Source organism: Panthera tigris, chromosome A1, assembly GCF_018350195.1.
Source record: "Panthera tigris isolate Pti1 chromosome A1, P.tigris_Pti1_mat1.1, whole genome shotgun sequence".
Classification (NCBI taxonomy): Eukaryota; Metazoa; Chordata; class Mammalia; order Carnivora; family Felidae; genus Panthera; species Panthera tigris.
In genome coordinates, this window is record NC_056660.1 from 25220971 (window position 1) to 25292405 (window position 71435).

The following is a 71435-nucleotide window of genomic DNA, read 5'->3' on the forward strand; positions in this document are numbered from 1 at the left end:
CTAGGTACCGAGAAAAGAAATTGATGCAGGTGAGTAGATTACCAAATTGCCCAGGTCTAAGTTCCTTAATGCTTTATTCTCATACAACCTTATTCTCGATTTAAACCAATTTAAACATGCAGAATGGAAAAAAAATTGTGATGACAGCCTAGTTTTAAGACATTCATTTGGCTGTGTTTTAAAAACGTATATTCTTTCAGACAGATGATGTGTTTGTCCATTCTGTGGACATATACTGATTTCACTGATTATGCCAGGTACTCTGCTGGGCGCAGTGCATACAGCAGGGTCCTTATCCTCTTAGACCTTACACTGTGCTTAGAGGGAACAGATAATACACACACACACACACACACACACACACACACACACGAGTACACAATGTCAGGTGAGACAAGTTATAAAGAAAAATAAAGTAGGGCCAAAAGAGAGTGGGGGGGTGCCATGTCAGATGGGGTGGCCATGTCTGAGAGGAGGTATAATGAAATGAGGCCATAAGCTTGCACACATCTGACATAAAAGCAGAGGGAGCAACCCATCTAAGAATTTGAGACCCGGGCAACAGGAAAGAGAGTGGTCCTGAGGCCAGTGTGACTGGCTTGTTTGAAGAACAGCGCGGGGTCCAGCGTGGCCAGAAATAGCATCACGGCAGATGTTATGAGATGCTTCACCTTCTCCTGCTCTCGGACATTGGTGTTCCCGGTTGTGTCCCCTATAATTCCCATGTTGCAGCCTCATCCCCAGTGTGATTATATTAGGAGATAGGGCCTTTGGGAGGCTCTATAAACAGCAAAAGAAAAGGAACCCCAGACTAATGTAACATTGTGTGTCAAATTAAAAAAAAATGTAATGGAAACAAAACAAAACCCAGAAAGTTCCTTTGCTCTTTCTGTTATGTGAGGACACAGTGAGAAGACATCTGTGAACCAGGAAGTAGGCTCTCACCAGACACTGAATCTGCCGGGGCCTTATCTTAGACTTCCCAGCCTCCAGAACTGTGAGAAAGAAGTTTCTGTTGTGTTTAAGTTCCCCAGTCTGTGGGTTCTACATAGCAGCTCAGAGGGACTGGGACTGAAGACAAGGTCAGATAGATGAGCGAGGGGAAGACTAGGCAGGTGTTTTTATTTCCTAGCCTAATACCATCCCATGCCCTCTGGTTTTCAATTATTTGACTTTGCTAAGATTTCCTTGATCACACCTATGGGTTCCACAGTAGGACATGTGTGGGGACTATGGTTGGTAACTGGTCACCACATGGCTCAGGGAAGCTTTGGACCTACCTTCATTATCACATATGTCACCGCTCTGTCACAGCCCCGCACGGCAGCTACACGCATGCATGTCCCCTCTGCCGCGCCGGCCGGGACCGTGGGCTCCTTCAGGCAGGGCCACGCCTGCTCAGGTGTGCATCGTCCCCACCGGGCACCAGGCCTGCCCATGGTAAGCCTCCATCAAATTGCCTAACTAAGAGGTGAAATCGGCCACTCAATTTCTCCCAGCTATGAGTCTTCAGGAACCGAATATTAGTAATGCAGAAAGGGAGCGTGTGCTGTTTCAGGAAGTCTTGTGGCCTGAAGGTGGCTTGGGGCACACTGCTCCCGCCTGGTGGGAGAGGTGGGGGTGCAAAAGGGATCTCTTCAGAAGATGCTTCACCTTCTCCTGCTCTCGCACGTTGGTGTTCCCGGTTTCTGGCCTTCACGTTGGGACTGAACTACACCACTGGCCTTCCTGGGTCTCCAGCTCACAGAAAACGGACTGAAGGCCTTGTCACCCCCCATAATCACCTGAGCCAGCTCCTATCACAAACCTCCTCTTGTATATATCTACATATATATCCTGTTGGTTCTGCTTCTCTGGAGAACCCCGACTAACATATCCATACATGACTACAACTACCTTGGTCTTCTCCACTCCTTTCCATCTGACTGCCCCTGACATGATAGCAGGCTCCCAGGCTGCTCTCTGGCCTTCTGGTCTCTGGATGGGAAATTATATCCTTGATCCTAAATGACCGCTCTCAGGGACCGACAACCGGAATGAAGTGTTGCACACGCGTGTGGCTACAGAAAACAACACGGAATTCACTGTGGATCCTGCGATTGAAGAGGTGAACTTGAGTTGGGTTCTTACGTTATTAGGAAGGTAGCTTTTGTATGTCCACATTGAAGGGGAAAAAAAGAAATTAGAACTGGATTTCTTTTTTTTTTTTTTAATGTTTATTTTGGAGACAGAGGGAGACAGAGCGCGAGTGGGGGAGGGGCAGAGAGACAGGGAGAGACAGAATCTGAAACAGGCTCCAGGCTCTGAGCTGTCAGCACAGAGCCCAATGCGGGGCTTGAACCCACGGACCGTGGGATCATGACCTGAGCCGAAGTCGGACACTCACCCAACTGAGCCACCCAGGCACCCCAAGACTTCTGAGCCTTACTTATCACTTTCAAATTTACCTCACTTTGCACACTGAGTGCATCCAGAGGAAAATTCTATCGAATAGATTTGCCATTACCACTTCACAGATATGCCAGTATTCGACTGTGAGTCTCCAGACATGAGAAGACACAACTCAAGTGGAGCTCTGACAGAAGTGAAAGGGAGGTCCCATACAGTGGGCGTCACATCACACCCATCTCCTCCCTCCCGGGCATGCTCTCTCTCTCTTTCCAAAAAAAAGAAAAAGACAAAAATTGTGTCTTTCAGCAGACATCCAACTGGGTCTGGTTGGCACTGATGCATCTAAGTCCCTACCCTCTGAGTGAGCCTCTTGCCCGTGCAGCAGAGTGCCAAGGACATCGTCACTCGCCCACACAGTCACCACTCTCGATGCTCTCCGTCCCTTCGTGGGGATCCAAGGTCCTGTCTGGCATCGTCGCCCTTCAGCCTGAAACACTTCTTGTTCTTGTAATGTACATCTTGTAGAGGCAGGTCTTCTGGTGAGACATACCCTCCGTTTTCTTGTCTCCAGAAATGTCTTTATTTCACTTCCGTTCTGGGATGTTAGTTTCTCTGGATATAAAATTCCAGGTTAATGGGGTTTCTTTATTTTTCCTTTCTGTATTTTAAAGATGTTGTCCTACTATTTCCTGGCCTCCATTGTTTCAGTGAGAAGTCAGGGAATTTTTGAATTATTGTTTCCCTGTAGGTAGAGTGACATTTTGCTCTGGCTGTTTTCAGATTTTGTCTTTGTGTTTGGTTCTCTGCAGCTTGACTCTCAGGTACCTAGGCATAGCTTGCTTTGGTATTTATTCTGTTTCACTGATCTTCTGGTACCTATAAATGTCTTTCACCAAGGATGGGGAAACGTCAACTGTAATTTCAAATGTTTTTTTTCCGTCCCATTTTCTCTCTTCTTCTGGGCTCCCTGTCACCCATATGTAGTCATATATCCTGAAGACAGGAGCCCAAAAACAGGACACCCCCCCTCCCCCAGTGCCCACCTCTTCTTCTGAGTATTGACTCCTACAGAATCTTCCTACTTTTGCTCACAGCACTGTCAGGTAGTTTTTCTAGCTCCCAGGGTTTATAGTTGTTATCTATGGGAGGCACAGTCCTTGGCGATTACCAGAAGTGGACCCTGTTCAGGATGTTTAGAGGAAGTCACGTGATAACCCACGTTAGCTCCCTATCATGCCCTTCTGACCTCCCAGGAAGTTCATCCAGTCAGTGTGAAAACAGAACTTCTCTACCTGAAAAGTCCCAACTCTAGCAGTGGCCATCCAGAAAAGGATCCCTTCTGGCATTCTCATGTAAACCTGATTTTTAAAAATCAGTGAAACGGGCATGCCAGGGTGGCTCAGTTAGTTAAGCGTCCAACTCTTGGTTTCAGCCCAGGTCACAATTGATCTCACAGTTGGTGAGACTGAGCCCTGTGTCAGGCTCTGCACTGACAGTGCGAAGCCGGCTCGGGATTGTCTCTTTCCCTCTCTCTCTCTCTCTCTCTCTCTCTCTCTGCCCCTCCCCCATTCACACTCATTCTTGCTCACTCTTTCTCTCTCTCTCTCTCTCTCAGTAAATAAACTTAAAAAAAATTAACGAAACAGTTTCTAAAATAGCCCAGCCCTGAATTCATCCATTCTAAATCAAAAGGACTATGATTCCAGAGTAATAAATACCAAGTGAAGAAGCCTGGGTGAAGCCCAGTTCTTCCAGGAACCAGCTGTGTGACCTTGACAGGTGGCTTGCCTTCTCTAAGCCAGCAACAGCCAAGGAGACCATAATACTCACCTGCCTCAGAGGTTGATTACAAAGATGAAATAAGGTAACATATGGGAACTTTATTATAGACTATGTCTGATGTTACTCTACTGTGACTCCCTAAATTTCAAAGACTGACTTCTAATCCCCAGGCCACGGCATGTAAAAGGGCTTGTGTAAATGTATGAACAAATGGGGTAAATCTGATCACATTCTTTGGCAGGCAGTGCCTAAGGAGCTCAGCCGGGAAATGACCCCTCTAAGTCTCGAAGAGAGGAGGGCCGGCTTTTCTTTCTTTGGAAATGCAAAGCGGACGTCATTTATTTGTAAACTCCGGATGAAATATAGTCCTAATCGACTGGTGTTACTAGATAGGCGGCTGAGGCTGCCCCTCCAGCAGCCCCTTGGGAAGCCTTCAAGGGGAAGCAGGAGCCCGGAGACCATTGGCCAGGAAGCTAGATGGTGTCACTTAATAAACAGGGACTTGGCTTAAGCTGTGAGAGACATTCACACAACAGGAAACTGGGAGCAGGGGCCTGTGAATGAAGGAGGCTACCAGAGCCCCCTTGCAAGCCCAGCACTGAGGTAGGAGAGGCTACCAGGAGAGATGGTGGGGTCAGGTGACACCCGGGGAGGGCAGGGTTGGGCTGGGTGGAAGGTAAGCCATGGGTATAAATAAAGTCACGAACACAGGGAAGTGAGAGGCATGGCTTGGAAGGAAAATGAGAATGAAGCCACCATTCAGTCTCCCTTGGCTCAGTGCCTTGTGTCTGAAATGAGTAAAATATACCCACCTCTTTTTTTTTTTTTAGTTTTTATTTATTCATTTGGAGAGAGAGAGTGAGAGCGAGCAGGGAAGAGGCAGAGAGAGAGGGGGAGAGAGAATCCCAAGCAGGATCCGTGCTGTCAGCACAGAGCCCGCCGTGGGGCTGGATCTCACAAATGGCGAGGTCACGACCTGAGCCAAAATCAAGAGTCAGACATTTAACTGGCCGAACCACCCAGGCACCCCAAATACACCCACCTCTTAAAGTTGTGCGACTATTTTCCAAAAGTCTCCCCCGTTTTCCTCCCCCAAAGTCCTCCCTGCCTCTGTGACATTTTGCCCAAGGGAAGGAAAAAGCGGCTACCGGTTTTAAGGAAAGTCCTGGGGTAGGAGCAGGACAAGCCTCGAACTGCCCTCCGAACCTTCTCCAGCTGTTTCCAGCTTTTGTTCCTGCTTCCCTGCCTCCTTCTAGTTCTCTGAACACACCGAACTCACTCTGTGCAGATTTCTATGCCGCGCTCTTTGGTCGGCTCCTTCTTATTGTCCGGGTCTCTGCTCAAATGTCACCTCCTAAGAGAGGTCTTTCTGGACCCCAGGCCTCAGGTCCCTCGCGGGCCAGTCACTTCCCATCACTGTGTCCTGTTTTTCTCAAAGCCCTTGACGCTATCAGAAATGATCTTGTTTACCTGTGTGATTGGTACTGTGGGTTTGCAAATCGCAGCAGAATGCAGGCTGCCTGAGAGCAGGGGCCTTGATTGCCCAATGCGGCATCCCCAGTGCCCGGAATCCTTTGAAGTCTTAACAAATATTTGATGAATGAATGGATAGGTGAAGTTGAGGATTACATACGATGATGTGCCTAAGCATTTGGAGAATGCCAGGCAGCTAAACGATGGCATTTATTCCTAGTAGTGTTACTATTGTTCCTCTTTCGTTGCAAGTCGGTTTTGTTGGACAAGGCAGTAATAATGTCCCCAAAATGAGAGAACAGAAAGCACTGATTTTTCAAGAAAGCCACCTTTCTTTTTTTTCTGGAGGAAAAGGTCAAGACCCAAATAGATTCACCACTGAGGTTCCAGAGGCAGCGCTGAGTACAGGGGAGAGCACAGGCCCGTGGCTTTGTGCTAACCAGCTGTGTGATCTTGGGCCAGCCTCAACCTCTCTGAACCTGTGTCCCCATCTGAGAAGTTAAAGGGATTGCCTAGATGCTGCATACGGTCCCTTCTAACCAGAACCATCCCTCATCTCCGCATACTATTCTTGACTGCCTCCTGGCAGAAAAGTGAATGAACTAAAGACAGGCAGAGGCAGAGGTTCCAGAATCGAATAGTGTAGTCAGTTCTCAAGTGGATGGACTGGACAGTGTCCTTTCTAGGGAGAGAGGAGGACAGCCAGGAGAGGACTCAGAACAACTACCTCTGGTTCAGGTTAGAGACCACCTTGCTGGAAACACTGCGGCTTATTGGCAGAAAGGACATCTGGATGTCCTTTCATCTTTAAAATAACCTTACAGGCGTTTGGGTGGCTTAGTGGGTTCAGCATCTGACGTCGGTTCAGGTCATGATCTCACGGTTAGTGAGTTCAAGCCCCACATAGAGCTCTGCATGGAGCGTGAAGGGCCTGGTTCAGACCCTCTCTCTCCCTCTCTCTCAAAAATAAATAATAAGCATTAAAGAAATAATAAGATAAAATGACTTTTACAAGGCAGGTGTTATAGTTCCATTGTACAAGGGATGAGATGTTCCAAAAGGTCACACAGCTAAAAAGGAACAAGCCTGGGAATGAGAAACCAGGTTTGTCTTCTCCTCACTCTTTCTGCTCCCGGAGGGGGTGAGCCCACCAATGGGTCCCAAACCTCTTGATCATCAAAATCAGTGGAAACATCTTCAAGGGGGTCCTACTAAAAAACCAGACTCTTGGGGGGTGCCCCCAAGAAATCTGTATTTTTCAAAAGCTCTCCATGTCCCAGTGATACAGCCAGACTAGGAAACCACTGCCTTACACTGGGCTCTGAAGCCACCCAGCAGTTGGAAATTGTCCCAGGAAGGCGCTAATACTTGTCACTAGTGTCAGTCTACCTTCCCTGAGCCCCGCCCTGCGGAACTGTGCCTGCGCCCGCGGCAGCTGTGTCTCCGCAGCGCCCTCTAGGGGACACGTAGTAAAACCTTGACTGCAACCAACTTTCTCTGCGGGGAAGTTTAGGGGCGTCAGGCAGCGCTCCCCAACCCCTTTGCTGACTGAGAAAATGCATGCCCACGTATGCTATTAAGGAGCAAAAGGATTAATAATTTGCTTTCAATGAGAACAATGCTGGCTACACACACTTAGAGCGGGTGGTTTATTCAGTTTGGGGCCCAAGTGGGTAGAGTTGCTTCCCTCCGAGTTACCCAGACTTTTTCTTATCCGTGTGCTCCTTCATTTTTTTCCAACAAGTATTCATTGAATGCTTAGTAAAGACCAAGCATTCTTCTAGCTCAGAACAAGACAAAATACCCTCTCCTTGTGGAATTTATAGTCTAGTGATGGAGACAGGAATTAAATACACAAACAGGTAAGTACCTACTTACATATAGTGATGAATCCTATGAAAGAAAAGAACTAGGTTTGGAGGGCCTCGCTGGCTCAGTCGGTGGAGCGCGTGACTCTCGATCTTGGGGTCGTGAGTTTGAGCCCCACGTTGGGTATAGAGATTACTTCAAATAAAATCTTTAAAAATTTTTTTTTAAAAAGAACTAGATTTTGACAGCCCTGTTTTAAGAAGGAAGGTCCAGCCCCTCTGGAGCTGACTTGAAGCTAAGATCTGGAATTTGAGATAGAATGAGCCATGCAAATACAGAGGGGATTCCAGGTGGGGTAAGGAGTTCTCATTTGAGGCGCTCAAGGAAGCCAGGAGCATCCTGAGTAAGGGCTTGTGAATTGAGACAAGGTTAAAGGAGTCAGGTTAACAATAAGCACCTACTATGTGACAGCACTGCTCCACTTGTTTCCTTTTTAAAAAAAAAAAAATTTTATGTTTATTTATTTTTCGAGAGAGAGAGAGAGACAGAGTACAAGTTGGGAAGGGGCAGAGAGAGAGGGAGACACAGAATCTGAGGCAGGCTCCAGGCTCTGAGCTGTCAGCACAGAACCCGACACGGGGCTCGAACCCACAAACCGCGAGATCATGACCTGAGCTGAACTCACGAACCGCGAGATCATGACCTGAGCCAAAGTCAGAGGCTTAACCAACTGAGCCACCCAAGCACCCCTCCTTTTTTTTTTTTTTTTTTAAGTTTTATTTACCTTGAGAGAAAGAGAGCGCATGTGCATGAGCAAGCAGGGTAGAGGGAGAGAGAGAATCCCAAGCAGGCTTTGGGTGCAAAGCCTGACTCAGGGCTCAAACCCATGAGCCGTGAGATCATGACCTAAGCCGAAATCAAAAGTCAGACACTTAACCAACCGAGCCACCCAGGCGCCCTGTTCCGCTTGCTTTCCACACATTGTCCTATTTGATCCCCATCCATCTGAAGAAGTAAATAATAGTCTCATATTTGACTTTTTATAGATGAGAAAATTGAGGCACAGGGAGATTAAGCACTTTGCCCGAAATCCTTTAGGTAGCAGGTAGCCAAAGTAGGGTTGAAACGCGTGCATTTCAGCACCCAGACTCAACACTTATCCATCACCCTACCCTGCCTTCTAGGCATCGCTAAGGAGCCTGTATTTTTATTCTAAGCGCAGGAGACATCTTTGTCAGCTTTTAAGCAGGGGCTCTGAGCGATCTCTCCTATGTGTTAACAAGATTGTGCTAAGTGGATAACAGACTGCAGGAGGGCGGAGTGGCAGGACACGATGGAAAGGCAAGTGCAGCGGGCCAGGAGAGGAATGATGGTGGCCTAGGCAAGGGGGGTAGCAGCGGAGATGGGGAAGAGGAAGGATTTAGTACAGAAGTGGCAGGACTGGTGACGGATCGTGCGCGGGGTGTGCGAGAGGAAGCGGTGAAACTTGGCACCCAAGTTCAGGAGACTGGAGTAGGGACCACTGGCTGGGGTGGACGTGGGAGCACACATGGGAACGGGTACAGTTCAGTGTTAGTCACACGGTGAGTCTGAGCGATGGACTGTTGGGAAATGCACAGGCATCTCAACCTTAGTGTGTGTGCAAGTAAGCTCATCATCTGCCTCATTCTGGAATTCAGAGGAGAATCTGGGGTAGAAATGGAAGTGTTGTTTTTAGCGTAATAGGTGCCGCTAGGGAGGGGACAGTTCCTAGGACCAAGCCCTGAGAAATTCCTGCACACGGAGTCTGGATCTGGGAAGGGAAGGAAGTGGAGGGAGCGAGAGAGTCGGTGACCGAGGAGAGCCAAGAAGGAAGGAAGAAATGACAAAACAAAGGCAGCCCAGGACTGCGCTCCTAATGTCCTCTGAAGAAGAGAGACGCCTCCTTCCTGTTACATGTGGGGAGGAATTGGCCGAGACCCAGGGACCGCCGGCATCAGAGTGCAGGCCGGCGCGCAGGGAGCCCACATGCTTGTGTGAGGCCCAGCACCGGGCTACCCTGGAAAGTAGCAGGTACAGCCTGAAACAGAACTGTGTCTCATCACTTCCCCTGTAACTCCTCAGTCCCCCGTCGGGCTCCCAGATCAGCTCCCTGTCGGGACACACAGAGGAATGGACAGGGTGTCAGCTCAGGTCCAGAGGCCCACAGACCTCTGGGAGAGGGATTCCACCTTGAGGGTGGGTGGGGCTCGGGCATTATTAGTCATAGCCCTGTGGTCATTTCCTGCGGTGGCTTTCTTTCTTTTTTTTTTTTTTTTTTTTATCTTCCCCTGCCACTGGCCCTGATTTCACCCGCTTCTCTTTCCACTTTATTATCTTCACCCAGAAAGGGTTATGATTTTAACAATCATTTTGTCCCCATAATCCTATGATAGTAATTTCATCATTAATTAATACGGTGATGGAAATATTCTCTTTTATAGCCCTTTTGGGTGCTTGAGAATCGCTGCCATAAATGTTTAAGAGGTTCCTGTCTCCAGCAGGAAGAAAGGCAAGATCTATCTTTACCCTGAGGCCTAACCCCGTACAGGAAGTGTAGTTCTACGCCAACGAAGTAACTAAGAGCCATTGGAGAAGCTCTACCATTTTTTAAAACCTATCATTTTCTTAATTATAGAAGTATATTTTACTGTAGAATTGAGCTTCTCAAACCTTAATGAGGCTACAAATCAACTAGGGATCTTGCTAAAATGCAGCCTCTGATTTGGGAGGCCCAGAGGGGACAGAGATGCTACTTTTCTAACAAGCTCCCACGTGATGTCAAGTGCTGGCAAAGGGACCACATTTGAGTATCAAGGTTTTGCCAAATAAACAACAAAAGAATAGATGATCACAAACGAACTGTGAGCGTGTCTCCTGGATGAGACATTCTGCTTCCCATTCATACCCCCAGTGCTGAAATGGCTCGGGACCCTTGCCTCCTTCCCCAACAGCACCCAGAGAGCCCAGAGAGGGGACAGATCAAGAGGAGGCCAGGAGCCCCTGGGAGGGCAGGAGGCTGTTCGGAAGGTGGGTACAGGGTGGGGAGAGGGTGGCCAGGGAAGGAGTCCAGTCCTGCCCCTGCCCCTCCCCCTCTACTGCTTGAGGGGACTGAGGTTTGCCTCCTCACCAGATGAGTCAGATGCGGGGGATCCTCAGTTTCAAGAGGAAAGTCAGCGAAGGGCAAGAAGCTGTATATATATATGTGGGATTGACCAGACCCAGGGTCACTTTCTGCCTCCTCTCCCAGGCCTGGGGCTACAAGACGAGATTTGAAGGGATTCTGCCTTCTAAGACTATAAGCACTCTACCGGTTAGGGAGAGCCTTGATCTTGACTGGGAGTGAGAAACCCTAGTCCTCAAGGGCGCGGAATTTTCCACCCTAGGGCGCATCTTCCCTCACTTATCTCTTCACCTCCTCCCCACTCTTTGAAACCCCCAACAAAAATGAGAAACCATACCGAGGATTCAAGTGCAGAGATTAGAATGAAACAGGATTCAAGTGCAGAGATTAGAATGAAACATATTAAAATAAAGAAGAGAAAAATGGGGCCAGGGGGAAAACTGATTACAGCCGAAAACAGAATCAGTGAAAATGAAAGACCAACTTGCGAATGTCCTGTGGCAGGAAAAAGGAAAGGGTAAAGACTTTGAAAGCATAAAAGCAAAGTTGGGCACTATGGAGGACAGAAATAGAAGTCTCAGGAAATAGAGGTCAAGGAAATAGGAGGCAAACAAAGAAAAAATCTGGAGAGGAGCCGATGTGTGAAGAAACCGCGGAGACAATTTTCACAGAGTTAGAGATGCGGGACCTCAGATGGAGAGGCCCACAGAGGCCAAAGGGGAGAGAAGAAACACCTGACACCCGGCCATACTCCGCTGAGTTCACGAATATCAAACGCGAGGAGAAATTCCTAACCGTTTTCAGAGAGAGAGAGCCGACCACTGACAAAGAGCCACTTTCAAAACGAGCATAATAGAGTGTCCTTACACACGCGTGTGTGTGTGCACACTCGGCCTCCAGGAGCCCACAGATCCTAGATTACAGCAGGAGAAGGGCCACAGCCTTGTACACCAGCAACTTTTTCTTAGTCACTCTTAACATTAGCCTCTTGGGAAGAGTTAGTGCTCATCTCCTTGAACTTGGAGAGCATCAATGCAGAGATATTAGGTGTCAGATGCTCAGACAAGGGCCCCATTGATGGGTTACCACAGCGGGAGCTGGTTCTCAGCTGCTGTTCGGGTCAGTGCCCCAAGAGAGGGGCTGCTTCTGGCAATTGGCTTGGGGCCAAGCCCCCCTCAAGAACCCCAGCCACTGGTGGCCAGGTTACACATTTGTCCCTCCTCCGATTCCCAGCTACTGTTAACTGGGGTCAGGGCAGGGAGGATGGAAAATGGAGTAAGTAAGGCAGTTTCCCTCCTGAATCTGGGAAGCCTGAGCTAGTTGACTGCTTTAAGCCCAGCTCACAGTCCTATAGAGATGGGACCAGCTGATAGCAACCCAACAGCTAAGAGTAAACCATGAAACGGAAAGAGAGTTGAGCAGATGCACGGGGGGAGGGGAGGGGGGAGGGAATCAACAAGGGACGAGTTCCTACAGCTTTGCAAAACCAGCGGTCAGGGCCTCTGTCCTCTTGGAGCTCGCCTTCCAGTGGAGCCAGAGAAGAAGTAAACACACAAGCAAACCGGCAAGGTCACGACCGACCCTATTAACAGGCCAGGGAGCAGCCTCAGTGGAGCGGGTGGTCAGGCGGCCACCCTGAATAGGGAGCATTTGCACTGAGCATAAGCCCAGGGTAGGAGGGCTGCAGACAAAAGGTCCAGTGGATGCCATGGCCTGGGAGAAATAAGAGCTCTGTGTGTTGGGAAAACAGACGGGAAGCCATGAGCCAGGGGCGGGGAGCAGCTGGAGGAGAAATGAGGAAAAACACCCACCTAGATAACTGAGGGTGAATTCAACAATGTCCAAGCCCAAGAAGGGTTCGGAGACAAAGCGCAGATCACTGACAAAGAGGGAAGGTTGTCGAGGTTAATCAGAAGGGACCTGTGAGGCCACGTAAGGAAGCTGGATTTTTTCTAAATGCAGCCTGAGCCATCAAAGGAATGTATTTAAGTTTAAATTCAAGTCTCAATTCGGTCCAAGCTTTCCCTTGGAAAGCTGCGACGAGGGCCGGGACTTTATCACCATCTGATTTACCAAACAAGCAGCCGCTGCAGCAAAACTTGCACGGCAACCCCGGACCGCGGAGGAGCAGAAGCGGGAACCGGGAACCCTCCGTGGTGGCTGGGCTCGGGCGGAGTGGCAGGGACCTCGCCCAGGGCGGGCGGAGTGGGGCAGTGCACACGCAGAGAAGAGGACGGGTCTGAGACCCGTGTCAGAGGCAACAGGACAGGCCGAAGGCTCCAATGGGGAGGCAAGAGAGAGAGTCCACGCAAGGACGACTCCTCATTTAGGGCATACGCATCCAGGCTGAAGGGGACGCCACCGACTGCGATGCGGCAGTCTGGGGGCACTGGTTTTGGGCGATCCTGTGCTGTTTATTTGTGATCTCATTGATCGGCAAAGGGCAGTTACTTCCCAGACCGCTGTCTGTGCTGCTTGCGATGCCGTTGGGCATTCACTTCTAAGTGAACCTATAAAGACAAACTTGGCCACCAAAAAGGATTGTTTGCTGTTGAAATTGTAGCATTATTCATCCCTTTGAGTCTTTTTTTTTTTTAAACGAATAGACTTCAAATGAGAAACTTCGAAAACATAAAGTTAAGCAAATTGACTTTAGAATCTAGCATTTTAGGGGCTCCTGGGTGGCTCAGTCTGTTAAGCATCCAACTTCAGCTCAGGTCATGATCTCACGGTTTGTGAGTTCAAGCCCTGCATAGGGCTGTCTAGTGTCAGCACAGAGCCCGCTTTGGATCCTCTCTCTCTCTCTCTCTCTCTCTCTCTCTCTCTCTCTCTCTCTCCCTGCCCCTCCCCCGCTTGTGCTCTTTCTCTCTCTCTCAAAAATAATTTTTTTTTAAATGAAACTAGCATTTTAGCACGTCCTGCTGACAAACTGGAAGGGGTGTGCCTCCTTCTGATGTGTTTGTCAGATGACTTAGTTGTTTATATATCAAGAGATTGACGCCAAAGATGAGCAGTGACTCTCCCAGGACTCAACTCCAGGCTTGTACGTCAGACCTGCCGATGCCTCCCTGGTCTCCTGAGTTACATCTTCCCTGAGTTACACGAGCATCTGTGTGCATGTTTCACCTCTGTGGAACTCAGCAGTGGAAATGCCAAGGCAGCAAAGAGGGTAAGGAGGACTTTGGTTCGTTTTAACAACGGAATCTGAGAAGTGCCAGGCAGGGAAAGCCAGAGGAGAAGCAGGCTACCTCCATCTGTCAGCAGCCAGAAATATGTGTTTCTTTAGTGGTGGTAATACGCAGGGTGTTCTACTCCCAACGCGGCCCAGAGCCTGGCAGGAAGTCAAGCCTGTGTACCCACAGTTGTCGGCTTGGCCTCCCGTAGGAACAAACTATGCTTCCCTGCAGCGTGATTCAGAGCTCCGTGTTTAGTTAGACTCCAGTAGACTTGATGACAATCCGAGACAGGGGCACCTTCCTTGCTCTCTGTTGTGAGCTACCCACCAATCATGTGAAGACATGTGCTTTGGACAAGTGTGTCGGCATAGGAATTCTAAATTTAGGAGTCATGGTGAAGAAAGTCCATAACCATTTAATGTGATGTGCCAAATTTGTGGGTATGTGCACTTTTCTGGAGGAAAAGAGCTGTATCTTTCATCAGATTCTCAAAGCGGTCCAGGATCCAAAAGATCAAGAACCTTGAAAAGAATATGTCCTAGTCTACTCAGGCTGATTTAACAAAAATACTACAGATGGGGGCGCTTAAACAATGTTGCTTTCTCACAGTTCTGGAGGCTGGGAAGTCTAAGATCAAGGTATCCACAGATTTGCTGTCTGGTCATAGTCAACTTTCTGGTTCACAGACGGCCACCTTCTGGCTGTGTCCTCACATGGCGAAAGGGGCAAGGGAGCTCTCTGGGGTCTCTTTTATAAGGGCACTGATCCCATTCACCCTTATAACCATCTGCCAAAGACCCTACCTCCTAATACCATCACACTGGGGGTTCGGAGTTCAACATAGGAATCTTCAACGCATTTAGTCTAAATCAATTCTTGAATAGTAAGACACTGGGCTCATTTAACTGAACATCAGGCGTTTCCTGACTGAGTAGATTCTCTTCTACCTGCACTTTTTTTTTTTTTTTTTTGAGAGAGAGAGAGAGAAAGAGGGAGAAAGAGAGAGAGAATCCCATGAGGGGCAGAGGGAGAGAGAGACAGAACGGGGCTCATGTGTTCTACTCAAAGTGGGGCTCATGCTCACCTGAGATGGGGCTCAAGCTCACCCCATGGGGAACTCAAACTCATGAACCATGAGAGCATGACCTGAACGGAAGTCAGGAGCTTAACCGGCTGAGCCACCCAGGCGCCCTGCCTGTGCCTTAACTGACCCTCTGTTCCCCAAAAGAAGCACATCATTTTAGGAATACACTTGGCCACTAATTCAGGAGTCAAGGCCATATACCACATGTTTAAAGTGTGCACAGTAAGCCTTGCTCACCAGCCCCGAGGACCCCAACACTCACACAGCACACCAGAGCAGAGGTCCTCTCCAGATTGCCCTTGGTCACTTGAGGGAGGCCCTGGAACACGAAGTCGGGACATTTTGATAATGAGATTATGTCATAGATATCACTGGTAGAGAAAACCAAATGAGATACTCTGAGAAATTAAAACCCATACTTCAGACTTAACCACATAAACCCCACGAACACCTGAGCTTTTGAGGGGTGCCTGGGTGGCTCAGTCAATTAAGCTCCCGACTTCGGCTCAGGTCATGATCTCACAGTTTGTGAGCTCAAGCCCCACATCAGGCTCTGTACTGACAGCCCAGAGCCTGGAGCCTGCTTCAGATTCTGTCTCCGTCTCTCTCTGCCCCTCCCCTGCTTGTGCATTCTCTCTCTCTCTCTCAAAAATAAATAAATAAACATTTTTAAAAAGCCTTTGATATATCCTTCAGCAAAGAGCCAAACTGGTGTGCGTGTGTGTGAATATACCCTGCATTCAAGTCAATAAGAAGGATTCTGGGAAAATGGCAGTAAGGGTGGGGTAGTGTTTTAATCTCTCTGAATTCCCAAGTGAAAAAAATAGCACAGGTACCACAAATCCAAAATGTTATGGAAAACACAACAAAATTAGGAGTAAGACATCTCCATGACGATCAAAATAAAGGCACACAAGAGAAACGTGGGAAAGCCACCAGACCGCATGGGTTGCAGAATCTGTGCAGGAAAAGGTGGAGGGTGTGACCAGGGTGCCCGATGACCTGAGAACAGTGACTGACAGCTATTCACCGGGAAAGCAGAGCCAATAGGAGAGTCTCTGCCACTCCAGTGATGAGAGGGGATGCAAGGAGCCTTCAGGATGCCGGACAGCCCAGCTCCTGTGAGCCCTAGAAATTAGGAACATAAGAAACAGAAGGGCCACATAAAGGCGGGGGAGGGGAGCAGAGGCAGAAAACCCCAGCTAGGGGGCGCCTGGGTGGCTCAGCCGGTTAAGTGTCATGATCTCAGGTCATGATCTCGTGGTTGGTGAGTTCGAGCCCCGCGACAGGCTCTGTGCTCAGAGCCTGGAGCCTGCTTTGGATTCTTTGTCTCCCTTTCTCTCTGCCCCTCCCTTCCCCCGCACTCTCTCTCTTTCTCTCCCTCTCTCTCTCTCTGTCTCTGTCTCTCAAAAATAAACATTTAAAAAAAATTCTTTAAGAAAACCCCAGAGAGGAAGTTGCCATGTATTTGAATCCTACCCAGAAATAGCAGAAGTGGGAACTCGGTGATGTCAGACAAACCATTCTAGAGCACACCTTGCTCCAAAGCCTCAGGGGGACTTTCACACGATAATAGACAATGGCAAAGCAGTGAGGTAAGATTCGATACGTTATTTGAGGATATCAAAAATATAAAAATTTTAAAAGAGCAGAAGCCAGACAATATGGGCCTCCTGATGAGAGAATTCAACCCCACTGTGGTCTTGCCAAAGGAACTGACTCTTATTAAGCCCCCAAATCTGGCAGGAAATCTTTGGAATCTAGCAGGAAATACAGAGGCCAGAAGAACATGAACCATACAAAATCCAGGCCATAAGAAACAGGTCAAATGATGTGAATTCTTTAACAGATGAAAGTGAGGAAAGGAATTGAGGGGAGCCTTGTGGACTTAGAAGACCGATTACATTTTTTAAAAAGACAGCACTAAACTCTTACGTCTAATGATACCATTTGGCTGATAAAGGTATTTGAAAAAGTAAGAAAGTGATCAGGGTAAAATCGGGGAGTATTTACATTAAGGAAAGGGTAGGGTTGAGGTGGGACAGGATTCATTTCTGAGCTCCAAGACAGTGATACTCTAATTCTACCATTTGTTTTTTTACTACTGGAAGTGCTAAAATATACATAGATAAAATTAACCGTTTTAAGTGTACTATTCAGTACCATTAAGTGCATGCACAATGTTGTACAACCATCACCTCTCTGGGTTTCCAGAAGTTTTGTATCATCCCAAACAGACACCCTGTTACCTACCATTTCTTTTTTTAAATGTGTTCATTGGAACCCTTTACTAAAAAGATGCTTTCCTGCATCTATGATTTGGTTACCCAGGGGTAGGGGCCATATGGAAAGGCAGGATAAAGGCTGAGGAGGGATGGGACCCAAGGGGCATCTGGGGTGGCCCCAACCCGTTCTGTTTCTTGTCCCGGGAAGTGATGACAAGGGTGTTTGGGGCATGCTGTGATCACTATGAGCGTAGGGAGGAAGAGAGGGAGACGGGAGAGCCAGGCAAAAAAGGAAAGCAATTTTCTGCCACCGCAAAAAAAGTACCTATGATATGACAACATATAAGCATTTCCTAAGATGAATTATGTGCGGTTCTGTAGACCTAGAAAGAAAGAAAGAAAAGAAAAAGGTAGAGTGTCCATCTATTAGGTGGATTTAGGCCTAGGCCTACTTATGGGCAGACAGATGTATAAAATAACTTCTCGGAGGCCCTCGGGGAGCAAAAGGGGCCTCTGGAGTGCCGGCAATGATCTGTCTGTGGATCTGGATGTGACTGCCTGAGCGTGATCAGTTTGTGAAAAACTGTTGGGCTGTACATTTAACAATACGCACATCCTTCTGTATGTATGTTATACTTTCATAACGACTTTTCTAAAAAAAAATTCAAAGTATCTTGCACTCCTAAGATCCTATCTTAGGGAAATACCCAGGCCTTATTGAGGTTGTCAGAATTCAAAGAATGCATTGCGACATGTAGAACTGGAATTGTGGTCCTTTCCACTCATTAACTATCCACGAAATGAAATTAGACCTGACTCAGCGGCCTGCTTGTTCTTGACTGAAGGAGGAAGCCGACAGCTCCGATCGCTGGGCCTGGCAATGGCTTAGCGGCCCCCACATCTTGGTCCATGGCATAGGACCCAAGAGGAGCCACAGCTGCCGATCGTTGAATGTGGTGCCAGCGAATGGGTCCAAGATGGGAGCTGAAAAATATCTCACTGCTGGCTCCCTCTGAGGAGACATGGAGGGAGGAGGAAGCGGGGAGGATGAAAAGAATCTAAATAAAAGTCTTTCCACTTCATGCCTGCTGTAATAACGATCTTTGAGCTATGGGCTGCAATATTCCTCCAAAGCATAACCCCCCCTGCCCCGTGTTTCTCAGAGCTTGTCACTTTGCAAATGAGCCTTACAGAGGCGCCTGGTTCGCAGTTTGAGCCCCGCATGGGGCTCTGTGCTGACAGCTTGGAGCCTGAAATGGATCCTGTGTCTCCCTCTCTCTCTGCCTCTCCCCCACTCACGCTCTGTCTCTGTCTCTCTCTCAAAAATAAATAATAAAACATTTAAAAAATTTAAAAAAACAAATGAGTTTTACAGAAGTTCCTTTTGGATGGCCTGCACTTTTCTCTATGTATGATAGTCAATAAAACAAGACAGTGGATGATCCAAGATGCAAATTCACTGACAAAAATAGGGAGGGAACTAGCGTTTGATGAATGTGTAGAAGTCAGGCAGCGTGGTAGTTGCTGAGTTTTTGCAGTTTTTTTTTTTTGTTTTTACTTTGGTAAAATATACATAACACAAAATGCACCATTTTAACTTTTTTTTTTCATGTTTCCTTTTGAGAGACAGACAGAAACAGAGACAGAGCATGAGTGGGGAGGGGCAGAGAGAGAGGAAAACACAAAATCAGAAGAAGGCTCCAGGCTCTGAGCCGTCAGCACAGAGCCCGACACGGGGCTCGAACTCACGGACTGTGAGATCACGACCTGAGCCGAAGTTGGACGCTTCACCGGCTGAGCCACCCAGGCGCCCCTTAACCGTTTTCTATTGTGTAATACAGTGGTATTGAGAATGTTCACATTGTTTGGCAGCCATCACCACCATCCATCTCCAGAACTTTTCGTCATCCCAAACTGAAACTCCATACCCATTAAACAAGAATGAGGCAGAAGGCCACCATTACTGCGCCCCTCAAAGACCCCGGCAGGGTCACAGAGGTAAGTATTAGCAATTCCAGGTCACTGCTAAAAGACAGTTATTAAAGGTAGCCTAAAAGTTATAAAGCCTGCTTTCGGTACTGTCTTCAGAAACTTTTGAAATCCTTAAAGGAAATGGAATGATGTTTTGATCGACTCGCCTGAGTTAGGTACTACCAGCAGCATGGCGCCCCTCCCGTGGGTGACGCTTGTTACCCTACCGCAATCTACATGTTGACCCCCCCATGTCTGTTCCACTTTCCTTCAGGGCCAGGACTGTGTCCCGTTCCCGTCATACGTGGAACAGTTGGTAGTGCGCCTGGCACGTAGTAATTGTTCCATATACGTGTGCTGAATGAATGGATCAAAAATTAATACCTATTCAATTCTTACCCAAAGCTCAGGTGCTAATTAAATTTTTTCCCTTTTGGGAAAGAACCGCCTTTGGGAACATAATAAATCACCTGGTAACAGAAGTGAGAGACCTTAAAGGCAAGGAAAAAGAGATGGTTAAGTTGCCTCTGCATAAGAAAACAAGAGGGATTTGCAAATTTTTTTTTTCCCTGATGGGGAAGGTGGGGGGCAGGTCCAGGAAGGGAGAGAAGAGAGAGCTGCCTGTGGGCAGGTGGGGGCTGGGGACCATGCACAGCTGTGTTGGGTGGCCAAGGGCACTTTAAGAACAGAAACACCCAGAGTTCACTCTGAAGCTGCATTGCTGTGATCAGGCACTGTCTCCCTTCCCGTGTATCGTCAGCGAGTAAATAATGTAAACATGGACAGAATCCTTGGAGAGGGTTTTGGATTTCCTCAGAAGGTATGTGCCAACCTTATCTGGACTTCACAGGGACAGGGGAGCCCAGCAGACACTGTGTCACAGAAACAATACTTGTGCTAGATTGCTGGAAGAGTCTTCTGTCCATTCCCGATCATGAAATAATTTTATCTTTGGATCAGGCCAGACCTCAGAAAGCTGTGACGCAGATTCCTTTGTTCTGCCTACTACTGGAATTATTTTTACTGAGTTGAATGAGAAGATTAGGCCTACACTGAAGGAGGTCATACGAAATAAGCCACGGGGAGCCCGTTACTGAATTGACGTAGGGGTATTTGCTGATGAGGGCTCATGTGTCTCATTATCAGACACTAGAAAAAAAAAAAAATTCCTAGGAAACATGATTTTTTTTTTTTTTGCATAAAAATGATAGCAAATCTTAGAACTAATGATATTCTCCCTTCTCTTCAGTTGCTAAAGTCTCCTGACCAAACTTGGGGCCCATCTCTAATGACTGTGCAGGACTTGACATACCCAATTTGACACCATCCCTACCCCTGGCTTCGTCTTCTTTTTTTTTTTTTTTTTTTAAGTTCATTTATTTATTTTGAGAGAGAGAGAAAGAGAGAATCCCAGGCAGGCTGTGCGCTGTCAGCATGGAGTCCAGTGCAGGGCTCGAACTCACCAACTGTGAGATCATGACCTGAGCCGAAACCAAGAGTCTGACACTTAACCAACCAAGCCACCCAGGGGGCCCCTCCTCTTTGCTTTTTGGAGGTGCTTTGTGCCACACAGAATTCCATAAGCTGCCACCAACAATTTTTCAAGCAAGGCAAAGTGTAAAGAAAATAAATTAATAAACTCTCCAAATTATATTCTTTCCAGTTCCCACCCCAGGGTGCTTCTGCACTTCAAAGAGTGGAAAGCAGAAGATAAGCTATCTCCCTCCTACAGCCTGATGGCAGGCTTCACCCACCCCTCCCCATTCCTCCCTTGTAAGTACTGGCTGCCATTTCTAGCAAAATTATTTATGGGTCTGTTTTTTTGGATCAAAATCATGCTAGATCACACACATGCACAGGCACACACATCCCGAGCTCATTAAGCGATCAGAAAACTCTCTGCCTCCCAGCCACACAGTTGAGAGACAGAACTCCCTCAGCTCTTCTCAGATATAATATGCTTCTTATTTCTTTAGTGCATTTTCCTTATAAATTGTTTATGCGTGATAGAAACACTTCCCGTATACTTTGTGTTACTATGATACAATGTTAAGTATCTATGAGAAAAAGAATTTTAGAAATTAACCATGAAATTGTATGTGAAGCATCACTGGGGTCAACTACAATGTAAACGTTACAATTAGCACTAAAGTTCCCCTCCACCATGGTCTTCCTCAGCCCCACTGCCGCCCAGAGTTAGTCACTGTTACCAGGTTGATGCACGTCCTTCCAGATTGTTGTCTATGCTTCTGCAGGTATATAAACGTATCTACAGCTATACATTGCTTTTATTATGTGTGTCTGTGTTAAATGCACGGTATGCTGTTCATGTTATTATATGTGTCTCTGTGTTAAATGCTGTTCATGTTAACGCTGTTCTACAATTTGCTTTTTTTCACCTAACATTATGTCTTCAGAGCCACATTTCCTGCTTCGAGGGAAGAGCAATTTTCTATGTTAACTTATCCAAACAGCCTCTTCTAGCCGGTAGCTACTGGTCTTCCGCCTTTATTTTTCAGTCACTGGCACTACCAAAGACCAAAGTGGCAGGTCATAAAGGAATTCAGAAAAGGAGATCACAGGAGGACTACCTCGGAGGCCGCCATGCTACAATATGGTGCTCAACCTATTACTTGTCTCCGTCTCACGTTCACTCATTTAACAATTTCTGACTGGCTATCTATGACCCACTGTTCCAGCCACTGGGGATTCATCTGTGATCTAAAAGAAAATCTGTACCTCTCTGGCGCTTTCAGAAGACAAAATAATAAGTAAAAGAAGTAATATGTTGGTGCTGATAAGTGCTATAGAGAAAACTCAGGGAGAAAAGAAGAATAGGGATTTCCAAGGGAAGACCAGTGAATGCAATTTTAAATATGGTGGCCACGGAGGGCCTATGGAGAAGATAACAATCTGACCCAAAGTATACCTTTGATTTGTGCAGATAGTAGCTTCTTCTTCCGAGAGAGCGAGAAAAGAGTGAAGTGCGGCATTTTTAGCAATATCTTTCCCATCATTCAGCCCTCCCACGGCTGGCTCACCTTCTAAAACCTGACTGTTGAGCAATTCTAAGAGGGGTCAGGATGTTCACACTTCTGTCAGCCTACAGACAGCATGCCAGAAAACAACTTGGCTGTTTTCTCTTTCTGGCTTCCTTTATCAGGCACCTGCACTTTTAAAAGGTGTCATATTACAAGGCACCTGGCTGGCTTAGTTGGTAGAGCAAGCAATTCTTGATCTTAGGGTCATAAGTTTGTGTCCCACGTTGCGTGCAGAGATTACTTAAAATAAACAAATAAAATGTTTAAAAGGTATCAAATAGGGGCGCCTGGGTGGCGCAGTCGGTTAAGCGTCCGACTTCAGCCAGGTCACGATCTCGCGGTCCGTGAGTTCGAGCCCCGCGTCAGGCTCTGGGCTGATGGCTCGGAGCCTGGAGCCTGTTTCCGATTCTGTGTCTCCCTCTCTCTCTGCCCCTCCCCCGTTCATGCTCTGTCTCTCTCTGTCCCAAAAATAAATAAAAAACGTTGAAAAAAAAAATTAAAAAAAAAATAAATAAAATAAAAGGTATCAAATTGCTTCTCTTGACTGCTATTTTGAAAAATTCTTGGGGCACCTGGGTGGCTCAGTCGGTTGAGTGTCCGACTTGGGCTCAGGTCATGATCTCACAGCTTGTGGGTTCGAGCCCCATATTGGGCAATGTGCTGATGGCTCAGAGCCTGGAGCCTGCTTCGGATTCTGTGTCTTCCTCTCTCTCTGCCCCTAACCCACTCGCATTCTGTCTCTGTCTCTCTCAAAAATAAATAAACATTAAAATTTTTTTGTTCTAAATAAAAATTTAAAAAAAAGAAAATTTCTTTTCTTGTGAAACTCCCTTAAGACAAAGATTCTCAACCTTGGCTGCATACTCACTTTACCAGGAGAGCTTTAAAATTTTCTGCTGCCCGGGTGCCACCCTCAGAGGTCATAATTTCATTGATCAGGAGTATGGCCTGAGCATCGGAACTTCTCAAAAGTTTTCCCAGGGATTCTAAGGCACTGCTAGGGACGAGAACCACTGTTTTACAGGCCACTAGCCCCAGTGATAATGTGTTCCACAAATGACCACAGGTTTCCAATTGAAGGCCATTTCAGCCAGAAACGAAGACTGGGGAGATCCTGTGATTAGCCACATGCTATTATTACTACTTATTCCTTAATTCCTTATACACAATTTCATGCTTTTGCAAAGCGCTCTCCAATATATTATCTTTTTGGAAATATATGTTGTCATCCTTAGTAATGTCCTTAAAAAGACACTAGAGACCTCACTGGTAAATGTTAATGGGGAGGGGCTTGGCCAAAAATGCAGATTAATTCCAAAAGAATTTCTTGAGCAGCTATTATGTGTCTCAGGCTCATTGTACTCTGAACTCATAGAGGTCTCACATCTTTCTTGACATTAAATTTAAACAATTTGAATTAGTTAAATAAGTTAAAATCCTCTTGAACTATAAATGATAACTAAAAGGAAAATATATCACGAAATACCTGAATATCATGTTCACATACATTATGGCATGTACCTGTTTAATATTCACAACTCTATCAGTTGAAAATTATTCTCTGAGCAAGCCCAGGCTGAGAGTTTAAGTGACTTGCCTAAAGCCATGCAGTTATAAGTTGCAGAATTGGAATTCGAACCCAGTTCTTCTAACTTTGAAACGAGTGCTCTTATCAGCGTGGATCGAAACTGCTGGCTCCAGCCGACTTTATGTGTCTTTGGTCTGTCTGTGTTCCTCTGAAGGCATCATGTGATCCAAGGAAATGCATTCACTGATCTTAGAGTCCATAATGAAAAAAGAAAAGAAACAAATATTTGTTTCAAATCTAATTCTTGCCATACTGGGACAGTTATTGAAAATGGTAGCAACCTCTATACCTATGTTAAAATATATACAATACCGGGTAGGGCAAAAGTTGACCAATAAAAAATTACATCTTCATGTTCGTATATATTCCATAAATATATTTATATGATATATATTATGTGTATAGGAATATACATGATATATTTATATTTTATGATTATTTTTTATTTTATTTTATTTTTTTTTTAACGTTTTTATTTATTTTTGAGACAGAGAGAGACAGAGCATGAATGGGGGAGGGGCAGACAGAGAGGGAGACACAGAATCGGAAGCAGGCTCCAGGCTCTGAGCCATCAGCCCAGAGCCCGACGCGGGGCTCGAACTCACAGACTGTGAGATCATGACCTGAGCCAAAGTCGGACGCTCAACCGACTGAGCCACCCAGGCGCCCCTATGATTATTTTTTAATTAGAGAGAGAGAGAGACACGGCAAGCGGGGGAGTGGGACAGAGGGGGAGAGAGAAAGAATCTCAAGCAGACTCCACACTCAGCACAGAGCCTGACATGGGGCTTGATCCCAGGCCCTGGGATCATGACCTGAGCTGAAATCAAGAGCCGGATGTCCAACCATCTGAGCTACCCAGGCTCTCCTATATTTTATTTTTATAATTATATTTCACATTACATTTATTTATTTCATATTATATATTTTAAATATATATTTTATATTTTATTTTCATCACATATAGTTCTATATCCATTTCTATAATTTTAATTCTTGCACTTTTGAACAAATGTTTATATATCTGACGTTTCCAACAGAATTAAAATTTTGCTGTAAAAGCAGTAATAAGTTACCATGCATTGAGTGTGCCCTATGAGAACTAAAAAAAAAATTACTTCCTTCACCATAGTTAACATTCCAGTGACCTCTGCTAAGGCAGCCCTGAAAAATAACTTGCCATACCAACAGCTTAATGAGTAAGTCTGCCATTGTTTTCTTCCTTGTTTGTCCTCAACTGTGTGATAAATTTCAAAGATAAATTAGACCAATTAAATTCAGTCTCCACAGAGTACTGCTGGTTATAACACTAAAACTAAAAGTCTTTCTAATTCCTTTCTCCACATTAACCCCAATCACTATTCCCACAGTAATCATGGTTAATAATTTAGGAAACTTCTGAAGAATTTTTACATACACACAAACAGATGTATATGCTTTTCCTAAGGGGCTCCTGAGTGGCTCAGTCGGTTAAGCGTCCAACTCTTGATCTCAGCTCATGATCTCATGAGGTGGCCTCTTCAGAGGTCATGATCTCATGGTTTGTGGCTTCCAGCCCCGTGCTGGACTCTGTGCTGACAGTGCGGAGCCTGCTTGGGATTCTCTCTCTCCCTCTCTCTCTGCCCCTCCCTCACTCACTTTCACTCTCTCTCTCTGTCTCAAAATAAATAAATAAACCTAAAAGAAATGGGAATACTGATACTATCTACATTACTCTATTTCCTTTGTTCTCATAACAAACATTTAATTACCTTCAGACTCTATATTTCAAGTTCTAAATTTTCTGATACTCTGAAATTGTATTCAGTTCCTACTATAAGCTGATTTCCACGACTGGGATGGGGAATGGTAGGCAGACACACAAGATGGAAAGGAGAGGTCATATGGAAAAGAAGAGTAAGCCAGTCAACAAGTTAGTAATCTGGAAGGGACATAAAAATAAGTATGGAAATGACTGTAATATTTATTAATTCAGATGTTCATTCATTCATTCATTCATTCATTCATGATGATGAAGTATTCATACATCCAATAATAATTCCATAGGCAAGATGGAGAAACTGAGGCTAATTTCGGCCACTACTTCACAGCACAGCCATTAGATTCACTTCTTCCTCAATTCTGTGCTTTTTCTCCTCCCCTATGCCACAGACCATAGACGTACTGATTTGGCAGTGACTGAAGAGGCTCACTCTTACAACTCCCTATCCATCTGCCCCCTTGAATATATTCCCCCGTCACCTTGCATAAGGATAAAGGAGGATAAAGTAGACCTCAAGGTGATCTGTCATATTTTTTCATTCATTAAAAAAAAAAAAAAAAAAAAAAAACAACTTGGGACGCCTGGGTGACTCAATTGGTTGAGCATCTGATTCTTTTTTTTTTTTAATGTTTTTATTTATTTTTGAGACAGAGAGAGACAGAGCATGAAAGGGGGAGGGTCAGAGACAGAGGGAGACACAGAATCTGAAACAGGCTCCAGGTTCCGAGCAGTCAGCACAGAGCCCGCCCGATACGGGGCTCGAACTCACATACCACGAGATCGTGACCTGAGCCGAAGTCGGAGGCTTAAGCGACTGAGCCACCCAGGTGCCCCGAGCATCTGACTCTTGATTTCGGCTCAGGTGATGGTCTCACAGTTTGTGGGATCGAGTCCTGTTGCCTGGGATTCTCTCTCTCTCTCTCTTTCTGCTCCTACCCCACTCTCTCTCTCTCTCTCAAAATAAACTTAAAAAAAAAAACAAAACAAACCTTGAAGCAAATATGAAAACTGTTAGCAGTTATTTATTCTGGTTGGTGGGTACCTAACTCTTTTTAAAATGTTTGTATGCCTCTATACTTTTCAATGTTTTATCTATAATTTAAAATAAATTCTAGAGAAACAAACTACAAGGGACTCTTAATACTAGAGAACAAACTGAGAGTTGCAGGAAGGGAGGCTGGTGGGAGATGGGCTAGATGGGTGATGGGCATTAAGGAGGGCACTTGTTGGGATGAGTACTGGGCTCAGTCCCACAAACTGCAAGAGATCATGACCTGAGCTGATATCGAGTCAGAAGCTTAACCGCCAAAATATCTTAGATTGTAACGATCATTTTACAGTCATCAAAGACATTACAGGAAGTCACGTTAGTTATGTTGCTTGGTTTCACATAAGAGAAAGGGAACCTTGTACTCTCAGCCTGACCTAGATATTCCCTTGAGCAGAAGCAATCTCCCAGAACATTAACACCAGATACGGCTACTTTGTGACAAAAACATGAACCTTGTGCAAAAGGGCTAGAGAGTCAAAAGTAGATATTGACCAAATCTTGGGCCACATTAAAAAAAAAAAAAAAAATCCACTGAATCTGTCCAGGTGATGCGCCAGGAAATATACCTGAAGAGAAAATTTCCCTAAGTCAATGGCTTTCAAACCTTTTTGACCTAGATCCACATGAAGGAATACGTCTTATGCTAGGATCCAGTTCATATATACATGTGTAAATCTAAAGGTTTCATGAAACAGCATTCACCTTTACTATGAGTGATTCTATTTTCTTTTCTACTGTTGCTTTTTTAATTAAGTTGGTCCCTAGTCACTGAATTGTTTTTCAGCTCTCAGTTTGAAAAGGACTGTTATACCAGGGGTTGAATATATGCTGAATTGTATTAATTGAGATGGATTTAACTTAATTTAATTAAGAGGATTAAAGAATACTTTATCTCATCCGTTCATTTATCAACAATGATTGAGTGGAGCCTGGGTGGCTCAGTAGGTCAGGTGTCAGGCTCTTGATCTCAGCTGGGGTCATGATCTCAAGGCTCCTGGGATCCAGCCCCACATGGGGCTCTGTGCTATTGGTACAGAGCCTGCTTGGGATTCTCTCTCTCCTTCTCTCTCTCTGCCTCCCCCCACCCCCCAAGCGGACACGTGAGCTTTCTCTCTCCCCCTCTCAAAATAAATAAACTAAAAAAACAAAAACAAAAAACAATGAGTCAGGCCCTGTTCTGACTCCTGAGGTACAGCAATTAACAAAACAAAGTCCCCCATTCATAGAGCTTACGTTATAGGGCTCTGCTGTCCAATAAAGTTACTAGCCATGGATATTTACATTTAAATTAGTCAAAATTAAATAGAAGAAAATACTCAGTTCCAGTGCCACACTTGCCACATTTCAGGTATTCAGTAGCCACTTGTGGCCTATTGGCTACTGTATTAGAGCAGAGACAGAACATTCCCATTATCAAAGTAAACTCTTTTGAACAGCTCTGCTCTAAAGGGAAGAATTTGCCTTGTAACTTGACTAAAGTAATGATTTGTTAGCAGAGTTCAAAGAGCCTAGGTGAAAGGAGCAAGAGAATTCATTAACAGATCTCAGAACGAAGGGGTTCAGACCATGCACCAGGAATAGTCCAGCTGGCTCATTCCTAAATCACCTTCTGTCACAGTCATAAACTACACTCCTACCTCCCTAATTCCGTATTAAGCAAATTCCTTTTTCTGTAACTTGACGACTTCCTATACTACATGTAACCAGCCAGGAATTTCTCATTCTATATTAACGGTATTCTTGTTTTGCAAATCAATCTCGTATGAGTTTGGTAAATATTAACTTCCCTGAACTTGACCCCCAGTGAGTAAAGCGAACACTACTAAGCTGAGAACCAGACCCTTTGCACTGTGAGTACAGAAAGGACTACTAGTTGCCTACATTCTTCCTTAATAACAAAATCCTGATTTCACTTAGGTGGCAACGAGCCAGTGTCCATGAGCTGGAAGACGACAGGGTGCGGCCTTCCCTGCAAGTAGATGTATCCATGTAATTGGTGGGATTGTGGCCAGGGTACAGGGGTGCAAGGGCACCTGGCTCCAGCGGTGGGGGGGGGGGGTCCCAAACAGACCAGATTCGGTCACTCACTGCTGACAAAATCCAACGGCAGAGAGATGAGTGGCAGTGAAACAAGCAAAGGACTAGGGTCTCAAAGACTGTCTCCCAAGTGCTGAAAATACTTCCGGCTTTATGTAAGGACAGTGTGGGGGAAAGGTGGGTGGGTAAATGCAGGTGAGCAGTGAAGGTCAAATTCATCATTGTTTTGGAGTCAATCACGGGTGGTGTCTTATGGGATCAGGGCGGTCCTCATGGCGTGAGGGGGTAGTTCTGATTCCCGTTGAGGATGCTTTTGCCCTCAGGATCTTCCATCTGAGCTAAGAGCCAAGCTTGAAAGAAGAACCAACTAGAAAGCTTGAGGTCAAAATGGAGGCAGAGGAAATCCTCTTTCAGGACTTCTGGAATAGCTCCTTAGAAGGGAAACACACAGCTGGAATGTATCTCTCTTGTCCTCCCCTTTTCTTGCAGTCTGCAAGGTGAATGTGATGGTTGGAGTTCCAGAATCTATTGTAAATCACGTAGGTGGTGGAGAAGAAAGGAAGATCCTAGGCCCCTTGTGCCCATGAAGCCACCAAATCAGTCTGGACTGCATATCCCTGAATTTCTTTTATATGAGAGAATAACCCCTTATATTGAAGCTATTGTAGTCAAGCCTGAACTGATAAAATGGGTGAACTCTCACGAGGTGCTTTTCTCCTGTGACGACTTGTGTGAAAAGGCCGCAAGTCATGGTCTTTGAGACCTCTTCAATTGTGAGAGATAACAAGTCATATTCAGCTGTAAAATTTAGGACCATCTTAGATTTTTGTTATACGTCCCTGAGCAAATCATTGTAAGAAATTAAATATCATAGAAAATTTCAAATGATGCCAAAGCAAAAGCTAATCAGTTAGATAAAGGCCAAATCCTTCCAATTTGTCAGTGGCTTGCAATTAGTGAATAATTTTCCCTATTTACATTACTGGTGTTCTAAGCAGGTATTTTCAAGAGTTTTTCAGTCAACAGGATGGAGCTTACAAAATATCCGAAATTTCAAATCAGATTTTCCTAGGATTTTTTTTATGATTTCAAGTCTCTGAATTACCATGAGCTATCAAACATTAACCTGAGTTGGAAATCTCATGACACAAGTTGAATTCTTTCAGGGATTTGCAATTAACGTTATGATTAAATAGAACGTCTTTAATACAACTAAATCCCTAAAATATCTCCAAATAGCATAATTAGAGGATTAATGGAATAGTTTCAGCAATTATTTTATAAAGTAACAAAATGTGAGAAGAATTATGCATCCAAATTCAACCAATATTTATTGACAACCTATTAAGGACACCAGGCTTTTTTCATTGCCTTATTTAAGATCCCCAGGGGCGCCTGGGTGGCGCAGTCGGTTAAGCGTCCGACTTCAGCCAGGTCACCATCTCACGGTCCGTGAGTTCGAGCCCCGCGTCAGGCTCTGGGCTGATGGCTCGGAGCCTGGAGCCTGTTTCCGATTCTGTGTCTCCCTCTCTCTCTGCCCCTCACCCGTTCAAGCTCCATCTCTCTCTGTCCCAAAAAATAAATTAAAAACGTTGAAAAAAATTTTAAAAAAAGATCCCCAAACCCCCCTTTTTTGTCTAATGTTTATTTTTGAGTGAGAGACAGAGTGCAAGAGGGGGAGGGGCAGAGAGTTGGAGGGAGGGTGGGGGATGGGACACAGATTCCGAAGTCTCTGAGCTGACAGCACAGAGCTAGATGTGGGGCTACAACTCACAGAGATCATGACCTGAGCCAAATTTGGAAGTGAGACGCTTAACCATCTGAGCCACTGAGGCACCCCTTCCAAAACCGTTTAACTCTGAAAACACTCCATTCTATGCTTGGGCTTAGGGAAGCTGACTTTCCTAAGGTTGCAGGACTAGTAACAGATAAAGCCAAGATTTCAGTCTAAGGTCCTTCAGCTTCAGTACTTTTTTTCTCTGTGGCTTTTTAAAAACTTGAAAAAAATGTTTTTAATTGAACATGTAACTGGAGAGGAATGGAGGGAGCAGTTTAGGCGTACTAGATCAGTAAATGGGAATTTTCTAAATAACTTAAAATGTTAAAGCTGAGGAAAATAATTGATGATATGCCTGGGATAATCTGTTTCATTCCTAACATCCCAGAAATAATTCCCAGGTTTGAAAGACCCTCCAGAGACCATCTGTCAGATGTCCATTTGTTTTCAAATCGCCTTCATGCCATTTTTTAGTTAGTTTCTTCCCAGTTACCCAGGGCCTTCTGGGCTGCCCAGGGCAGCCCTGGGCTGCACTTCTGGGAGGATACTATTTCCTGGCTCTATTCCCTTTTAACTCTTCCATCATCTCAATTCACTGTCCTATGCTCTGCTCTTTCCCAAGAGCTGCGCTCTCTTACTGGGCAGAATGCTTTATTACCGCATTTAGGAAAAAAAAAAAAAAAAGTTAATGTATTATAATTGCCCGATTATTTGACTTACTAGAACAAAAACTTCTGTTAAGGATAGGGCTGGTTTTAACTTGTTTACAATTAGGACGTCCGTGCAAAACCCGGTGCCAGGGACCCCACAGAGCATAAAAATACTCGTGGAATGAAACAAGCTCTCGGGTTTCACGCAAAAAGGGAAATTGTTTCACTAGGAGTTTATTTTGCTTTACACCTAATAATTGGGTCTCAAGTCCAAATAACATTTGAGCAGGTGGGAAACTCCCTATTTCTAACTCTCTAGCATCTAGGATAGAATTTCGACGTCATCTTAAAGTGACAATATAGCCCTTTTATCAAACCAAGGACATAATTCAAGACCCAGTGCAAAACAAAGTTCTCCAGCAGTCGGCCTCAGGAATCCGCAAGCTTTCGAACACGGAACCCAACTGGGAGATGGAAACCCCATCATGTAAATTCCCACGACACCTTCCTTCCTTACCACAGACTTTCAGCGCCCCACGACGGATCCGAGGGCTGGCGGGACTACCTGTAGCCCACCACCCGGACTCAGTCCTATCCCACGAAGGCGTCCGAAAACTACAGCTGGGGCAAGCGCCTGGGCCAAATGCTAAAAAGTTCCCCGAGGCCTTGCGAGACCCAGGAGGGAGGCCAAAACCCGGCCTCTGCCGTCATCGTCGTGGAGAGCCTCGCGGTCTCCCCCAGCCCCGACCCTCCGTAAACGCGAACTACTCTACAACAGTTGACATTTGGGCTCCCAGAAAAGGGTGGGAGCTGCGGGGCAGAGGCGTCGGGCGGAAGCTTGAAGAGATTTCATCTACGCTCCACCCGGTCCCACCTCCCAGGACAGTTCGGCAGGGCAGGTAGGGGCAGGGCCCCAGGCCCCGCTTCCCCCACTCTCCCCACTCGGGGCCGGAAACCCCTTTCCCCTCCCTCCAGAGCTCCCCTCCCCCACCACGAGAGCCTCGGAACTCGGCATTGTGTACCAGGGACGAGTCCCCGGATGCTCGCCTCTCCTCCCCGGCCCGCGCCTTGGCTCCACCCCCAGCGCGGCTCTGCGTGCCACGTCACCGCTTGCAGCGCTTCCGGAGGCGCAGCGGGCGATGACGTAGGGGGACGTGCCCTCTATATGAGGTTGGGGAGCGGCTGAGTCGGCCTTTTCCGCCCGCTCCCCCCTCCCCCCGAGTGCCGCTCCGGCTGCACCGCGCTCGCTCAGAGCTCCCGGCTCCTGCTAAGCTAGCGCCGCCGTCGTCTCTCCCCGGCCGCCGTCATGATCATCTACCGGGACCTCATCAGCCGTGAGTCGTGACTGCACTACTCCTACTGCCGCGCGCAGGGGACAGGGGTGCGGGTGGGGGCGGGGGAGACGGACGCCCCTGCTGTCGTGGGCCTAGGGGACGCTGGCGGCCTTTCCGGGAGCGAGGAGGCGTCGGTGCCTGGGGCGCGCGTCGGGGTTTCGAGCGCCCGGGGAGGGGTGGGGGCCGCGTGCGGCCGGCTGGCGCGGGAAATGGCGCCGGTTCCAGGCCTCCGGGCGTACCGTGACCGGCGGGTTTGTGTCCCCGAGCAGATGATGAGATGTTCTCCGACATCTACAAGATCCGGGAGATCGCGGACGGGCTGTGCCTGGAGGTGGAGGGGAAGGTGAGTCGGTCGGGCCGCGGCGCGGGGGAGGCAAGGCCGGGCAGGCTCGGGTTTCCGCCGCACCCCCGCCCGAAGTTGTGCAATCCTCTCCGCTGCCTCCTGGCGGAGGAGACGCTTTTTCCGGGCTCGGGTTTTTCTAGAAAAGTGGAGGCGGAGCTGAGCCTGGAAATAGGTCCGCCGGCTTGGCGCCCATCCTCCTCCCGGGCGATCCGGGACAGGTAGCCTCGAGTTGGGAGCCCCAAGCCTTTCCACATTTGCTTTATCCGTACTTGCTCATCCACCTAAAATCCCACGCAGAACTTCTCCTTGGGTGTAAATGATCCCGTTTTTGTTGCAGTCAACAAAGAATTCTTGTTGAGTTATGGTGTTTCAGGAAATTTCGCGGTGCATGAGTTTTTTCTCCATGACGATGTGTTAGTGGTTTTTTAACATGAGTCCAAAGTGTTTGGGGGGACGATGATGGAAGCATGAGCTGCTGACATAGATTTTCGGGAGGCGTTTATGCTAAGGTCAAAAGTGTTTGAAACAACTATTTTTTCTTGATGTAGATGGTCAGTAGGACAGAGGGTAACATTGATGACTCGCTCATTGGTGGAAATGCCTCCGCCGAAGGCCCTGAGGGCGAAGGTACCGAGAGCACAGTAATCACTGGTGTGGATATTGTCATGAACCATCACTTGCAGGAAACCAGCTTCACAAAGGAAGCCTACAAGAAGTACATCAAAGATTACATGAAATCGTAAGTGAACCTGGTGCGACCCACCTACTGTCTGGAATCGTTGGGATTTAGGAATATGCTCGCTTTGAGGTTCTTAGCAGGCATACTTGCGAAAGGTCTGAACCTTTTTCTGTGGATGAGCTCGTGGGGATAGTTGCTTTTCTAGAAGTAAACTGGTGTGAGCATACTGAAGCATGCAGCGTGGTTTCAGCCTTTTAGAATCTTATTTTGGAAATAACATGAAATCCAAAATTGTGAACGGTCTTGAAACTTGTCTCTTGTGAGCTACTAGTTCCTTGATTGTGCCATGTTAATTTTGCCCAGTGACAGCTAGTTGCCCTTCCTTCCAGTGGTTGCTGGATTCAGTTTGGGTTTCTTTAGTGAATAAAAATTTGTTTTGCTGAGAACTCCGTACTTTAACCTGTTAATGAAATATTGTTGTAGAATCAAAGGCAAGCTTGAAGAACAGAGGCCAGAAAGAGTAAAACCTTTTATGACAGGGGCTGCAGAACAAATCAAGCACATCCTTGCTAATTTCAAAAACTACCAGGTAAATACCTTAAGTGTTTGTATCAAAGCATTGTATAATCTTAACTGCCAGCGCAACAAATTGCTTGATGAACCTTTGATGTAATTGTGGCTATTTCCTGGGTCTTGGGAGCGGTTTAAATACTTCATAGATTGAATTCCAGTAGTCTGGGCTGTGGAAAGTAGCCTTCCCTGCTCCCAAGTGTGTTTCCACATCTTGCCTTGTTGCAGAATCTCTTCCCTACTTGCTTCCCGGATGACTTTTTTCATTTCTTCCTCTCTGGAATTGCTTGTTAACGTCCTAAGTGGTCTTCCAGTTTTCTTTCTAATTTACAAGTCCAGTGTGTTACTGCCAGTGGAGTTCTTTCTAAACTGGTTCTGTTGGGAAACTCAGTGACTTTGCCTTACTTCTAAGACTTAATACCCTGGCTCTTTTTCTCTGTTTAATGTGCTCTTTCGTCGTATGTTCCCTGTGCTTGATGATGTAAACAGGCTTTTACAGAGTTTGGAATTGTATATGTGGGGATGAGAGAGTAAGTTTCCAGAACGCCTAAAGTGTTCCTAGATTGCTTTGTACCTACTTTGCTCATTTATTAGCGTCATTTGGTGAACAGGAAGTTTGCTTTTTTTTTTTTCTTCTTTTCCCCTCTCCTGGTGAAAGTCTCTCTTCAATTGTGGTGTTCTAAATTCTCCTTTTGATTGTTTCATCGTAGTTTGTTTTGGTATGATGTGTATATAAAGGTCTAATTCCGGGTATTTGTTTGCTTCCTGAGTTCTTTATTGGTGAAAACATGAACCCGGACGGCATGGTTGCCCTGCTGGACTACCGCGAGGATGGTGTGACCCCATATATGATCTTCTTTAAGGACGGTTTAGAGATGGAAAAATGTGTAAGTATCAGGAAGTGGGTTGAGATCCGCATTGTAAAAATGGACACATCTCAGATGTGACTCCTTGTTTCCTGCCACTGGGATGGTTAGAATGGGTTTTACAGCACTCTTGAAAGATGCAGGTCTGGGTCTTCTTTCTCTTTCTTTGGGGGTCTAAAAGGGTTGTGTTTTACACGGAAAAGATTTTTATGGCACAGAAAGGCACTTGAGAGTTTTTTTTATCTACACAGAAAGCTTGTCTTTAGGCGGCTTAAATCCTAGCTTACACGCTAAACTGATGAGAAACAGCACTGTGTTAATCTTCCCCCGTAGAAACGGCCCCCTTTATATTTTGCCACACGTGTGCGTGAGTGGCATGTGTGGCATGAAACGTTTTCCACTTTGGTTTACTGATAACGGGCAACTGGTCATTGAAAGTCTTGACGTTACTAGCTTTTAGTAAATAAAGTTAGAGCTGGCTGCTGACCCGCGACGCAGACTGCTTTAGTGAAACTAAATGAATGTCTACTATGCACGGAATTGCTGGAGGCAGTACAGAACTGAAAGCATTCATCATCCTAGCTCTCCCAAGGCTTCCATATAAATCAGGAGCAAGATAAACTTTAGGCTACACTAAATAAGATCAGAGGCAACGGTGGACTGAAATATCCCCGGATGGTACAGATGATTCGGTGAGGGGATCATCCCAGGCTTGTCTGAGGTTTTTGTTGGTGGAACGTGTGAGTGGGACTTGCTCCAGAATGAGGCATCTAGAAAACGTGCTACCTCTGAGTTGGTACGGATGGCCCTGCATCCACTGATAGACCTCGAACAGTTGGCCGTTGTTCTTTTGGTTTGCACTAGGATGCGAAAGGAAAAAATCCCCGCGCTTTCTGTCTGTCTTTGTGGCAGCCCGGATTGAATAGGGGAATACACCTAGAGCTTAGAAATGTTAAACATTTTCGCATTGGCTAAAAGTGTTAATTCAGGCTTCCTTGTTTTTACAGTAACGAATTTGGCTCTTAACTTTGGACGTATCACCTGTCGTCCTAGCTGGCTCCTACTCATCCACACGACACCAGGACTTAGACGAATGGGACTGACGTCATCTTGAGCTCTTCATTTATTTTGACCGTGGTTTATTTGGAGCGGAGGCATTGTTTTTAAGAAAACATGTCATGTAGGTTGTTTAAAAATAAAATGCATTTAAACTCATTTGAGAGAATGCCTCTTAGTTTAATACATATTTAAATCCATCCTGTGTAGTGTCCTGGAGAAGCTAGAGCCTGGTTGTAGACTACTGCTAGAAAGCATAAGACTGCCTGCAGATAACTTCTACAGTGAGAACTACTTCTGGGACTGCCATATAAAAAACAAGGACCCAAGGTCTTAATTCTGAGTTCAAGTAAAGGGAAAGACCATGCTCATAGCTGTGCCAACATTTGAAGTGGATTCCTCACACATTTCATCACCTGCAAACGGAAGTAGTTAACTCTGGAAGAGATTACCGAAAGAATAAAAAGAGACTAATACGGTTGGAAGCAAAGTTTTGTCTGATCTTATTTATCCTAAATCAAGTAGAGCCAAGTTCTGGAGAAATCCAGACCTCTCCTGGAATGCGTGTGTCAAACTCCCTGGAATGGGGTCGGCAGACTGGCTTGTCTTGCCACCTCTTTTCGTGTGACTTTAAGGTGGTGGTTTACATTCTCAAACGGTTGGGAGAAAATAGCTGGTGGGATATGAAAATGTCAATTTGTCCGGTTTGTTTTGACCACTGCTGTGCTCATTTGCTTACATACTGATGGGCTCTTCGCGGTAAGAGCAGAGTATGACAGACCTTAAGGCCTGCAGATGCTAAGACAACCACGTGACCGTTCACAAGGCTTTCCAGGCCCGGCTTTGAAAGATGGAATGTGGGAGAGCTGGTGGGCAGAGGAAAATTCAACTGCTGTGTCCTGTATCTAAAAGGGCTGTGGGTGTCAGAAATAGAATACTGGAAATGCATCTATTTGACAGGCCTGGAGCAGTTCCCATCTGCTGCTAAGGTTTCCACTAGAGATGCAAGAAAAAAGTGTCCTCGCGCTTTCTGTCTGTCTGCTCGTGGCAGTTAAGATTGAATGGGGGAATACAGGACAAAAACGTGGGAGAGAATTTCTGCAACTCCGAAGTAACCCGGTCAACAACGAAGACCTTGTTTTACACCAGAGGATCAAAAATGAGTTTTATGAGAGAAGTGTTGGGAAATGATTGCCCAGAGACCCTTGCCTTTTGATTAATTCCACTTTTAAAAGCTTAGGGGTTAAAACTAAATTGAAGGCAAGCCAGTGACTCATCTGGTCTTCTGACACATGAACCCAGGATGAGTCCAGTGACTTAGCTATCTGGCATTTGCCCTGAGAGTCCATTATTGGCTCGGAACCTGAGACATGCCAAGGTTGGAGGTGTCCCCTGATGATTGGTAGAAGTAAACCCAAATACTGGAAACCAGGCTGGTAGCAATTTAAGCATTTTGGTATGACCTTAAAAATCTAGAAAAAGTGCCAGTCCCTGATCTAGGAGGCCACATGGCCCTCTCAAACAGGAAAGAATTTTCAGGCAGTGGTCTGAGCTGTGAGTATGGCCACCTGATGGTGGGAGAGGTCTTGAGGTCCCATCTGTACTGAAACCTGATTTAGTGGACTAGCCATAGAAACCAGTGGAAGAACAGGAGTAGCAATGCAGAGGCTTTGTAGGAAGTGAAGAATTCAGGTCAGTGAAACCTAGGAATGCTTATTTTAGCCTGGTTAAGCTACTTTGTGTGAGAGTAACAGGTTATGTGTATTTGTGTATATGTCAGAAGGCCTGTCATTTTATGTCCCTTAATGATGCTGAGATCGGTAACAGGCATGTTCCTAGTGTCGTTTAAGTCCTCGACTTTGTTACATGTATGGAGAAAAATTGAAAAAGGACTTTCATAGTGTTGTCTGGGAAGGCCTCTGTCTGTAATGTGATTTGAATAGGAACCTGAAAGCAAGTAAGTAGACTATGGATATCGGGGCAGAACATTCCAAGCAAAGAAACGCAAACGCAGAGTCTGAAGTGCAGTGTGCTTGACATGTTCTGGGGACACGGTGGCCAGTTGGACCCACGATGATAAGGGGAAAAGTTAAGGCATAAAAGTGAGTACCCAGGAAAAGAGGAAACCAGATTAAAATAAGAAGGCCATAGGCTTTGAGCAGAAGGGTGACATGATACGACCTAATGAATTGGGTAAACAATTGACTCTTAGGAGGGGAAAGAAGAGGTCTAAGGATTTAAAGAGAGCCTGAGAGATCTCCGTGCGTGACCTTTGAAGCCAGAACACCCTGAGATCACTTAGGATAGACTCTGCCCTCCAGCGTACAGCTTGAGATTGGTCAGCATGATGAACTGGCAAAGGTGATTCAGAAGGAACTGGTCCCAGAGGTAGGAAAATGATGGGAGTGGTCTGGAAGTCCAGTGGACTGTTTGAGAGTTACCTGTTGCCAAACTAGTCAAGGTGAGGGCCAAGAAGGCGAACTTGACAAATGTTTGGTTTGAATAAGGGGAAGAAAGCCTGGCAAAAATGGACTCAACGAACAACTAGCATGTTGCCCATGAACTGTGCATAGAAACAGGTGACCCTTGAGCAACACAGGTGTAACGTGCATGAGCACACTTAGACTTTACGGTGCCATAAAGTAGTTCATGCTTTTTTCCCTCTAGCTTTATTCTAAGGCTACAGTATACAACATACAAAATATGTTTTAATGTGCTGTTGGCAAGGCTTCTGGTCAACAGTAGGCCATTAGGTATTTGGGAGTCGAAGGTTAGTGTGCAGATTTTTTACAGGGCGGGTGGTGCCTTAAATCCCTGTGTTTAAGGATCGACTACGTGTTTTTTATTGCCTGTTCATCTGCTTAAGTAATAGGTGTGTGAATGGCTCCTTTGAGTCAATAGACCTTTTTCTTAAAATAGAACTTGCATTGATGTAAGTTCCATCATCTGAACTTGAGGGTTAACCAGTAACTACAAACTAAATTGGTAATGACAGTTACGGTAAATTTTAACAGTAAGAACCTCAACCAACTCAAAGACATTGATACAAAAGTGTCCTAAAGTTCTGAGCATATGCATGGGGCAGAGCGACCTTGGCCGGCAGCCAGAATATTCAGGACAATAGAACTTAAATCAGGAGGATGTTAATGAGTGAAGAGAGATCACACCTTAGCGACCAGTAATTTGTACTTAGGTTGCTGCTACGCAACTCATACTTCTATGATAAAAGCACAACAGCCCCCCGGTGGGCCACAAACCTATTCCTTCAAAAGAGCTCCAGCTTTGTGGCAATGGGTACCTGTTTCCAGAGACTGCCCATAAGTGCCCGACCTGATGTTCTGGGGCTACGGATCATACGTGAAAATCACTTTTCCTTTGATGCTGCCCCAATATGACTTAACTTTGGATATTTAGTTCTTTGGGTAACTTAATATTCCATCATACCAAAGGTAAAATCTGACTAAAGTGTTTAACAACACAACTAAAGAAAAAGGTGCTGGGGCGCCTGGCTGGCTCAGTTGGTAGAGCATGCAACTCGATCCTGGGGTTGTGAGTTCAAGCCCCACATTGGGTGTAGGGATTAATTAAAAATAGTCTGGAAAAAAAAATGCTATGCACCCTCTGTTGAAATAGTTAACTGCTATGACAGAAGCAATCTAAATACAAGGTACGTTCTTTAAGCTTGGAGTTTGAATATAAAGTTACAAATCCTAATGAGGCTGGTAGTTTATATTTATCCCACTAAATTCCTCCAAATCCATCCCTAAGTGCAGCAGTGGTACATGTGACCATAAGGCTTGTTGGCAGTCCAAAGCCTGTTTCTTTTTTTTTTTTTTTTTTTTAACTATTGTGGGGCATGTTTTTAGCTACTGGAACGTTCCAGTTTATTTTCTAAGCTAGTAGATTGTGGATTTGTGCTATTCTACATGGTTTCATACAACAGCCTGGAAATTCACATACAAGATTCCTCCCTATGCTGGGCCATGAGAACCTTAAGTAGATGTGATGTTAGCAAGAGTCTACACAATTGAGAGAAATGTCAACGTTGAGCCTAGGGGAAGATTCTTTTCAAAGTGTTCAATGACGTTTCCTTCAATTACTGATGCCTCTCCTCCGCCCCCTCCAGGATTTACTTGACATCTCCCTTCCTTTATATGTGTGTAGTACTCTTCTGAGCTGGAGGTAAAGCAGGAAGCATGGAGATGGGGGGACCTTACGGAGTGCTTTTGCGTTAATGCATCACAATTTGACACGGAGAAGTGAGAATTCAGACATCGGATGACTCACTTGAGGGGTCCTCTGTGGGAGAAGACACGGACCACAGTTGGCTAGCCAAGACTGCAGCACTTTCCAGTAGTTTCGTAGAGCTATGCTAGACCTTCAGTCCTGAGATTCTAAGTGTGACGCTAGAAATCTCGTCTTGTACTTGGTAATTTTCTTCATGTGTAAAGACGGCAGAGAAGTTCTAGTTTATCTTCAAGTGCTGCTTGCACATGGCCTCACCTAGAGCACAGGATTATAAGGTGACTCTACCCAGAGTATTAAATCTGCCATTCCCTAAGCAGCTGGTAGAGCTCTGGTAAGTCACAGAGAAAGTTGGTATTTTGTGGACATGTATTCAAAACAGCTATACATGTAATTTTCTTAAGTACAGGAATTTGGAAGTCTCCCTCAAGAGCTGCTAATTTGTTTTGTGAGTCACATGTCCAAACTCATATTCCTCCTGGAGTGGAGGTGGGAATCAGCAAGAAAAAGGAGGAAATAACTACATTAACACCTATTTTGGCTGCCTTATCGATGTGGAATAATGGAGATCAACAGATAGCAAGTATAAACTCGGTCTCTCTCCCCATCCCTCTTAAGTCTCCTCCCCCATATTAACATGAGGGCAGCCCACATTGATGGGTTTTGTCAAATGGAACATGGGCCGGGTGGCCCCACCCCTGGCGACTGCCATCATACCAGCAGGATGGTAAATACCAACTGCTGGCATCTATTAAAAGCAAAAGTGACTAAGCTTTTGAAAATTGGTTAAGTAATGTGCAAACTGTTCCACAAAGGAGGAGGGCTGGGTATGAATGTGAGCAGCTGGGTTTAGCATCCCAAGAGCCACGTGGAGGACTACTTTTCCAAGGTAGTTACTAAACCCCATGGTTTACAGGGTGTGGAAGCTGTGCAAAACTCCCAACTGATGCTTCGCTTCCCCTACCAATATCCTGTGGTTTTGCTATTTTCTAGCCCCTCAGGTTGCCCGTATCTGAAAGCCCTCCCCGCACCTGCGTTTTATCTGGCAGGCTTCCACTTAGCAGGCTTTCCTCCCACTGTTCGCTCCACGCAGACTCTTTTCCCAGAGAGCCACGTGACTCACTGACAACCTTTCAGTCTACTCAGAGGCCATCTTGTCAAGATCAAGAGAGGCCTTCTGAGCATGCCATTTAAGCCCACGGCCCCACCACCCAGTCCCCTTTGCTTTGGTTTTCCTCCATGGCACTTCTCACCATCTAACATACTATGTATTTTACTTGCTTGCTGGCTTATCTGTCTCTACCCCAACTTCATGCAGGCTCCAGAAGGGCTTGGCTTTAAGGCTCAGTGCCATCTCCTCAATGTTCAGGACAGTGCCCGGCATTTAGCACATAGGTGCTCAGTGTGTGTTTGTCACAGGATTGAAAGAATGATGGGAGATAGCTACGCACACTGCCGGGTTTCACCTGGATATGCTTCTTTTAAGAAAGACTGTTTCACGTCCCAAACTGCGGAATTTAGTGACTGTAGCAAAAAACATCACTCCCTTGCCCCACTTCATTCCTGCTAGGCTATTTTTACTGTCCCAAGACACAATCTGCATATTTTCTGTCTTTTTTTTTTTTCTTCTTCTTTCTAAATAACTTGCTTCAACGATTACTTCTTGATTTTTCAGTTTCAGAGTTTAGATATTACCTTTGGATTTTATGGAGGGTGACAAGTTTGGAGAGGGTATGGAAGCTGTATACCCCCCTCCCCATACCTTGCCCTGTGCGTCTCTTCCATCTGGCTCTTCCTGAGTCCTCTCCTTTTATGGCAGACCGGTAATCTAGTAAGCAAAGTGTTTTCCTGAGGTCTACGAGCCGCTGTAGCAAATTAATCCAACCTAAAGGGGCAGGGGAATCCCCAATTTCTAGCAGCACAGGTGACCTGGACCTGCCATTGGCATCTGAAGTGGAGGGAGGAGGAGACAGTCCTGTAGGACGGATTCCTTACCGTGGGATCTGATGCTGTCCCCAGGTAGACTGCGTCAGAGCACGTCACCCTCCCAGCAAATAGATCTGTTCCTAACCCAGAAGCTCTCAGAACCCTGTCCTTTTGAGTTTTTATGAAGGCTTTAATACCTAGGCACAACTGATTAAATCACTGGCCATTGGTGATTGGACTCAATCTCCAGCCCCTCCCCCCGCCCAGGAAGAGATGGGGTAAAACTGAAATTTTCAACCCTTCAATCACACTGTTGGGTCCACTGGCAATCTGCCTCCATCTTTAGGTGCCTTCCAGGAATGACCTCAAAACAAGAGACACCTTTTATTGCCCTCATCACAGGAAATCCCAAAGGTTTTAGGACCTTTGCCAGAAATGGGGACAAAGATCAAATATTTGTCTTATTATAAATCACAACATTGCAAAATGTAAATTTTTTTTTTTTTTTTAACTTGGAAGTGCTCCAGGAACCTAGTGGACCCAGTGTCTAATTTCCTGGAGAGCTCCCTCATCTAGGCTTTGCCACCTTGCTGCCCTGTGGTCACATGACCGGTCCGGGAGTGCCTCAGTCTCAGATTACAGTTTGCCTAAATCCCAAGTTTCCTTTCTATCTTGGTGAAGCAGCTCTCTAATAGCTTATTGAGAGGTTAGGCATTTTTTTGTGTGATTTTGCTTGTATAAAATACCCTTATTCTCTACATGATCGATAATTTGGCTAAGTGTGGACTTCTAGATTAGGCAGTGAATTTCTGTGTAAGTGGTGAGGCCTAGAAGGAGGGAGTATGAAAAATACGGTGCATTGTTAAGCAGGAAGCCCAAGTGTGTCCCCACACGACATGGGAGCTATTACACGTGACTTTTACCTGCAGTATCTTGTAAGATTAGATTTTTCTTAGACTTTTCTTTTTTTTAATGTTTATTTTTGAGAGAGAAACAGTGCCAGTGGGCTAGGGGCAGAAAGAGAGGGAGACACAGAATCCGAAGCAGGCTCCAGGCTCTGAGCTGTCAGCACAGAGCCCGACGTGGGGCTCGAACTCAAACCGCGAGATCCTGATCTGAGCTGAAGTCGGATGTTTAACCGACTAAGCCACCCAGGTGCCCCTTACTTAGATTTCTTTACATTTCCCTTATGTTTAAATAACTTATTTTAAAAGTGTGAAAGTAGCTATAAGCTTCCAGGTTATAGGAGGTTAGCAAAAGAAGAGAGCTTCAATTCCACCCCCCCCCCCATTATTTTGTTCTTCATTTATCTAATAGCAGCCTAGACTTAAATCTGAATACAGTCTAAGGTTCTGCGAGCACTCTAGTGATGAAGTTTTGGGGTGATGGGAGGGTTCGTGGGGTCCAGAGTCGACGGCCAAGAAAGAAGTCTTGATATCTTTGGTGCAAAAGGTGATTTTTTTACTAAAGCAAGGGGCCAGGATCCACAGGCAGAAAGAGCTGCACTCTAAGTGTGGAGGGTGACCATTTTATGCAGTCAATGGGGCGGAGATAAAGTCTAGAGGGAGTTTCCACAGAGACTTTCACATGCTAAAGACTTAGTGGAGGCCTAGCTATTGTCCAGCTAAGGTTGTTTTTCCCTCTAACAAAGCATTAACTTCGAGACAGTAGGGAGTTCCTGGACTTTAGGCTATGATGGGATTGCCTTTTTCTGGTAAACTGGTGGAGACTGTCATCAGTTTAACCATTTTTGTTGTTGTTGTTGTTGTTGTTGTTTTGTCCTTTCCTGTTTTGGGGTAGCTGGGAGTGTCCAAGGAATATCACACACGTCCCACCTGGGGGACGGGGGTGCTGTTAGCCTGCACCTTGGCCCATGTTCCCTCATCACTAGGAGTCTGAAACCAATAGTGCTGTCATTAAATTGCCACTTTATTATTTTTTCTTAATGTTTATTTTGAGAGAGAGAGAGAGCATGCGAGCAGGGGAGAAGCAGAGAGAGAGGGAGAGAGAGAATCCCGCTGCCCTGTCAGTGCAGGGCCTGACGCAGGGCTCGAACTCCTGAACCATGAGATCATTACCTGAGCCAAAATCAAGAGTCAGGCGCTTAACTGACTGAGCCGCCCATATGCCCCTAAATTGCCACTTTAAATCCTGCTTACTGTGGCTGGTCACACTCCTTCCTTATTTCCATGCCTTGGGCAAACCACAAGTTTCTTAACAGCCAACTTTTAATTAGTATACACATATGCTCTCTCTTTCCCAAAAATCTAACCTCAACTACCAAAGAAGGATCTTGCCTTGCATTGTCCTGACTCTAGTGCGGCTCTGCCCAAACTATCTGTGGTAAAAGGATGATTTTCTTTACATTTCAATCCGTTGTGGACTGGTAACTTTTGTAAAACACAATAAATACGAGTTACTGGAAAAGTGAACCAGGAAATCTAAAGGAAAAACACTTCTGTGTGGGGCTTTAGATACTCTTCACTTCTGGGGCGCCTGGGTGGCTCGGTCGGTTAAGCGGCCGACTTCAGCTCAGGTCATGATCTCGTGGTCCATGAGTTCGAGCCCCGCGTCGGGCTCTGTGCTGACCGCTCAGAGCCTGGAGCCTGATTCAGATTCTGTGTCTCCCTCTCTCTCTGCCCCTCCCCTGTTCACGCTCTGTCTCTCTCTGTCTCAAAAATAAATAAACGTTAAAAAAATTAAAAAAGAAAAAAAATAGATACTCTTCGCTTCTGACACGCACTTTTGGTCACCAAATGTGTGCAGGTTTTCCCAGTCACCAAGCCACTGCATGACACCAGCTGGGTGTCCCACAATTTAACACAAATCTGACTCGGTCTACCTGGAGAGAGCATCAGATCCCATGTTAAGGAATCAGTCCTACAGGATTGCCCCCCGCCCCCTTCAGATGCCAATCGTAAATCCAGGTCACCTGTGCTCCTAGAAATTGGGAGATTCCCACGCCTCCTCAGGTTGGATTAATTTGCTAGAGTGGTTCACAGACCTCAAGACATTTTACTTACTAGACTGCCAGTTTACCATAAAAGGATAGGACTCAAGGGGACAGCCAGATGGAAGAGACGCACAGGCAAGGCATGGGGGAGGGGGTACAGGGCTTCCACACCCTCTCCAAGCTTGTCACCCTCCCAGCGTGTAGATATGTTCCCAACCCAGAAGCTCTCAGAACCGGGAGGCTTCGTTACATAAGCATCATTGACTAAATCATTGGCCGTTGGTAACTGAAGTCAGTCTCCAACCCTCCCCTCTCCCCTCCCAGGAGGTATGGGGCTCAAAGTTCCAACCCTTTTCATCACTCAGCGGGTTCCCCTGGCAACCAGCCCAGGTACACAGTAGGACTTTCCAAAAGTCACTCTGTTAACATGAATCAGATGTCACTGAAAGGGACTCGTTAGATACAAAAAACATGCACTTCACTTCTATCTTTGGGAGCTATTTTGAGATCCAGGAACAAAAGAGGCCCTTATAGCTCTTATCGCTTAGGGCTTAGGAAATTGCAAAGGTTTAAAGTGCTAAGTGCTGGGAACCCAGGAGAAGACAGAAATATCTGTTGCTTATTATGAACCACAATATCATGGAAAGAAAATACAAAAGTATAGATACTACAGCTCTAAACTCTTGTTTATTAGATATTGAGGTTATATTTTCTTTTTTTAATTTTTTTCTCATTTATTTTTGAGAGAGAGAGCACAAGTGGGGAAGGTCAGAGAGAGAAGGAGACCGAATCCGAAGCAGGCTCCAGGCTCTGAGCTGTCAGCACAAAGCCTGACGCGAGGCTCGAACTCACAAACTGAGATCATGACCCGAGCCGAAGTCGGACGCCTAACCGACTGAGCCACCCAGGCGCCCCTTTAGGTTATATTTTCATACCCAACAAACAAAATTATTCTGTTAAATTGCCTTATAAAGTGTCTAAGTCCTGTTAAATGAACTAAACAAAGAGGCCAGTAGACTGAGGTGGCCCTAATACCTTAGCAGCCTGTGAGAGCAAACCAAAGTGCCGAAGGCTAAGAAACCAAAAGCTAAGGACAACCAATCAGAAACAACCCCTAGGCTTTCCCAAAGCGTGCAACCCCCCCCCCCCCCAAGCTGCAGCCAATCAAGTAACTTCCCTGCTTTGTTTCCACCTTTCCATAGGCAAGTCTTTCCCCAAGCTCTTGTTGCTGGAATCCCCCCAAACATTTCTGGTCTGGCGGTGCCCGAGTCAAATCATTTCTTGCTCATAAACTCTGATTTTTTTTTTTTTTTTTTTTTTTTAATATGCCTCGGTTTATCTTTCATCTCAACCTCTGCTCCAGGCTGTGGACCACATGTTGAGTAACTGTGCTGGGGGCAATACTGGCCTGAATAGTGCCCGGTGTGGAGTCCTGACCATTGCCATCCAAGCACACCAACCCTTGTTTTCACACACTACACACGTCAGCCTGTCTTTCAAAAACCCACAATGTGTCCCGCGCGTACTTTTAAAACACCACACTTTGTTGCTGTATAATGTATACACAAGCCACGGTATCCATTTCAAGTGTACGTACGATTTGATGAATTTTGATGGATGTGTCTACCCTCGAAACCACCACTGATGAGGGAGCATAAGGCAAGCTGAGGACAAAGTACAAGCGAGCACACTCTGCCCCCCGCCCCCCCCCCCCCCCCAACCAGGTGGGAATGTGTGATATTCCGCAGGCACTCCCGGCTGCACCAGAACAAAGGAAAGGACAGAAAACAAATGGTTAAACTTATATCATCTCCATCAGTTTACAAATATCTTAGTAATATTACAAGAAAAGGGCAATCTTATAAATAGCCTAAAGTCCAGGAACTCCCTACTGTCTTAATATTAATGTTTTGCTAGAGGGGAAAAACAAGCTTAGCTTGCTAATAGCTGGGCCGCCGGTAACCTATATATATATAACCAGTCACTTTTCACAACCCCAGTGCAGCTCTTTCTGCCCACGGGTCCTGTCCTTGTGCTGTGATAAAATCACCTTTTTGCCCCAAAGACGTCTCCCAAGAATTCATTCTTGGTCATCAGCTCCGAACTCCCTCACTACCCCAAAACGTCATCACCACCACAATCCTGATACAAAGCATCTCTGTTACCCCCAAAGATATGCCTCGGGCCCCTTTGTAGTCCATTTGGCCACAGTTCGTGGGCCAAAGTCACACTGCTTCTGTAACCAGAGGTTAGTTTTGCCTAAGGAATGAAGTTTCCTTTCATTTGTTTTAAGGACCCTGAGATTCATCCATGCTGTGGATGTATCAGCAATTTTTTCCTTTATAGTGGCGTTCCACTTGGAGCCTGCTGATGTTTCTAGTTTTTGGTTACTGTGAATAAGGCCACTACGAACATCCATGTGTTGGCCTGCGAGTGGCCATATGTTTCACTTCTCTTGGGTGAATACCTAGGAGTGGAATGGCCAGGCTGTACGTACGATACGTGAATGTTGAACTCCACACCTCCTTTTTTTTAAATTTCTCACAATTTTTTCTCACAATTTCTATTTCCTACCTTCCCTCCTACCCACCCTTGAGCCATACTGAACTATGGAGTTAAAAGCAGGCGGTACTCAGGTTTAATGGTGTGGATCCCTGCAAACTCAAATAGCTACAGTTGCTGACAGGTTGTGTGTCTGAGGGAGGCAGGCTGAGGAGAGACTAGCAAAACGGAGAGCCCGTGCCCTTGCTGAAAGGTGTTTTACCACCTAGCTCAGTGGGCTGTGGGCCCCAGGGCATGAGGGCCCAATATTGTCAGGCCTTCTGATTTTTCTTTCTTTTTTTTTTTTTAACGTTTATTTATTTTTGAGACACAGAGAGACAGAGCATGAACGGGGGAGGGTCAGAGAGAGGGAGACACAGAATCTGAAACAGGCTCCAGGCTCTGAGCGGTCAGGCAGGGGCTCGACCTCACGGACCTCGAGACCATGACCTGAGCCGAAGTCGGCCGCTTAACCGACTGAGCCACCCAGGCGCCCCAGGCCTTCGGATTTTTCAAGAAAATCTAGGCATCTCCTCTTGCATAGGCTCCTTCCAGGGCCCAAATGTTGTATAAAATTTGCAACAATAAGATACTGTGTCTGTAATCAGTTAAGGCTGCTGTCTCCTTCTACTTTGCTTTCCTTTATGTCATTCTCCCTCTAAAAGTGGGTGGGACTGGAGTGGATGTAGACATTTCTGGAATCCAAGTGTAGTAGAGGGAAGTTGACTTGGGGGTGTGTTTAGTGGGATGTATTTAATCATGGTTGGCGGCCATTTACATGTATAATTCAGTTACTACCAGCCATGCTGACCTGGGAATAACTTCCAGAAATTCTACCACCCACTGGACAATTCACCTAGAATTGTGATGTGTTACTTAAAGATGAAAAGACAGAGGTGAGAGGTGATATGATATATACTTTTTTTTTTTAAGTTTAATCATTTATTTTAAGAGAGAAAAGTGCCAGTGTGAGGAGGGACGGAGAGAAAGGGAGACATAGAATCCGAAGCAGGCTGTAGGTGAAGCCCAACACGGGGCTCGAACTCACGAGCCGCCATGAGATCATGAACGGAGCCGAAGAGTTGGACGCTCAACCGACTGAGCCACCCAGGTGCCCCAAGAGGTGGTATGAAATAAACCCTGAATGACCAACATTGGAAACATGTAGGTGGGGAAAAAGTAACAAGGCATACAATGAATGGAGCCAGAAACAAGTCTATGGAAAAGTCATACACTTCTTAGATGAATAAAACTCTCTATAAAATTATGTTACATTTTGTACAAATAGAGGCATAAGAGTCCAGCACTGTCAGATCTTTTGATTTTTTTCAAGAGTAATCTGAGGCCCATATGTTTTGGAGATATCTGCGGAATGAAATGGTGGCCAATAAAAAAATATATTTTTTGCACTATATATGGAAAATATTGAAATTGAGAGGCAACTCATTAAAATATTGTTACTTTTTAAGTATCAGCTTCTTAAAATTAGAAATTAGAAATTTTTTTTTTCATTCTAACCCATGGGTTTTTAGCCTTTTTTCCTATGGCCCTCTGTGGCAGTCTGAAGCAGCCTATTAACCTCTTCTCAAAATAATGTTTTGTTGTTGTTGTTGTTTTAATTTTTTTTTTTTTAATTTTAATTTTTAAGTAGGCTCCATGCCCAACCTGGGGCTCGAACTCATTACCCTGACATCAAGAGGTACATGCCCTACGAACTGAGCCAGTCAGGCACCACAAGAGTAATGTTTTTAAATGTATAAAATAAAGTATATATGATTACAAAGGACACCAGTGAAATACAGTTTTCACAATATTAAGTGAACCCATTTATAATATCGTCATATTTGCTTCTGCGTGCATTAAATATGAAGATTCACTGGCAGACCTAATAACTACTGAAATATTAAAGTCATGATGGATGGGGCACCTGGGTGGCTCGGTCCGTTAAGCATCTGACTCTTGATTTCGGCTCAGATCATGATCATGGTTCATGGGATCGAGCCCCACAGTGGTCTCTGCACTGACAGCCTGCTTGGGATTCTCTCTCTCCCTCTCTCTCTCTCTCTCTCTCTGCCCCTCCCCCCTCCTCTATCAAAATAAATAAGTAAACTTTGGGGCGCCTGGGTGGCTCAGTCGGTTAAGCAGCCGACCTTGGCTCAGGTCACGATCTCGCAGTCCGTGAGTTCGAGCCCCGCGTCGGGCTCTGTGCTGACCGCTCAGAGCCTGGAGCCTGTTTCAGATTCTGTGTCTCCCTCTCTCTCTGCCCCTCCCCTGTTCATGCTCTGTCTCTCTCTGTCTCAAAAATAAATAAACGTTAAAAAAAAATTAAAAAAAAATAAATAAGTAAACTTAAAAAATAATGATGAGCATGAAGGATATTCTGAACTATCTGTACAACTGCATTGTCATATGTGACAAAATCAAAGTATTATTATTGGTATAAAGTATGGTTATTAGTATTTGATATAGTCAAAGTACTGTATTAGTGACAAGGTCAAAGGTAATGTTCTTACTACTGTAGTGTGTTGCTTGCATTTATAATTGAAAAATATACTAATTTTCAGTTAGAGGTTAAAGAAAATAAAGATGTACTTTTTTTCTACCCAAGTGCATACCTCCATAGGAGGGTGTGAAAAGGTGTCCATGGACCCCAAGGTAAGAACGCCTTACAACAGCCACTCTCATACCTAACTCTGGAGTCATAATTTTATGTTTATTTCCTTAAGTGGGGCCTCCCCAGTTATATCAGCTTTAGGCCCTGTAACACCTGGATCTTCAAAATAAACCCGGGCAATGACCACTTATCATCTTCACAGGGAACACAGGGCCAAGCCACCGCATTTTGCATCTGCCACTGTCCACAGGCTGGCTAACTGCTCTGCCCTGGACCCGGTCTATTCTCCCTTCACCCGCAAGCGGGTGAGCTTTAACAACTCAGTCCCTTCTGTTAGGCCTCCAACACACCCTCCCACAGCTTCCCGGGTCCCTGGAGGAGGCCCACCATGAGGAGGTCCCCTGCCCTGTGATTTTATCTCCAGCAACCCCCCTCACTCAAATATCCGCCCCCCCCCCCTCCTGGCTTTCTTCTTCCCGGGGATGTCCACGTGGCTTACATTTCTTCTCATTTCTTAAGGTCTCTGCTCTCCTATCAGAAAGGAAGACCTTTCCTAACCAACCACCTAACAGAGCAACCCTCCTGGATATGGTACTACCTCCTGATACGTTATATATTTCCTGGCTACTGTTCATCCCTCTCCCTGCACCCATTAGAATGGAAGTTCCAGGAAAACAGGGACATGTCAGGGCCATGTGTTTTTTGTTTTTCTTTTCTTTTTTTTTTTAGTTTTAGTGTCTAGAATACTTTCCACCGGGCGCTTTGTAGATATTTGCTGAATAATTGACAAAACAAGAACTCAGCGCAGAAAAGAATATGAGCTTAAAGTCTAACAAGCGTGTTGACATTGAGCAAAATTCTGCGCGGAAAGAAGAAATGCCAGGAAAAGGCCTAAAATTCACGTTTCTGGAAAGCAGATTGTACCCCCTCCCCCCCCACTCCATCTCTCACTTTTTAAACAGAGTCAAAGGCCTCAAGGGCCATTTGCCTGCCCACCGCTGCTTGCCCCTCGTAGGGCCACATGTCAAGATATTTGTCCGGAAAATCGCATTATGGTGACATTTAAAGGTGTTTACCTGTCTGCTTTTGGTGTAGCGCCAAATCTTCTGGGGACATTCAATGGACACACAGACTTTTTGGAGGGACTTGTGATGTGGACCCCTGCGGACCATCCTAGGGAAAAATCAAAGACCCACCGTTCAGAACCACACCCACAGCCCTAGAGAGGAGGACAGATTTCTGTCTGCCGGAGACGGCTGGGCGCCCCCTCGGAAGTGCGGCAGCCAGAGACCCACGACCCGCCGGCCCTCCCCCGCCTCCGTCCGCTCCCGGGCGTCCGAGAGTCCCCGGCGCGCGGCCGCCCTCCCCGCCCCGGGCCCCCCGCGCGCGCCACCCCTGCCCACAGCGGCGAGGACAGGGGGGCCGGCTCCGGGAGCAGGGGCCAGGGTGGGGTGGGACCGAGCACTCCCCGGGTGAGGACACGGCTCGGCGCCAGCCTCGCCTCGCCCCAAGAGGCCGGGAGCGCGATGCCGCCGGGGCCCGCAGCCCGCCCGGTGCGCTTGCTGTTCGCCAGAGGGCAACTGGTGCCTGGGGGCCGGGGGGTGGGGGGGGGCGTGCAGGGGGCGCCTCCATCTTCCCAGCCTCTCCCGACCTGCCTTTGCCTAGCAGGATGCCCTCGAACTTGCCCAAATCGAACAGTAAGCCCCAGCAACTCCTCGGCGTGACCCCTCTCCGCCTCCCCCTCAATCCTGTTTTCCAGGGACTAAGACGAGAAGCAGTTCCGGATTCGCCGGTTGCAGCCACTGGACAAACCGAGCGGGTGCTCGCTCCCTTTGGGGAGCGTGAAAGTGAAGCCTAATTGACAACTGGTTTGCCGCACAAACAGCTGAAGGGTCTTGCCTGGGGCCTCTCTCGGTGCGTCCACCGAAGGAAACGTCGCCTGGAGGGGGCGCCTGCTGCGCGGCTGGGACCGTCCTGGGAGCGGCCCAAGGAAAGAGAAAGCAAGGTCGGGAGAAAACACTCATGAAGAGTACCTTTTAGGTGTAGTGAAGTTCCCTTCAGAACCAGGACGGAGCAGACATTTACAGAGCCTCAGGGAGAAGAGCCCAGACTCGGCTCTTTGCTTAGCAACATAAAGTGTTCATAAAACCATTAAGTGAAAACGCACAATAAAACACAGGTAGTACCAAAGGACAGGGATACTGCTGCGTCCCATTATTGAAATGCTTGATGGCTAAATGGAGAGAGAGAGAGAGTCTTGCTTCTAGATATGTCTTTGCAGGAAGATACCAAACATTCTCTTGGAAATGAATGGAAATGATGCTGTTGGTACATTAAGTTCAGTCTAATTCTGTTATGAATTTGTGGTGTGGGCATTCTAAGACGGCCAAAGTGGTTAGCCTTGATCTTTTATGAATTTATTCTTTCCAAAGATATTAAGTACTATAAAGCTCTTCATGCACACATCTATCAGCTTTTTGTATCGTTTTGTGACTATTTTTCCTCTATTCCTGTCCTTTCCTAACTCAAAGAAAGGCAAAGGCAGGGAAAACGATGACATGGTGGGGAGGGTAAACAAACTGATAATATTGAAATCTTGCCCCAGGGTCTTTTGGAACCAGCAAAAATTAAAATATAAGAGCAGCTGAGTTCATCATTGCTATTCTAGCTCTCCAGAAAAATTTAACAAACTTTGCAAGCACTTCTCCAAGACTTGCCAGGAGAGTTAGACTGGATGGTGGAATTGCTATGATTTTATTAAAATTGGTACAACCAATAGCCATAAACCATTAGTTGCAGCACTAAGGTATAGACACGTGTAGGAAAGAATGAAAAATATCTGCAACAGGGTAAAAAAAAGTATGTAGGTATAGTTATTCTTTTTGAAAATCACACTGCCCAGCTGCTGCATCCGTAGTATATGTATAGAAAAGGGACTTCACTAAATTAAATTCCTGTATGTACTTAAAGGGACCAGTAATGTTTGCGTGGTGTAATTTCTTAGCAGGCCACCAGAGGGCGCCCAGGTTTGGTTCCTACAAAACAAGTTGTAGTTCAAAAGGTTCCGTGAGACTCAGCCCGTGACTGTTTCAACGCTTGGCCACCTCCTTCCTGGAAGGTGGCACGGACATGCAGGGCTGGTAACCCTAGGCCCACTGATGTGAACTCGAAGCCGTCCGGGCTAATGCCCGCTGCTGGCTTAGACAGTCTTGGATCTTGTTTTCTGTTGTGGTTTGCTGCTGAGGAGGAGGAAGTTCCTTCCCCCCTCTCTCCCAGCTTATCCACCTGCAAGGGCTCTTCCGGTGCTGCTGATCGACAGCACTACCTGGAAAAGGGTAATTACAGCCTAATGAATAGGTAGGTATGAATGGGAGGGGGCGTACACCCACAAATGAGTGAAGTCAGTTCTACATAATCAAAAGAACTTTGTCATGTGTTCTAAAATTTAACGTTCTGAATAAATACTGGAATTCCTTTTATTTTCAAATACATATCTGAATACCTATCCTTTTATATTCAAATACATATCTGAATCTTTTTAGCCTTGTTTACTGTGACTCACTGTATTTATTGCTGTTACAAATAACACCCAAATTTAGTGGGTTTTTTTAATGTTTATTTATTTTGAGAGAGTGTGTGTGTATGTGGAGGGAGGGAGGGAGGGAGGGAGGGAGGGAGAGAGAGAGAGGGAGAGAGAGAGAGAGAGAGAGAGAGAGAGAGAGAGAGAGAGAACCCCAAGCAGGCTCCCCACTGTCAGCAGAGAGCTGGATACGGTCTGAAATTCACTAACCATGAAATCATGACCTGAGCTGAAATCTAGAGTACTGTGAGCTCACGACCTGAGCCGAAATCGAGAGTGGAGGTGTAACCGACTGAGTCACCCAAGCACCCCCCCCCCCCCCCCCAGTTTTAGTGTTTTAAAACAATAATAAACACTGCTTATCTTGCAGCTTCTATAGGTCAGGAGTTCAGGCGTGATTTAGCTTGGGACCTTTCTCGTGAAGCTGTCAGAAGGTTAAGCGGCGTCTGTAATCATCTGAATCCGGCCGGGCTGGGGGGTGGGGGGTGGGGGGCACTTCCGAGAAGCTCATTCACATGTGCGCTGGTAGGAGGCCTCAATTCCTCACCCCGTGGACCTCATCCTAGGGCTGTTTTGAGTGGCCCAGTGATAGGAAGCTGGTATTCCCCAGAGCGAGAGAGCCAATAGACAGCAAGGTAGAAGGCACAGCATCTTTCATGACCTCGCTTCCGAAGTCACACACCATCATTCCCTCAACACCCGAACGGTTCCACAGGTCAGCCATATTCAGCGTGGGAGGGAGCGGACTACCCAGGGGTGTGAGTACCAGGAAGTAGGGGTCCTCCAAGCCCCCCTTGGATGCTGTCTACAACTGGCCTTGTTTTCTGAATGCAGATCTACGTCTCTTTCAAATGGACATTTTACCTTGTTTACTGTTATTCCCCCTGTTTCGAAAATGTGTACTTGAGCCACTTTTTAAACGTATACCGGAAGTTTACTTCCCTATGAGTACAAAGGCCTCCCTCCTCCCGCCGATCAGAAAACAATTTCTAAAGAGGTGTGTGTTGGGGAATGTGTGTGTGTCCTGTCTGTGATAATACAGTGCGCATATGATATCTCACAACTATAAAAACCGATGTGTTAGGGAGAAGTTGTCTGGTGGGGAATGCTCTCGTTTCAACATTCAGACTTGCTAGCAAATGACAAATTAATAAAATTCAATAAAGGTTATTCAGGGAGTTACTGGGTCACTTTGCTTCATAATTAATAATCCCAAGAATTTTTTTGCATGGCCTGACACTAGCCGTCTGTGAATGGTACCCGGGATGATTCTTACATTCTCTTTTCACAAATAAGGGCTCTAAGGCAGAGCAGCTTTAAGCAACTTCAGGATTGGAGACTGGCTGAGTATTTATAGTTTCAAACCACAATGACCTTGGATGCCATTAAAAAGTTAATAGGAGACTGACTCTCGCTCAGAAAACAGCCTCCACTTCTGTCACAGCAGAGACAGTGCCCAGGCATCAAAGAGCTATGTCATTGATCCCCACACAGGATGGATGCTGCGACAGTTCCAACAGTGTCCCTTGGCTTCCGAAACGTATCTGTGTGCAATGCCCTTCGCAATGACCTTTAGGGGGAAAGGACCTGAAAGGGTAACCCAGGCCAAGAGATTTTCTTTGTGCGAGAAAGTCAAGCTTAACGAACATCCAGGGAATCTGGTTGTTTCTTCTTCTCTTTCTTCTTTCTTCTCAACACTGGGTCTCCACATCTTCTATACAGGGGCGCCTGGCTGGCTTAGTTAGTGAAGCATGAGACTCTTCATCTTGGGGTTGTGAGTTTGAGTTCTATGTTGGCAGTAGAGGTTCCCTAATAAAAAAAATTAGGGGTGCCTGGGTGGCTCAGTCATTAAGTGTCCACCTTGGGCTCAGTCATGATCTCCCCATTAGTGAATTTGAGACCCACATCATTTGAGACCTGCTTCAGATCCTCTGTCTCCCTCACTGCCCCTCCCCCGCTCGTGCTCTTTCTTTCAAAAATAAACATAAAAAATAAAAAAAAATTAATGTTTATTTTTGAGAGAGAGAGCGAGCATGAATGGGGGAGGGGCAGAGAGAGAGAGAGGGAAACACAGAATCCGAAGTAGGCTCCAGGCTCTGAGCCATCAGCACAGAACCTGACCCGGGGCTTGAACCCACAAACCACGAGATCATGACCTGAGCTGAAGTTGGAAGCTTAATTAACTGAGCCACCCAGGCAGCCCCCCAAAAAATTTTTTTTAAGTTAAAAAAAAAAAAGACTAGTAACAAAGATATTCTGTGGGGGATGGAAGTAAGCCACGTTCCACCCAAACCATCCACCTTGGTACCCATTCTAGGACAGTTTATCTTAGTTATTAGGAACATATGGCTTTTGGAGGTAGAGAGACTTGAATATAAATTCTGTCACTTCTCATTGGCTATGTGACCCTGGGCGCTGTATTTAATCTCTCTAAGGCTCAATTTGGAATTGAGGATATGAATATGAACATAATTATATGGAACATAAAGATAATTATATTATCTGTGGAATATGAAGAAAATTATATTTATCTTCCTGGGCAGTTGTGATGTGATAGATCTATCTATCTATCTCTCTCTCTAAAATCCAACATGACATTACATAGGATTTTTCTCAAAAAACTGAATAAACTCTGGGAAAAATTAGGGCAGTGAGAATATGTGATGTCCCAAATTTAGGTCCTCCACATGCTGGCATTTCAGGATCCCCAGAATCATGGCCAGGTTCCCACCTGCTCACCACAAAGCAAAGTCTGTTAGTTCACACGTCCTGCCCACACATAAAGCTCCTAATCAAACAGCCAAGTCCCTTATTTAAAAAATGTGAACAAATAAGCAAGAATCATAAAGAAAGCCTGCAGCACAAAAGAGAAAGAGATAATTCACAACAAACAGAAAACAGAAATAATTCAGGAGACAGAAAAGAACAACAACAAACAATACCCTCTAATTAACATCCTCAGAGAAATTCACAAAGGCAGAACAGCTATAAAGGATGACATGAAATTAACAAAAAATAAACAGAGCTCTTGGAGATGGAACAATTTTAATTAAAAACCTTATAAATTGAAGGATTGGAAAATAAAAATGGGACATTTTGCAGAACAAATTTTCTTATACAACAAAATAAAAAATTGCAAAGATTAGACACTTAAAGAATCAGTCTAGGAACCAAGCTCTGATTGACAGTAGCTCAAAAGAGAGAGAACAGAGAAAATGGAGGAGAGGAAATTATGAAAGAAATATAACAAATAATTTCCCTGAGACGAAGGGATGTCTTCAAACTAAATGCTATATTGAGTGTTGAGCCCAGTAAATGTTAAAAGTCCCATACTAGGACACCTCAGGTATTTCACTATTACATACCAGAAAAGACAATGTGTCTTAGCATGGGTCACATTTAGTAAAACGTCAGAACGCTGAAGATAAAGAAAACTAAAATACCCCAATAAAGAAAAATATTAGTATCAGTCCCAGGAACTATACGCTAAGTACCAGGAATTCTTCAAAGCACTACTCTATTAAATCATTGAATCGTTAACAACAGCCCTATGAGTAGATGCTATCGTCATTCCTGCTTCACAGACAAGGAAACTGAAGTCACAGAGTCAGCAAACCGTAAAAGAGCCAAGGTGGAAACTCGCCAGTCTACTGGCAGGGCCCACTCCCTTAACCACTACACACACACCCTCGCAATACTTCACCCCCACAAGGGAGGTGCAGCCTTCTCCGGCAATACTGGATGCTAAACAGAATGGCTCAATGCCTCAGTATTTCTGAAGAAAATGACTTCAGCCTGGAATTCTATACCCAGCCAAAGTATCAATGAGGGAGGAGGGAGAATAAAGACATTTTCAGGCAGTTCAGATGGAGAACACTTGCTTCCTATATACCTTTTTTTAGCAAGCTATTTTGAGGATGTAATCCTCAAAAATGAGGGAGAAAACAACAACAACAACAACAACAACAACAACAACAAAAGAGTAGTAAGAGGACTCCCCAGAATGACAGAGACGTGTGATCCAGTTTAAAGAAAGACGACTGAAGGTTCTGGAGAGGAAAGAGGAACTCTACGGAGTTGCTAGTATTAAACTTGAGTGTACACACAGCCAGCAAATATATGTACGCCTAGATAAATGTATAAATAAATGTATGGCTAGATAAAGATACAGAGGGGAAGAAAAAAGGTACGTTTAAACTCAAGGAGGGGTGCCTGGCTGGTGTAGTCAGTAAAGCATGTGACTCTTGATCTTGGGGTTGTAAGTTCAAGCCCCATGTTGGGTGTAGAGATTACTTAAAAATAAAAAATAAAATAAATCATTAAAAAAAAAAAAAACACAACAACTCCGGGAAAACAAAAAGCTCTAGAAGAAGGTCATGGTCTAGATGAAAAGAGACTGGAAGCAGGAGGCAGACATGGCTTAGGTACTGTGGCTTTTCCTCCTAAGTCCTCTGTGCTGGTTGATATGTTAGTCACAGACACGGCGCTTTGATGACAATATTTATATCTATATCTAGGTATAATCTTTTTAAGGAGTTAAGCGTCCATAGCTGAGTGGGTTGAAATAAGGAGAAGCTGATTCCTTCATGCAGGAGTTGATTCTACAGCAAGATTCTGAATCAAAACAAAAACATGAATAGGCAGCTAGGAACACGAATGCTTTGAGTACATTTAAACTCTGAGAAGAAAATTTACAAAGTAGGAATCCGACCTTGATTCGGTAGAAAGAAACCTATTCAGTCAAGGTAGAGAAAGTTCACCGTGTGTCTATTTGAAACAAAGGTGGGTACACAGGGGTTGGAGGGGCTGGTGTTCCCTAGTAGTTATGCAAACGTGGCTTTCCCGGCAGATTTGCACACTGTTTGCACACCAGATCCTGAAGCATGAGGGAAATCAGGGTGGAAGTCAGGCCTGGACACAGCACGACTGCTGCTGCTTGATGCTCATAAAGAAGACGCCAGCCCCTCCCTCAAGGCCAGTGGCCCCTGACCCGGTGTGGTTGCTCAGAGCACAGAGATCTATGGGCTAGGATGCTCCGGGCAGCACTGTTTATAAAGCCGAAGAAAACAAAACCCAGGCCTGGCAACACCCTAAATGTATGTTATTAGTGGGCCATTTAAATAAAAATTATGGTACATCCATATCATAAGTCCTACAAAGCTGTTAAAAGGAGAAGGCTGGGCTGTATTAACTAATACGGAAAGATGTCCATCATCTTGCAACAGAGGCAATTTGCAGAAGAGTATACATACTATGGGCCTATTAAACATACAGATCTATACGTGCTGCAAAATGTACCTATATAATTTTAAAAAACCCTAGTTAGTAAAGTAAAATGCATGAGGCCTCTTACTTTTGTCATCGGCTTCTCTGGGGAGTGAAGATGGAAGTCGAGAAAGCAACAAGGCAAGGTTAAAAAGCCAGCGAGGGCTGGGGGGGTGAACCAGAAAGAATCAGCGGACTGGCAGTGAAGCACAGTGGTTAGTGAGGATGCGCAGCTGAGAAAGGATCCCCAGGACCGATGTGTCTGGTGGGACCCAGCCCTACTTGTCCACCTTCCACTGGGAGCTTGTTCAAATCCAGAGGTGCTGTGACCAGCACCGGCAGCTCAGTGGCACTACCAGAGAGACCTTCCAAGGCGGTGGGTGGAGGGGCGTGGGCGGGGTGCTGGGCTGGCCGTGGATGACAGTCAGAGCTGTCACGCATTGAGCATCTAATCACAGTTAACAGCGACCTCTTAGTTGATACTAATGTCTGTCATCCGTTAAGCCCTACTGTGTGTTACAAGTATCAGCTCATTTTATCCTGGGACAAAGCTAAAAGATAGATGCAAACGTAATTATTAGGCAGGCAGGCTTAGAGAGGGCAGGTAACTAGCCTCAGGTCACACAGCCATAGTAAGAAGCAAAGCTCAGAATCAGAGATCAAATGCTAATTTCTACGAAGAGGCTTAACTACTTACTTACCCCACGAATGACCTCCCCCCCCCTCCACTATTCTATACTTTCCCAATTTTCTATAAGGGACACACATTCTTCATTGTCAGGGGTGGGAATCGAATTTAACAAATCATATCCCAGTCAAGGGAGGTTCCGGGTGGGAAGTTTCTCCGTGCAGGTGAGCACAGGAACTAAGGTGATGCTAGGGGAGGAGCCAGGATCTGCAGGAGGGTGGGGGTGCGGGGAGGGACACTAAGGCAGGGGAAAAGTAGAAGTTGGAGACTGGAAAGAGACACAGGGGCCAAGGAGGGAGGAGAGGGAGAGAGGAAGGGCCTTTGTCCCAGCCCTGGGTCCAGCATGATGCTGGATCATAGCCGGTGGCTGCTGATGCCTCTCTGGGTGCCTCTGCCCTGGGCTCTCTGTCCACTAGCGCTGGCTGGATTCCTTCAGTTCGGGGACGGATGGGCAGAGCTGGGGAAAACTCATCTCCCTCTGGACGGCCTCAGTTTCCTCAACACAGGGAAGAATTAACCTTCGACAAGAGCTGCTGGGCACGCGGACAACAGCTCAACGGGGTTTAAAAATTGTAACCTTCCCAAGACTCTCAAGACTCCTCACCCAGGAAACAGAGCAGGCTCCCGTTCCTCAAGCTGAATTCGGGAAGACAAAAGTCTGCTCCTCCCAGAAACCATCTGGGGTGTGCCGGGGCTGAAGGCGGTAGTGGTGCCCATCACTCCTGTGCAGAGTTCTGGCAGGTCGGCACGCAGGAGCAGTGATCCCAGGGCGCAGCTTCAGAAGGGAGGTAGGGGGATGTTTCCACTCCATTTCCACCCTGCCCAGGCTTCCTTCAGCTCTACACACCATCATCATCATCATCATCATCCACCTAACTGAGGATATCTGACGGTTTGGATTTACTGCCAAACTCTTCCAATCTTAACTCCTCTGGCTCATCTCCCTCAGTTCCAAGAACCATCACCTCCATGCCCCCAACTCCCATCTCCACACCTCCAGTCTCTAGTTCCATATCTTCAATTTCAGTGTCCCAACTGCAGCTCACACTCCTCAAGTCCAAATGGGAATTGTCAGTGTTTTGCTATGTCAGTCTTTGGTAAATAAATACAAAGCCGTTGTCATCAGTCCATCTTGGATCTTCTCCTTCACTCCCCAAATCCGTTGCTAACTCTGGTTCTTTCTTTCTTCGGAACATCTCCAGAACTTCTTGTCCGTTTCCATCCTAGTTCTCAACTTTGTTGTTTATCAGTTTATTCACTTAAACAAATAGTTATTAAATGTCTCTCGTGTGCCAAGCACTATGCCGGACAAAGAGTCAAACACCAAAGAGGGCATCTTTTGGGATGAGCACTGGGTGTTGTGTGGAAACCAGTCTGACAATAAATTTCATATATTAAAAAACAAACAAACACCAATCGCAAATTTCAACTTGGCAGGAGGAGTGCGAGACTGTGGCCTTCACGCACGGCAGCATGGGGTGTCCCTCGCCAGCCCCCTCCACACCCCCCGCCTCTGGCACCCGCTGCTGACCAGCCAGGCCAGGCAGTCTGAGCTTCAGGAGTGGTTCCGACCACACAAATTCTTCCCAAGGGTCTAGGAGTCTTAGTAGTGCCACTCCTGCATAATTTTCACATTTCCTATAAATTGTTACTCTAGCACATTTCTTTTTCAATTTTTTTTTTTTTAAGTTTATGTTGAGAGAGAGAGCACGCACAGGCAGGGGAGGGCAGAGAGAGAGAGGGGGAGAGAGAGAATTCCAAGCAAGCTCCGTGCTGTCAGTGTAGAGCCCGAGGCGGGGCTTGAGCCCGTGAACCATGAGGTCATGTCCTGAGCTGAAATCTAGAACCAGGCAACTGACGGAGCCACCCAGGCGCCCCACGCTAGTAGCACACTTCTTAAAAAAGGAAACTTAAAATATCAGCAAGAAAAACGCTCACAGGTCCCTTCAATCATATTAGTGGAATGACACCAATGAGGACAGAGCTCCTAAAGCCTGGACATTTGAGAGACAACGAAAAGGACATGATAGTCACTAGCTCTGCAGGTTTTGTAAGCTCAGTACTTGTACTGAGTGAGTCTCAGAATGTGGTCTTCTGCAGAGCCTGAGCTTAGTTCCTGATGGATGAGCTCTCATAAAGCAGATCGCTGGAGTGAGTACTCAAAGAGACAGACCTATAAACCACATCATTACACCACTGCACTTTTCTCCCTTGTCTTAGGGTCCATGGGGCTGATTCATTCAATTTTTTGCTTCAGCCAGTTCTGTCATTTATAACTCAAAGGGCCCAGATTAATAAAATAACATTTGCATATTATTTTACAGGGGATAAAGTTTACCTTCACGATAAACAAAGCAAGGCAGGCACTTTGGTCATGCCCTCCAGAAAATGCAGAGAAACGGAGGCTATTCCCAAACAGCTGTTTGAACCTACGTTCCTGCCAAAAAAACCTATGCCCCTTCCAATCAAACTCCCTGCCTCTGCACGGGACATTTTAAGTGATCTCAGACTGAGAATGGGCGTGGTTCACATTGTTTATACATGATAAATGGAAGGAACGCGATTAGGAGTTGTTTGCAATACTTGTTAATTTCAATTACACCCATAGTCTGATTTCTTCTTTAGGTGCTTCTAATTTCTTTCAAATTCTAGACAATGGGGCCTGAAGTAATTTTGCAAGACCTCAGACTTTCCTTAATGCAAGTGGTGAAAAGCCTTAAGGTAATAATACGCTTCTCAGCTCAGCACATCCCTCCCTCCCTCCTCTTTCTCCTTCCCCACCCTAAGGAAGGAGTTATTTCTTCATCAATTATCAAGTCTCTTTGCAGCCAAGTGAGGGGACAGCGCCAGGTGCCCGGACAGCTACATGACATTCCTGCAAGGTCTGACTGACAGAGCTAAATTTCCTCTGTCAGGTCCTTGAAAAATATGCTGAAGAAGACAGCCCCCCCAGGCTGGTCCCACTGCTTGCTTTCGACCATATAACACTCTTTTTCACCAACCTGAACGCTGAGGTCAGTCCCAGTGTTTTCAGCCAGCGTGCGAGAACTGCTATTCAACCCAATTTAAGTTAACTTGGCAAGGGAGACTTGGTGAGCTGTGGCATTTCCACCCTCTCCGAGCCCAAAAGTAGATCCTGTGTGTAGGTGTAGCCTCCACTTTGATAAATGACAGAGTTGTGCACTCATTTTATCTGAGGATGTAAGGCAGCGAATAGCTGTTTTCAAAATAAGGTTGATTCATCATTTGAAGAGACCTGGAACGAGGTCTCCCATCAAGCTGGCTCTAGGTATGAGAAAACCAACTGTTGCCCCAAAACAAAAATGTGCGCAGACTCCTTGTTACCCAACAACGCAAGGGGCTCACCGGTTCAAAGATGTCTACATCTCCTTGTGTGTCATGGAAGCTAATTAAGGCACAAACCCGGTAGGAATTCTGAGCGTCACATCCTGTTCTATTTTTCACCACTCGGTACCCCAGAGCGCGTAGGCCTCAAGGCGTGATTGGAAGCGTCTGCCTTCCAAGGAGTGACCATAAAGAGGCATTTTCTGAATCTATTCTTAGCGCTCTTATCTCCTCAGATGTCGGAGCCAGACCAAGCAGGGCATGGAAATCAGAGTAGACACTGAAGAGAAGAAACCAAGGGGCCTGAAATCCCAAGTGACTGAGCTGCTATTTCGAAGGGTGAGTTTACGCACACTGGGGAGACAAGTGCTTGCTTCCTCCTCTCATTGTCTACATCCGGACACTCAGCCTAAGGAGGAACCTAACCAGGAAAACTGACAGGAGAGGAGGGAATCCAGGGCTGGCTAGACGTTGGGTGGACGGAACTGCTTACCAGCTCTGGTGGCCCCGGGGGCAGGTGGAGACCTGGTCTTGGGGCACCTGAACCAAGGTCTGAAGTGGTTCAAGGGCTGGAGGGGCTGGTCAATATTTCTGTTTTTTTTCCCAAACTGGAGTTACCGTTTGGTCTGCTGGATAAAAACAACTGTCGTTGGTTTTCCTATGTCTTCAGCCTTTCATCCCTGTTAGCAGCTTTTGGCCATTTCCCGTGAGATGGCTAGAAATGAAAGATGTGAAACGCAGGTTACTTTTACCATTCAGTGACAGCAGCGCTGGAAACATTTTCAACAAAAACGTTTATTGAACATATACTACGTGGCAGGCACCATGCTGCTTTACAAACGCTTCTCACTTAACCCTCTTAGCCCCTGCTGGGAACAGGCATCCTCACCAGCAGGCTTCAGGTGACAGCAGGGTGGTCTCACAAGGTGTCTGGTCACACTCAGTGTGGAGTCACTCTCGGGTTCTCAGGGTAGGCTGTGGGGTGTGATGTGTGATAGGTAGATACCACCGAACTTCCTGAAACACAGGAAAGCCTGAACCCTTCCTACAAGCTGTTTATGGCCAGGAAAACACCACCATCCTTTTAATTAATTTTGTAGTTGAAAATTTTGATGAGTGTGGCTATTTCCAGACCTGGTTGGTCATCAGCAGTAAGTAATCGTGGAGCTTTATAAAAATACAGAGCTAGGGGGGCGCCTGGGTGGCTCAGTCGGTTAAGCGTCCGACTTCGGCTCAGGTCACGATCTCGCGGTCCGCGAGTTCGAGCCCCGCGTCGGGCTCTGGGCTGATGGCTCAGAGCCTGGAGCCTGCTTCCGATTCTGTGTTTCCCTCTCTCTCTGCCCCTCCCCCATTCATGCTGTGTCTCTCTCTGTCTCAAAAATAAATAAACGTTAAAAAAAAAAATTAAAAAAAAAATACAGAGCTAGGGCCCCCTCCCTGAGGGATAGGTTTCAGTTCTCGCAGGTAATGCCTGCCATCCATATTTTTACTCCCCTGCTCCCCCTTGTTTCTGATGACTAGGTAGGTTCGAGAATCCTGGGGCTGGAGAGAGGTGGTGGCACTGGCAGCGAGGGCACGCTGGCCCCAAGCTCCGTCACTGTCGGGCCCTGCGGTGTGGCATTTACCTTTCTGTGCCTTTGTTTCTGTGTCTGTAGAATGGGGGCAGAAATAGCTGTTGAATTCTTCGAGATGCTGAGGGTGTTTTTTCAGTGCTCACTAGCAACGTGGAAGCACAAGAAGTACAAGTGTCACGTTAACTTTCTCAGAACTGGAGATCAAAGCTTTCTGATTTGTTGCTGATGTCAGGTGTGAACTGTAGGTCACGTTGCTCCCATTGCAATGTTGGTTTTTCCCTCTTCTCATGCACTCGATAGAGGAGTCCTTTATACAGCCGGCTTTGTGTGTAAGCACGCTATACACATTGTTTCTTCCATAGGTTTTTCTATCTTTACATGTGAATCCTAGGAATTTTAGAACTTGAAGGGCCTTTTCCTCCTAATTTTCACCATTACCTTTAAATTCACTGGTGGAGCTTCCCCCCCCCCCCCCCCCCCCCCCCCCCCCCAGGGCTCTTATTTCTTTAGTTGTGGAACTCAGGGCACAGAATCTTACAGAAATAACAATGAAACAATGACCTCAGGATTCGTTTTTTAAGTTTATTTATTTTGAGAGAGAGAGAGAGCAAGCGAGCACATGTGCACGAGTGGGGGAGGGGCAGAGAGAGAGAGAGAGGATCCCAAGTAGACTCCGTGCCGTCAGCCCGGAACCTGACATGGGGCTTGATCCCACGAACCGCCAAACTGTGAGATCATGACCTGAGCCAAAATCAAGAGTCGTCACTCAACCGACTGAGCCATCCAGGCACTCCAAGACCTCAGGATCTTCTATTCCCAGATGTGCATTCCCGAATAACTGACTCAGTTGGGGGTACTGTGGTTGCTTTCTGGAGCGCTCAGCTACACATAAGCCCTTCCGTCGGAACCCTCCTGTCCCTGCAACTATGGCTGCCATTGGAGGGGGCCTCTGTGGCCCTTCATGCTTCTCCCCACCGATCAGATTAGGGGTGGACGCCTGACCAAAACAGGCAGCCATCACATTCTTCTGGGAAATCCAGAAATGGGACCCAGGATTAGAGTCAGTCAGCCTTAAGAAGCTGACGTGAAAAGTCATGTCGAATTGAAGCCAGAGCCGGCACCGTGTCAAGGCAGAGCAAAGTGCATGCTGAAGTTCCAGGGGAACATGACCTCGTGGAACTAGGGAAGCCAATCTGCAAAGAACAGGGTGGAGCAGAGGCACAGAAGCAGGCCAACAGTACGGATCTCTGAGAGAGGAAGGGAAGAAGGGCCAGTCCCTTGGAGGGCTGTCTTTTCTGCCTTTAAGCAGACTTAAGTGGCTTTCTCCTTCTTACAACTGGAAGAGCCCTTAGTAGGATGGAGCTGAACGAGAACTGGGTGATAGACAAAGTATTTCTGGGTGCAGGCAAGAGTGTGTACACAATCAAGTGGGCCTGCAGCAGGGAGCAGGTGATGCTGGGAAGCCGAGTACCGAGTGGTCTTTCTGCAGAGCACACACGCCTGTCTGGGGCCGCCAGCCCGTGCACAGCGGGAAGCTTCTGTGTACAACTCGGCGTGTGTGTCGTAGCTGGGTCTGTGCCAGGTGCCGAAGCTCTGAGTGAGAACAGTGAAGCAAACCCCTCTCCGGTCTTGGGAGCAAGCCTTGTCAGGCCCACGGCTTACATTACATATTACAGAATCTTAAAAAAAAAATTATCTATCAACTTATATATAATGTTATATATTACATAATCTTTTTTAAGAATTTTTTTTTTAACGTTTATTTATTTTTGAGACAGAGAGAGACAGAGCATGAACGGGGGAGGGGCAGAGAGAGGGAGACACAGAATCTGAAACAGGCTCCGGGCTCTGAGCTGTCAGCACAGAGCCTGATGCGGGGCTCGAACTCACGGACCGTGAGATCGTGACCTGAGCCGAAGTCGGACACTTAACCGACTGAGCCACCCAGGCGCCCCTATATTACATAATCTTAAAACCAGAAAGGATGTTAGCGTTCATCTTTGCCAACCTCTAAGTACAGATACTCCTTTCTGCTGCCCAGCCTCTCGGCAGCCACTTCCTCTAGACCACAGATTTCTCCATCCCGATCACTGGTGACAGCCAACTACCTAAAAAGACCCGGCAAAATTATGTATCGGGTACACCGGGGAATACCAAACTCAGTTCTAACACATGTGATGCCCTTGCGGGACCCACATACTCGATTTTTTTCATGAGGAAATCAACCAGCTGGGCCCAGCTGAAGGGTTTTTTCCAGAAAGTTGTTTAAATAGATCTTTCTTGTGGCGCCTGGGTGGCTCAGTCGGCTAAGCGGCCGACTTCGGCTCAGGTCATGATCTCGTAGTCCGTGAGTTCGAGCCCCACGTCGGGCTCTGTGCTGACAGCTCAGAGCCTGGAGCCTCCTTCAGATTCTGTGTCTCCCTCTCTCTGACCCTCCCCCGTTCATGCTCCGTTTCAAAAATAAATAAACGTTAAAAAAAAAAATAGATCTTTCTTTTCTGCCCTTTCTCAGTTGATTACTTGGTATCCATCGGCATCGGCATGCAACTGGAGACCTCATGCAGAGATGTTTTCATTTCAACGGACTAAGCTTGCAGGCTAAGGTTTGTGGGCTTACAGGTGAGTCTGTGTAGGTGGTTAACAGAATGTGATCTGAGATGACTGACGCCCTTAAGGTTTCACTTGACAGTGCTGGCTGAAGGTGATTAAGAGTTTTATTTTCTAAGAGGATGTAAAGCTCGATGAGTGGTAAGGACACACTACCTCCAGAAGCTGCAACTGAAAGGGTCCATTTGCCTGAAATCATTGCTCAAACTTGCTTTCTCAAACATTCAGCAAATCAAAGAAGTGATGGGTTTCTCATCCCCCAGTGACACTCCTTTCTCAGATTTATTGTGGGTATATAAATGACTCAGTCCATTGCTGGCTTTTTGAGGACCCTCTCCCAGTGGATTTAATTCAAGGCCTCTAGCATCGTACACACTAGGCATTTTCTTCCCTTTTGGAGATGGAATTTACCTTTGTTAATGCCTGGAGAATTTGTCAGGGTAACACAGCAGACCTCTAACACTGCCAACAGGTCCCGACCAGCTTCCGACCTTCCCAGACTGGAGCTCTCTGAAGACTCCTGGGCTGTACAACGTTCCCCGGTCTCTGTAGTCAGCCCCTCTACGCCCACTCAACCCCAGGCAAATACTGACCTGTGTATTTACCCCTAGAGTGTTGCCATTTCTGATATGTTCTACAGATGAAGCATACAGTATGTAGCTCCAGGAGTCTGGCTTCTTTCACCTGGCACGATGCATAGGCGATTCATCCAAATGGTCCTTTCATTTTCATTACTGAGTATTCTAGCGCAAGACCACACCATAGTTTTACGGAGTCACAAGCTGGTGGACGTGTGGGTGGTTTCTAGTTTTTGGCAATTAGGATTAAAGCTGTTATAAATATTTGTGTATAGGTTTTTGTGTCTGCACGTTATTTTCATTTCTCTTGGGTAAATACCTATCAGTGGGATTGCTATGTTGTACGGTGGTATATTCGAGTTTACTAAAAGCTACCCAGCTGTTTTCAACCTTGCACTCTCACGAGCAACGTGAGTTCAGGCTGTGCTGCATGCTTGCCAGCACATGGAACTGTCAGCCTGCTGAAATTTTAGCCACTCTAGTAGGTATATAACATTATCCCATGTGGTTTTAATTTCATTTCCTTCAACCAGTGATGTGGAGTAGCTTTCTGTTTATCTGACCATCCGTATCTTCTTGGTGAGGTGTATGTGGACATTTGCTGCTCATTTTTAAATTGGCTTGTTGTGCTGTTACTGAAATAGGAGAGATCTTTATACAGTCTAGATACAAGTCCATTATATGTGTTTTATAAATATCTTTTCTTCTGTAGGATGTTTAAAGGCTCCCTTTCAACATCACTGATAAGAGATCATCATTTCTGAAGTAGTTCCATGCTGTACTGGTGTCTCTTTGGAGATCCACCTTTGGTAAATAATTTTACTCTTCTTTTAACTGCGACATGTTTGACACCTAAATGTTAATTTAAGGTATCCAACATACTGATTTGATATATTACTATATTGTGAGATGACTGTCAATGTAGCATCAGTTAGCACCTCTACTGCATCATTTTTGTGGCTGGCATAATTAAGATTTAGTGTCTTAGCAAATTTGATGACTATTATACTGTTGTCTATAATGTTACACTATGCATTAAATCTCTAGGACTTACTTACTACCACTTTTAAGTTTGTACCCTTAAACAACATCTCTTCTACCCCTCCCTTCCCCCAGTCCCTGGTGATCACCATTTTGCTCTCTGCTTTTTATGAATCTGACCTTTTTGATTCCACGTGAAAGTGAATTCCACATTTAAGACTATTTGTATTTTTCTCCCTGACTTATCTCACTTAGCATACGGACTTCAAGGTCCATACATGTTGTTGCGAGTGGCAGGATTTTTTTCTTTCTCATGGCTCAATAATTCCTGAAAATTTATTTCATATATAGATCCCATCTCTTTATCCATTCATCTGTTGATGGGTACTCGGGATGTTTCCCTATCTTAGCTATCGTAAATAATGTTGCAATAACATGGGCATGCATATACCTCTTTGATATCCTGTTTTCATTTCCTTTGGGTCTGTACCCAAAGGTGGAAGTGCTAGGTCATAAGGTAGATCTGTTCTGTTTTGCATGGTGTGTTTTCTTTTTTTAAAGTAGTCTCCATGACCAACAGGGGCTTGAACCCATGACCCTGAGATCAAGAGTCACACGCTCCATCGAGCAAGCCAGCTGCCCCTATTTTTAATTTTTGAGAGAACTCCACACTGTTTGCCATATCGACTAAAACAATCACATTTCCGTAAATAGTGTCCAAGGGTTCCCTTATCTCCACATCCTTGCCGACACTTGTTATCTCTTCTCTTCTTGAGCTTAGCCATTCTAACAGGTGTGAGGTGGGATCTCACTGTGGTTTTGATTTGCATTTCCCTGACGATTAGTGATGCTTAGTATCTTCTCACGTACCTGCTGGCCATTTGGAGGTCTTCTTCCAGTTGCTCCAGATTTCACCTGCAAATGCTAAGTTAGGCCACCCACCCACCAGTGGCCATCCAGTCATCACCAACAGAGGACAAGGATAAGGGACTCTCTCTTTAGCCTCAGCTCTTGTCTAGGTCCTTTAGTCCAGCTAGGAGTTACTGGGCCTCCATTACTTAAGTGAATCATTTGACCCTATTTAGCTCCCGCTCCCTATTTATCTTTATTGCAGTGGTGGAAAGATAAAGGATTGAGATCTCAAACCTCTAAGATATAATTCATTATGGTTGGTTTCAACTGCCATTTCAGTAGGACCAAATTAATGTGTTCAGGGATGAGTCAAAGTGGAAAAGCATGCTGCACATATGGGAGTTATTAGGTTTGAACCATTTTGAACTTGGGGGTACACCTGAAGCAGGCTAGTCCTGCCTAGCTGCTCATCCGTCGCACCCAATCCCAGGGAGAGATGATGTGACCTCCACATTCTTCTATCAGACCAAGACTGGACTCAGTGTGTCGAGCCACACTCCCTCACTACCAAGCTGTATCTGTTAGTACACTGAAGGTGTGTGTGGGTTCTCACTCCAATCACCTTGTGAAGTAAGGCTGCGAGTGTTACTGAACTCCTAAACCCCTTCAAAACCCACTTCAGGAACTGCTCCAGGAAGGCTTTCCTCACTCCCCAAGGATGTAATTCTCTCTGTCCCACTTCCATTTTTTACATCTTTTGTATAGGAAACACATTTTGTATTTTACATCTTTACATCTTTTGGATATGATATCATATAGTGTTTCAAGTGCTTTACACATATTGACGTTTTAAAAATAGTTATGTTTCTTAACTCCATACAGCAACAGCAGAATGGCACAAAATGAGCCGTGCCACGGAAAGAACCAGCAATTTTTCTGCACTCTACAGTGTAACCAAGAATGTGGGAAATAAAGTGCTGATATATTGACTCATTTAAATTTCACCACAATTCTCCGGTAGGTACTCTTACTATATTTCACAGATGAGGAAACAGAGGCACAGAAAGCAAACAACTTGCTCTAAGTGACCTGCTTTGAACCCACATAGCTCTGAAAACATTCTGCCACGTATTTATACCGCTGCACCTAACGCACTATTTTGCAGTTTGTTTCCAAGTCCTCTTCAATTCTGTGAGCTTCTGAAAGCAAGGACCTGTTCATATTTGTTCAGCTCTGTATCCCCATTACATGGCAGTCCAAGCTGATGGACCTCCTTTGTGCTTACCAGGCCATGACAGAGACCCTCAACTGTGACCAGCCAAGTCACCAACTTTCTAAATAAGCCTGGAACTGAACATTCACTGGGTGGCCTAGGATGTAAGCAAATGAAGTACATTGGCCATCTGCAATCATCCCTGGGAAATACCTCATCTGAATCTAGAGCCAAAAAAAAGGAACGTCACTCCACAAGAAACTCCAGAACCTCAACAAAAATTGGAAACTAAACCTTTAAAGGCAAAACAACTCAGACAGAATCCAGAATTAACTCTTTTTGATTCAGGAAAGATAACTCTTGAGATTTTGCGGCCCATTAGTGCAAGGTCAAACACAAAAGAGTTATACGTCAATTACACCCCAATAGTATTAATAACAATAATACAAACAACAAAAAACCAAATGAAGATTCTGGGCCAGTGAATTACAGCTGTGGGCAATCAACAGCATAGCACCCATAAAAGCACACTTAATACACAGAATAGTAACTAAGAGCCTACGCTGCCCAGTGCTACCTGAAATTTGAACGTGGCTCTGCCCCAGTCTACTGTATGACCTTGGTTAGGTTCTTCAACCTCTCGGTGCCTGACATTCCACATCCATA

At 45.8% G+C, this 71435-nt stretch overlaps 1 protein-coding gene, 1 long non-coding RNA gene and 2 other non-coding genes across 4 annotated transcripts; 3 read left to right on the forward strand and 1 right to left on the reverse strand.

Annotated features, from left to right (window-relative positions):
- Positions 1-23587: 23587 nt before the first annotated feature.
- Positions 23588-31895, reverse strand: LOC122235263. The gene is made up of 2 exons (XR_006213373.1): positions 31477-31895; positions 23588-23870 (listed from the first exon to the last, which is right to left on the reverse strand). It is a non-coding gene; the product is annotated as an uncharacterized LOC122235263 (long non-coding RNA).
- A 243-nt stretch (positions 31896-32138) lies between these two features.
- On the forward strand, positions 32139-35966 carry TPT1 (tumor protein, translationally-controlled 1). The gene is made up of 6 exons (XM_042973888.1): positions 32139-32293; positions 32563-32636; positions 33185-33375; positions 33799-33904; positions 34656-34772; positions 35759-35966. Exons 1-6 carry the CDS (start codon positions 32266-32268, stop codon positions 35759-35761), a joined length of 519 nt encoding a protein of 172 aa, XP_042829822.1. The 5' UTR covers positions 32139-32265; the 3' UTR covers positions 35762-35966.
- Positions 35560-35689, forward strand: LOC122232351. Its single transcript, XR_006209710.1, has one exon. It is a non-coding gene; the product is annotated as a small nucleolar RNA SNORA31 (small nucleolar RNA).
- Positions 35967-36750: 784 nt separating the features above from the next.
- On the forward strand, positions 36751-36884 carry LOC122232353. Its single transcript, XR_006209712.1, has one exon. It is a non-coding gene; the product is annotated as a small nucleolar RNA SNORA31 (small nucleolar RNA).
- Positions 36885-71435: the final 34551 nt, after the last annotated feature.

Coding starts and splice junctions, on each gene's coding strand:
- TPT1 (XM_042973888.1), top strand. CDS start 32,266: ATGATCATCTACCGGGACCTCATCAGCC. Junction 32,294..32,562: donor CTACCGGGACCTCATCAGCC/GTGAGTCGTGAC, acceptor GTCCCCGAGCAG/ATGATGAGATGTTCTCCGAC. Junction 33,376..33,798: donor ATCAAAGATTACATGAAATC/GTAAGTGAACCT, acceptor ATATTGTTGTAG/AATCAAAGGCAAGCTTGAAG.